This window comes from Setaria viridis, chromosome 2, assembly GCF_005286985.2.
Source record: "Setaria viridis chromosome 2, Setaria_viridis_v4.0, whole genome shotgun sequence".
In the NCBI taxonomy this organism is placed as follows: domain Eukaryota; kingdom Viridiplantae; phylum Streptophyta; class Magnoliopsida; order Poales; family Poaceae; genus Setaria; species Setaria viridis.
Window position 1 is genome coordinate 22939110 of NC_048264.2, and position 69778 is coordinate 23008887.

The 69778-nt window shown below is 46.4% G+C and overlaps 6 protein-coding genes and 1 long non-coding RNA gene across 8 annotated transcripts in view; 4 read left to right on the plus strand and 3 right to left on the minus strand.

Annotated features, from left to right (window-relative positions):
- Positions 1-19769: 19769 nt before the first annotated feature.
- On the plus strand, positions 19770-21662 carry LOC117844579 (small ribosomal subunit protein cS22). Its single transcript, XM_034725297.2, has 4 exons — positions 19770-20187; positions 20517-20618; positions 20712-21008; positions 21443-21662. Exons 1-4 carry the CDS (start codon positions 19891-19893, stop codon positions 21479-21481), a joined length of 735 nt encoding a protein of 244 aa, XP_034581188.1. The 5' UTR covers positions 19770-19890; the 3' UTR covers positions 21482-21662.
- A 735-nt stretch (positions 21663-22397) lies between these two features.
- On the minus strand, positions 22398-25345 carry LOC117844580 (rhodanese-like domain-containing protein 9, chloroplastic). Its single transcript, XM_034725298.1, has 7 exons — positions 25167-25345; positions 24817-25082; positions 24597-24747; positions 24030-24115; positions 23476-23580; positions 23260-23395; positions 22398-22741 (listed from the first exon to the last, which is right to left on the minus strand). Exons 1-6 carry the CDS (start codon positions 25205-25207, stop codon positions 23322-23324), a joined length of 723 nt encoding a protein of 240 aa, XP_034581189.1. The 5' UTR covers positions 25208-25345; the 3' UTR covers positions 22398-22741; positions 23260-23321.
- Positions 25346-25780: 435 nt separating this feature from the next.
- Positions 25781-28878, minus strand: LOC117844581 (outer envelope pore protein 16-3, chloroplastic/mitochondrial). Of its 2 annotated transcripts, none has more exons than XM_072292173.1 (3): positions 28637-28878; positions 26868-27197; positions 25781-26236 (listed from the first exon to the last, which is right to left on the minus strand). In XM_072292173.1, exons 2-3 carry the CDS (start codon positions 27190-27192, stop codon positions 26124-26126), a joined length of 438 nt encoding a protein of 145 aa, XP_072148274.1. In that variant the 5' UTR covers positions 27193-27197; positions 28637-28878; the 3' UTR covers positions 25781-26123. The 2 variants fall into 2 exon arrangements, with proteins under 2 accessions (XP_072148274.1, XP_034581190.1); XM_034725299.2 differs by having other exon boundaries at positions 28656-28870.
- Positions 28879-41422: 12544 nt separating this feature from the next.
- Positions 41423-42258, plus strand: LOC117844180 (uncharacterized). The gene is made up of 2 exons (XM_034724940.1): positions 41423-41944; positions 42031-42258. The coding sequence occupies exons 1-2, from the start codon at positions 41423-41425 to the stop codon at positions 42256-42258; spliced, it is 750 nt and encodes a 249-aa protein (XP_034580831.1).
- A 15653-nt stretch (positions 42259-57911) lies between these two features.
- On the plus strand, positions 57912-63430 carry LOC117845967 (uncharacterized). The gene is made up of 3 exons (XR_004638193.2): positions 57912-58449; positions 61258-61378; positions 62412-63430. It is a non-coding gene; the product is annotated as an uncharacterized lncRNA (long non-coding RNA).
- A 595-nt stretch (positions 63431-64025) lies between these two features.
- Positions 64026-65407, minus strand: LOC140221870 (uncharacterized). The gene is made up of 3 exons (XM_072291834.1): positions 64764-65407; positions 64329-64386; positions 64026-64277 (listed from the first exon to the last, which is right to left on the minus strand). Exons 1-3 carry the CDS (start codon positions 65405-65407, stop codon positions 64026-64028), a joined length of 954 nt encoding a protein of 317 aa, XP_072147935.1.
- A 4359-nt stretch (positions 65408-69766) lies between these two features.
- LOC117843543 (uncharacterized) overlaps positions 69767-69778 on the plus strand; it is a 5055-nt gene continuing 5043 nt past the window's right edge. The window contains exon 1 of the mRNA XM_034724170.2: positions 69767-69778. This exon is cut by the window's right edge and continues 456 nt beyond it. The gene's annotated coding sequence lies outside the window, so the exon portion shown is untranslated.

Genomic DNA, 69778 nt, shown 5'->3' on the forward strand with positions numbered 1-69778 from the left:
TAAAGGAGGAAGATATCAAGACACTGGTGGCAGCCAATCTACTCCAAGGAAAAGACATCATCAACTGGAGAGCTGCCTTCAAGAACCCCTGGTCATGGAGGTGTACCCGGAGGAGACGGTAATGTTCTCACATTTCATTGAACTCGGCTTGGCATTGCCTGCTTCCGATTTCTTCCGAAGACTCATGGAATATTATAAACTGGAACTTGTTCACCTCAACCCCAATAGCATTCTGCACATCGTGATTTTTGTACTTTTGTGCAAGGTATTCTTGGGGATCCAGCCCTACTTCCAACTCTTCCACAAGTTCTTCCGTGTCAAGCCATAGCTTAAGAGGGAACACACATAAGTAGTCGGAGGGGCTGGAATCCAAATAAAGGAGAAGGTGAAGGGCCTTTACTTGGATTACGAATTGATTGACTCGCCTTTTAGGTGGAAAGAGAGGTGGTGCTACATCGGCAACCACGAGCCCAAGCTCCCTAAGGTGACAGGCTACTGCCCGAATTGGAACAATAGGTGGCTGGACGAGCCTTCCCACGGAGATTGCTTGCAGCTGCTCGAGCTCTTGGACAGGATTGCTAGACTGAAGCAACAAGGGCTAACAGGAGTCGGGGTAGCCTTCAACTTCATGAAGAGGCAAGTTCAACCCCTACAATTGTGGTGTACCTGGGGCTACGACTAATCTGACCCCAATGACCCATCTAAAATGTCACTAGAAGAACTCAGTGTGGATGAGGTCATGGCGCGATTGAGGCATCTATTCAAGAGTGCAAGCAAAATCCCAATGATTGTGTGGGAATTCTACGCCGCCAACCCACCAACATGTGTAAGTACCCGTGGCCACAGCCCCTGAGTATTTATTTTTGTAATTTATGATATACTGACTTGTCTACTCGTGCAGGAAGATGTGCGCTTGTACTGCTCCGTTCCTCCTCCCGGATCAGATGACTCTGAAGCTGTGCCTCGTGTACATATGGCTGCGAGCATACAGAGTGAAGTCGAGGAGGAAGAAGAAGACGAAATCGAGTCCTTCAGCACCTCCGACTTTGAAGCTGCGGAGGAATTCATGCTAAAGGCTTGGCCGTCTGACAAGGCTAGGTCATTCTCCGGGTGATCAAAGCGTGTAGCTGAAGATGATCTAGAGGCTGGGCTGGCACTACCGCCAAAGAAGAAGCGGATCGTCGTTGTGAAGCGTGCGGTGAAGAAGCCCCGCACCACCGAGGACGTGCCTCCACCGGTAATAACCTTTGAAGAAGGGTAAGATCCTAAGGGTCGAGTACTAGTAAGTGAATCCCTTACCACCATATCTAATCAATATGGTATTGGTGGATTGCAGGTAGTCGGAGAGGTGACTGAGGCGGAGAGGACAACTAGCGAAGTCGTGCAGCGGCAGCTGCGAGTAATCGAGGAGGTCATCGAGATCAAAGACGACCCAGAACCCCTTATTGTTAGGGAAGACCCTGTCAACGCACAAACTACCTGAGAGGCAGAGGCGACAATGAAGGCTGGCAAGGATCACACTGCAATCCAACAAGTCATGCCAAAGAAGCCATCTCCGACTATCAAGCTAATGCACTTGTTAGGGGAGCCCTCTCTAAAAGTGAGGAGATCCTCAAAGTAAGTACTGGAACTTCATTCAAGTACTAATTGCAGCTTGTTATTGACTTGTAGTATGTATTCTGACAACTTGTCTTTTGTAGGAAATTCTCTAGTGTGGAGCTTGGACGCCCAAGCCCGAAGCTCGCAGCCGATGGCAGTAGCCACTCGGACCAGGACATCATCCCGGCGCCAACAAGTCTGCCGCTAGAGGAACAACCTATGCCGGCAACAAATCCAGGTGCCGTATCACTTGTAGTTGTATTAATGCAAGATGTGATTTCTTTGTTGAATGATGCTTTAATGCTAGCCCCCGAGCCACCAGTGCCCGAGACCACGGTGGTGACTATCTTTGGCGCTGTGGCTACTTTTGTAGCCCTCGAGCCGGAGGTAGAGACCGAAGCTGCGGTGGCAACTACCTCTAGCATCATGGCTACTCTTGTAGCCCCCGAGCTAGAGGTAGAAGCCGAAGCCATGGAGGGGCTAGAAGTGTTGGCCTCCATCCCACCTTTCGAGTTGTGCCCGTCGACCAGCTGTGCCTTGGTTCCGCTTGGCGCGGCGGATGTTGAAGCGTAAGAGGAGACATGGATACCTGAAGGGGTTAACCTTGAAGATATTCAGCTAATCGACGATCCGCTCCTCAATGTAGAGCTAGAGGTGGGAATAATGGAGATGTAGCGCCGTGTAGGTAAATATGCAGCGGTAAACTTTTGATCCCATTGAGTCCTTAACTTTGGAATTGGTACTCATAACTTGACACGAGTACTTGCTCTGTTTTGCAGGATGTAATCAAGTGTTCCCGCCAGAAGTACCAAATGCTCCAGGGCTACGGGGACACAATCATCCGTGTTGAGGCACTCGCCCAGGAGCTGGCCAAGGAGCAGGAGTAATCCTCCTGGCTGCTGATGAAGTACGACGGCCAAGCCGCCGAGTACTGAAACACTGTTCAACAGTTTAAGGAGGAGAAGGACCACCTCCGGAAGTGTAACAAGTCCCTGAAGCAACAACTGTGAGGTAATTGATCATCTCTTTTAGGTCTTCGAGTACTGATTCCATTTTGTGATATTGAATTTCCATGTGTGTTGTTCCTACAGTGCTCGAGGAAATAAAGGAAGATCTCCAAGGGTGAGCTGTTGACTGGCAGAACTCCTACTACCGGGTGACAGACTAGCATGACAAATTGTCTGTGCTGTATGAAAACTTGGAACATCACCTGGAAAAGGAGAGGAAGATGCACGCGGACGGGGAGGTAGACTTGGTGAACGCCATGAAGACCCTCCAGGAGCGCGAGGCTGAGCTAAAGGCTACAAAGCTTGCTCTGAATGAGCTAACTGAAGCAGCTCAGCCCATTGTGGATATGGTGGAGCTCCCAGCTGAAAGGTGTGGAGCCCCACCCTCTATCTGAGATGCTCAAGAAGGTGCCAACAAAGTTCGCCGACTACATCCAGAAGATAGCCGAGTTGGTCTCCAAGCAGTTGCTTTAGCCTTTGTGAAGTCCTTTTACCCGTAGGTGGACCTAGATCCCATTGCGGAAGGGATCACAAAGGACTGCTCTGATGAGCAGTCCATCAGTACTTACAAGAGATGGGCCCTATCGCCACGGAAATAGCTAGTCACTTAGACCTCGAGTAGTCTCTGTAAAAAGTGAACATCAGTCCTTTGTGATATGAACATAATATGAATGAAATGTAAATTTTTTGAAGTCTTATTGCAATTTTTATCACTGTCGACTTGTTGTTTTAGTGCATCTTACAAACTACCCTAATAGTTGCTCGTACAGTAGTCGTAAGTGTCTGCGCACAAGGCTACTATGAGGAGCTCTTCAGATACACAGTGTAGAGTTCTTTAGGGTGTGGCTCCTTTCTGCGAAGTACGAGTACTTAGGACATCTGGGTAGTCATACTTCTTAGGCGAGTAGGCTCTTTAGGACTTCTTCGAGTAGAGCCTATCTTTGCAACCTCTCTGGGTTGTTTTGATGTTGTGCTCTCGAGATCCTAGAACTGCAAACTTATTATTACAAGCCACGACTAGATAGGCTTGTCTAGCAGAGAATAACTCGAGTAGTCTAAATAACTCCCGAATTGTTGGTGACTTCTTTTCCGAAGGCCGCCGATGGACAGACTTGTTCGAGGAGTTGATTAACTCACGAATTTGATTGTGGACTTGTCTTTGCAAGCTGTTTTTGCACAATTTTGTCCGATGAGTTGAATCACTAAAAAAATGATTTTGCAGACTTGTTATTACAAGCCGCGTGTAGGCACTTTTGCTCCAAAAGCTGAATAGCTTTGTACAGACTTGTTATTACAAGCTGCGGGTTGGGCAACGTGGCCTAGGGAGCTGAATGGCCCTGTGAACTTGCTTTTGCAAGTCGCAATTAGACATAAATAAGTAGTCATTTTATGATGAAAAATAAATCTACTTTATTAAATTATAATTATATAATTGAGGCCGATGGACAATTTACATGAATATGTAAACTACGGGTAAAATTGATAAAGTTGCTCGATGTTCCACGAGTTGTCAACGTCTTCACCAGAGAGATGTTGGAGCCTGTACGATCCAAATCCAGTGACCTTGGAGACGATGAACGGTCCCTCCCATGGTGAGTTTAGCTTGTTCAGTCCCTTGGTGTCTTGGATACGCTTGAGGACCATATCGTCTGTATTGAACGAACGTTCTTTGACATTGTGATCATGATAGCGGCAGATTCCTTCAAGGTACCTTGCAGACTGGGCAAGTGCTGCACAGCGAGATTCTTCAAGGCTGTCTAGGTCTAGACGCCTTGTTTCTTCTGTTGCGCCCTCCTCATACTTCTCGACTACTGGAGATTTCCGCATGATGTCAGTAGGGAGGACGGCTTCTGATCCGTAGACTAGGAAGTACGGCGATTGCCCTGTAGGCTTGCACAACTAGGTGCGAAGCCCCGAGAGGATATTGGGTAGTTCTTTGAGCCACTTGCCCCCTTTGGTGTTTCCAATATCATGTAGTCTTTTCTTCAGAGCTTCTAGTACTATCCCGTTAGCGCGCTCAACCTAGCCGTTGGCCCGCGGATGGGTGACAGAGACGTACCGGACGTCAATGCCACTGTTATCACAATACTCCTAGAACTCGTGGTTGTTAAAATTGGAGCCCAAGTCTATGATAATGTGATTGGAAAAACCGTAGCGGTGGACAATTTTGTTGAGGAAGTCAACTACTCTGTTTGCCTTGTGGCAAGTTACTAGCTCGCACAACACCCATTAACTCGTTCCTTGTAAGTCTTTGATTAGGTAACCAAGATGGCTTCCTCCTCCTCTGTCAATCAGGTATGAAGTTAACTCCCTCCCTCTCGACTGATTTTTCTATCAATTGACCATCCATTATCCTCGTAGCCAAACTGGCTTAGCCGTGATCTTGAGCGAGCCATTGAGATCATGCACTCCGATGAACTGCTTACTCAGGCTGACAAAGATCTAATCCAAACTCATCACGAGGAACTCAAAGACCACCTTCTCGTGAACATCAAGAGGATTGTAGACGACATCAAGGCTAAAGCCTCTAGAAGGCAAACTCGGCAACCAATTGAAAGGAGCCATCAACTGCCTCGTCAAGTTGCCCTTGAAGATGACATGGCAGAAGTGGAGGAGAAGAATGCCGGTCTTCAGATCGAATTAGATCGACTCCAAAAAGAGATTGGCATGAATAACTCTCAACTGAAACGTCGTTGAATCATTGTAACTTATGATTGTGTTGGTACTTTTCATCTGAGGGCAACTTGTACCATGTCGGCCATATATCCAGTTGATGTACCGAATGATGATCGCTTTATTTATATAAATACTTTCTCGCCTCTTTCGATCTTAAGGCAATGCCCCTTGCATCGGTTATTTAAACGCGAATTAGTATGCGTCGGCTGTGAAAGCCCGATATGCCACATCATCGGCTAAGCGCCTACCCATATACTGGGTTAGTATCTTTTCAAATATCTTCCATTTAGAGCCCTTGTAAACTCTTCTCCCTCAAAAGTCTCCATTATGTATGCGTTGCCTAGAGCACATTGGCTAATCCGATATGGCCCTTCCCAAGTGGGTGACCATTTTCCATACTTGGGATCTTTAGATCCTATCGGTAGAACCAACTTCCAGACTAAATCCCCTTGGGAAAACTTTTTGACCTTGACTTTCTTGTCATACCACCTGGCAACTCTTTTCTTATTTTCCTCAATGTTGATCAAAGCCCTTAGCCGCTGATTCGCCAAATCTTCCAATTCTCCCCTCATGAGGGTGGAATAATCATCAGTCGACAACTAATCCTGAAGTGACACACGTCTAGACCCAGTCTTCAACTCCCAAGGCAATACTGCTTCATGCCCATATACTAACTAATAAGATACTAACTGATAAGGGGACACCTTGGTGGCACCGTGGCAAGCCATCCGATAAGCCCACAAGGACTCACTCAGCGTCGTATGCCACCGTCTTGGTTGTTCTTCAATCTTCCTCTTAATCAGCTTAATAACCCCTTTGTTGGACGATTCAGCCTGACCATTGGCCTGAATGTAATACAGAGAAGAATTCAATAGCTTAATCCTCATATCGGCAGTGAACTCCTCGAACTCCCCTGAGGTAAACATTGACCCCTGATCATTCGTGATAGTCTGAGGAATACCAAACCGATAAATAATATGCTCCTTCACGAATTCAATCATGTTGGCCGACGTCACAACTTTCAAAGAAACTGCCTCAACCCACTTGGTGAAGTAGTCGGTCGCCATCAATATGAACTTATGCCCTTTGCTTGACGGCGGATAGATCTGCCCGATGAGGTCAATTCCCCAACCTCTAAACGGCCACGGCTTTATTATCGGGTTCATCGTCGAGGCCGGAGCTCGTTGCACGTTGCCAAATTTTTGACAATCCTGACAACCTTTATAATATTTAAAACAATTTTCGAGTATCGTCGGCTAGTAATACCCATTATTTCTAATCATCCATTTCATCTTGAAAGCCGATTGATGGGCCCCACATACACCTTCATGAATCTCACCCATCAAAATCTTGGTTTCCTCCACGCCGAGACATTTGAGTAACACTCATCAATCGTCCGATAAAACAAATCATCTTCAAGTAATACGTACTTTGTGGCTTGGAAGCGTGTCCACCAATCAACTTTCTTGGATGGATCCTTTAGATAGTCGGCGATCTCTTTCCTCCAGTCATCGACTGCTAGCTCTAGAGCCAAAGCGCCATGAATTGGCCGATAACCAGAAGCGTGCTAGGCAAGTCTATTGGCTTTTTTGTTGTAATCTCTGGGGATATGTTCAATAACTACGGTCTTGAATTCTTTGAGTAACTGGATACATTTCTCATAATAAATCCTCAGAATATCATCCTTGCACTCACACTTTCCGGTCAACTGATCTACGATAAGCATAGAATCCCCAAATATTTCCACCGCATCAGCCTTGACCTCCCTCAACAGTTGGATACCCTTTAAGACAGCCTGATACTCTGCTTGATTATTAGTGGCGGAAGCCTCAATCGGTAGAGAGAAATCATAACTTGCCCCCTGAGGCGATATGAGGATTATGCCGATTCCTGATCCAACTCCACACGAAGATCCATTGAAGTACAAAGTCCATGGAGCCGGCTCAATGACAGTAATCTCTGGTCCATAGTGTTGGGCTACGAAGTTAGCCATTACCGGACCCTTGATGGCCTTGGCCGATTCGTACCTTATATCAAACTCCGAGAGGGCCAGAATCCATTTTCCAATCCTCCCCTTCAAAATCGATAGTGATAACATGTACTTGACGACATCATCTTTACACACGACCACATATTTCGCCAATAATTGGTAGTGCCTGAGTTTAGTGCAAGAGAAATATAGGCAAAGGCACAATCTCTCCATCGGAGAATACCTAGTTTCAACGTCCACGAGTCTTCTACTGATGTAATAAATCACCCTTTCTTTTCCTTCAAACTCCTGGACTAGTGCCGAACTGATAGCTCGTTCATCGGCCGATAGATACAATCTGAAAGGTTTATCAGCCTGAGGAGGAACCAACATGGGAGGGGACACCAGATATTGTTTGATGTTTTCTAACACTTTCTGTTGTTCCTCACCCTAAACAAATTTTTGGTCGGGCTTCAACTTCAACAATGGGCTGAAAGCTTGAATTCATCCGGACAGGTTTGATATGAATCTCCGGATGAAGTTGATCTTGCCGATTAAGGATTGCAACTCAGTCTTATCTTGCGGGGCTACAACTTTGTTGATGGCGGTTATAGTCTTTTGGTTGATCTCGATACCACACTCGTGGACCATCAAACCCAGAAACTGACTAGCCGAAACGCCAAAAGCGTACTTGTCAGATTCATTTTCAACCCATGCTTCCTTGTGCACTCCAGCACCTTGCATAAATCATCCAAATGCTATCGATATCCCTTCGACTTGACAACGACATCATCAATGTAAATTTCTACCAGGACACCGATAAGCTTGTGGAATATATAATTCATGGCCCTCTGATATGTAGCTCCAGTGTCTTTCAAACCGAAAGTCATGACTACCCATTCGAACAAACCAAGATGACCAAGACACCTGAAGGCCATTTTGGAGATATCTTCTTCGGCCATTAATACTTGATTATATCCGGTGTTACCGTCCATGAAGCTGATAACCTTGTGTCCCGCAACATCATCTATCAGTACATCAGCCGTCGGCATCGGGTATCCATCCATCGGCGTAGCTTGGTTAAGATTCCTGAAATAAATGCAAACACATAGTTTTCCATTTTTCTTGTACACAGGAACAATATTAGAAATCCAATCGGCAAATCGACATTGCCGAATGAATCCTGCTTCAATCAATCTTGTGATTTCGGCCTTTATATCAGGTAGAATTTTTGGATTACAACATTGTGCAGGTTGCTGATACGGCCGATACCCTGGTTTTATGGGCAACCGATGTTCGACAATTGATCGGTCTAGACTCGGCATTTCATGATACTCCCAAGCAAAGCAATCTTTAAACCCCCTTAACAAATCCACTAACTCATGCTTATACTCAGGATCTAATTTAACACTAGTATACGTCGGCCTTGGCTTGCTACCATCTCCAAGGTCTACCATCTCTAACGAATCGGTCGATGTGAACCCGTGCCCAAGCTTCCCATCTTCTCAGAAGGACTGATCCATCAAGACTATTCTTCTGAGCTGACTGCTTGGATCGGCTGTAGACCAAAATTGGATACCTTCAAGAAGTCAATGTCCCAGGTCCTGCCAGATATGCATCTGACGTGTTCGTAGCTCCATTGTTGCGCGTCGGCTGCAACAACGCTATAAGTGGAGTCGGTGGTGACCACTTCAATCATGTCGCCGATCCACTGGACGAGGCACTGGTGCAGTGTAGACGGGATGCAGCAATTTGCGTGGATCCAGTCTCATCCAAGCAGCATATTATAGGACCCCTTACCATTAATGACAAATAAGGTGGTGGGTAGGGTCTTACTGCCAATGGTGAGGTCGACGCAGAGTGCCCCCCGGGCTAGAGATATGTTGCCTTCGAAGTCCTTGAGCATCATGTCCGTCTTCATCAAGTCTTTTTCACCCTTGCAAGGTTTTTGGAACATGGCATATGGCATGATGTTCACGGCTACGCCTCCATCTACAACCAGCTTGGTGACTGGTCTTCCGTTGACATTCCCCTAGAGGAATAGAGCTTTGAGATGCTGGTGTTTTTCTTCCTCAGGTTTTTTCAAAAGTGGCGGTCATTAGCTCCAAAGCCAATTGTGCCATCTGCTCCTTTACCTTTGTTGTGTTATCACGATCATCGGGAGCCATGAACTCCATTGGTAAAATGAATACCAGGTTAACATCAGCAGCCGAACCCTGATCGTCATCTCCTTCATCAGCTTTCCTTCTGGGGCGTCAGACTTGAGACTTGACTCCTTTTTTGTCCAACACTTGTTTCTATTCTTCCTCTTGTTGTTCCCATTGGCGTAAGTGCTGGACCCTTCTCTTCTGGAATTTGGTCAAACCATCTGGGCACCATCTGGGGTTCACTGGTTTACCCGGTGGTTTCATACATTCCCAGTCTGACTCTCGGCCCAATGGATTTTCATCAGAGACTCTTGCATCGGCCATCTCTCCCAGCCAATTATATGCACTAGCTCTGCCCCCCAGCCGGTTACGCTCATTTACTCTGCCCTCCAGCCGACCACACACTGAAACGTGCCTGTTGTCTTGCTCGAGCCTGTTTCTGCTGATCGGCTCCTGTCCTCGATGTCTGGAGCGTGACCTCTTGAACGGACGGCTGTCGCGGTACTGGCCGTTCCACTCAAAACAGTTGTCTGCCGACAGCAATATGAGATTGTTCTCCCAACAGTGGATGAAGAACGGACACCTCCAATGGTCCTCGTGCCGACGCATCATCTCTTCCCAGCGTCTCGTGTCTTTCGGTTGCCTTTGGTACTTGTTGAGTAGATCTCGAGACGTGATAGGCCGACGGGGCCTCTCCGAGTTCCCGTCCTCTGTTTCTGCTCGGCTTTTTCCTTTAACGTCATCGGCCGAGACCTGATTCTTGGGGTCCACCGCCCCACTCCTTCTGGCTGACTCTGATGTCAGCACTTTGGTCTGGAGTGCGTTCCTTCCACCGACATTGACCATGTTGGCTAGGAAGGGATGCTGGTCGATTTTCATCAGTTTTGCTGGTTTTGTGGGGACTTCGAATTTAAGTCTCCCTTGCTCAAAGGCCGATTGTATCTGCTGACAGAAGACTTTACACTCATTGGTGTCATGAGATGTTGCATTGTGCCACTTGCAGTACTTCATCTTCTTAAGCTGTTTAGCCAACGGGATTGTGTGGTAGGGTAAGAGCTTGATCTGTCCTTCCTGTAGCAGAAAGTCAAAGATCTTATCGACCTTAGATGTATCGAAGCCGAATGTTTCCGGTTCCTTCTTTCCAAATGGGCATAAGATTGACTTTTTGCCTTTGACCCACTCCGCCAAGCCGATTTCTGCCTCCTCTTCTGAATCCGATCTTCCCACGTACGCCACCTTTTTCTGGAAATTTCTCTGTTGGTCAAAGGGGCGCACCTCTTGACTGGACAGCCGGTGTACTATCTGGCTCAGACTCTCGAACTCTTGGGAGGCATATTTTTCTTTGATGTGCTGTAGGAGCCCTTGAAAAGCAGTATCGTCTAGCTGGCCATCGGTCAAGACCAGACTGTAGCACTTGTTCCTAACTTCTCTTAACCTCTATATATAGCTAGCCACCGACTTATCGCCTCTCTGCTTGAGGCTGATTAGATCTGACAACTTCATCTCATGGACCCCCGCAAAGAAGTATTTATGGAATTGTTTCTCCAAATCAACCCAAGTGATGATGGAGTTAGGCGGTAGCATCGTAAACTGTTGAAAGGCCGACCCGGATAGGGACGACGAGAACGACCATACCCTCAGAGCGTCCTGTGTAGCAGCTTCTCCGCACTGAATGATGAATTTGTTGATGTGATCCACCGTAGATGTGTCATCTTGACCCGAGAATTGAGTAAAGTCGGGCACTTTGTACCATTGAGGAAACGACAACAGGTCGTAGGCGGGTGGGTACGGCATCCTGTATGTGTAGGTTTGCACCTTTGGCTTCAGCCCGAATTGGTCTTGTATTATATCTGCTATTCTCGCAGTCCAATCCACCTGCTGTTGCTGTTGCTGATGTACAATCAGCTGAGCCATCGGCATATGCTGTTGAACTTGGGGCACAGTGATTGGGTGGAAGATTGGTGCGTGCTGCAGAGCTTGCGGCTGAACAGTCGACTGAGGAGCTGACGGTTGCTGATGAGCAGGGTCAGCGTGTCGTAGCACATCTGTTGTCTCGTCATACAATACCATTAGCGCTGCATCTCTGAGAGGATGTGGAACGCTTGCCCCCCTGCCGATTTCCGGAGAAGTTTGTTGATATTGCGGAGCTGTCGGCTGGGAAGCTGGTAGAACCGATGTCTGCATCGGAGATCTTGGCACGTAAGCTCCTGGAGGTAGTCCGTAACTAATGGATGGATCTAGACCGGCAGGTAATCCTGCCGTTCCCCACTGCGCCAATGTCATCAATGGTGGTTGCATAGGAGGAACAGGTGTAGGCTGAAACGGTACTCACGATGGAGAAGGCGGTGCACCGCTATAACCCAGGGGCAATGTAGCGTTGTACCCCCCGTTCTGAATCTGCATCGGCTGAGGAGCCGATTGGAACATGCTTGGTGTCGCCGAGAAGCCTCCGACCGGTGCGCAGATAGGGGGGCGTAGGCTGGACCCTGGTACCCCTGCGCCACACCATTGGCCATAGAGCTGATGACGGCATTGTACACCGTGTGAGTCATCACCTTAGACTAATCAATCATAGCCTGATAAACAAACTGCTGGATCATCTTGGACATCTTCCCTAAGACTTCGGCGATGGTGATATGATGAGGAGTCGAAAGGGCGGTCTTCTTGATGGGTTCCTCGCTCCTGGTGCAACTATAGGGTTGCAGGCATGCCTTCTTGAACTCTTTAATAGCCTTTGCCACCTCATCCCTCTGGTCATCCTTGAGATTTGCCTTGGTAAGTTCAATGACGTTGTCTTTCGAGATTTCAGCAGCCTTCCGTTTCGACATGTTGGATCTTCCTTCGGTCCCACCGGGCGTGCCAAAAGTGTGTTGATGCAAAAAATCGGACAGTGGTCTTGACTCCTGCGTCGGACACACGACCCGGGAGAATCTGCTTAGCTCCTGTTCGGGTTATCGCCCTGGTGCGATTCGCGCGGCGTGCCAGTCAATCTGACCTGTTGATTGACAAGGAAGAGAAGATGTCAAATTTCAGAGATTCGATCGGCTGAGGTTTCGATCTACTCCAAAATATGTATCAGCGGATTGGCCGATTTAATGTAAAGATGACCGGCTATGAAGCAGCCGATGATCACAAGGCAAATGTAAAAGAAACTACTAGATTAACCTAAACAATGCTACAGAGACAACACTTGAAACAGATCTAATCGGCTGTATAATGATAAACAATATATTGATATAGCTGACAGTTCGTGCCTCAAGCCGGATAACTGGTGATAAAAACTAAAATAATAGGTAAAACCTATAATTCTTGCAAATATCGATAACTGGTGAATAAATCTAAATGAAACAATACCGATGCACCCAAAGTTAAAGCTTAGATATTACTCGAAACGCAGAACTTACAAATTGGCCGGAGGTCATGTTGATGCAGCCCTGCCAACTCGCACGAACTCGTGAAAAGAAAAGGGTTTGGTGAAGTTGCCAACTTGAAAGTAAAGTTGCATGAAAATGTAGATTTGTATTGATGATTGTTGGTTGTTTTACAAGACTCACGAGGCACCTATTTATACCATGTTACAACTCGTTTCCTAACCGACTATGATTTTATCTTTTATTCAAAGTAACAAATATTTACATACGGATTCAACTCGCATCGGAGTCGAGCACCAATCAATCCTCTATGGGCCAACCCTGTCTTCATCTTGTTACCACCTTGGCTCATTCAGGCCCATATCGGCCGAGCTGTTCTGGCTTCCAATCGACCAGTCACCATCGACCTCATCGGCTAATCGGCCGAAACACTGTAGCTTTACCGGCCGATTTTCCTAACCACAACCTCTTGTTTAACCGCGTCGGCCACTTTCTTCTCCTCTTAACGCCGACCCTAACACGTGTCAAAACCGGTGTCAACAGAAACTCAGCAGGAGTCCACTGAGGGAGAAGCCCCGAAGAACTAGGGTATTTTTCTTCTCCTCTTGATGCCGACCCTAACACATGTCAAAACCGGCGTCAACAGAAACTCGGCAGGAGTCCGCTGAGGGAGAAGCCCCAAAGAACTAGGATATTTTATGAGTCTCATAATACCCTAGAATAAAACTCAGTTGTTTAATTATTTGCCTGGACTGGTTTATATTTTAAACTCTTAGTACTGCTCTAACCTGCACTGTTAAGTTTGTTTCAAACTATGGTTTGTAATAATTCGCATCCCGATATGTATGTAAAAATGTAATATTTGTTGATACCTTCCCATCATGGAAGTGATCCTGATGTATGGCTATGGATCACATCGTGGATGTTTCGAGGAGTCCTAGAGACACTCGACGGACTACCGGACTTACACTGTTTTAAGTGCGTTTCGGATAATTGCTGTTCTGACCGCGATTAGGCGCACTTAAGCCAATTTAAGTTCGAGGGTTCTGCCACATCATGTCTAGCCCCCATCATGTGAAGGGCTACGAGGGTGGTATAGTGATCAGCTTGTAGGCAGGGACGTGTTATTGCTAGGCGAAGAATTGACATCCTTGGCATTGACGGACTATTTCCTCGGCATCAGTGAGAGCATTAGGCCAATAGAACCCTGCTCTGAAAGCTTTGCCCATGATCATTCATGAGGATGCGTGATTGCCGCAGATGCCTTCATGGATTTCCTCCAGTATGTCCTTGCCATCTTGTCGTGAGACGCATTTCATGAGTTCTCCTAATGATGCGCCTATTCTGTAAAGGTTGTCTCCGACTAGAAAATAATTCTGGCCGCGTCGTTAGACTTGCTCTGCTTCTGTTTTCTCTAGAGGTAACCTATGATAATTGATGTAGTTGATGAAGGAGGTTCTCCAGTCTACATCGATCATCATAACCTCCCAGTCTGTTGTGTCATGACCTCGATCGGTGCTTGTTGATGGCGCCGGCTCCATTATGGATGGCTTGTGTAGCTCATGGATGAAGACCCCAGCTGGAACTTAAGCATGAGTAGATCCAAGCTTTGATAAGACGTCTGCAGCTACGTTGTTGTCACGAGCCACGTGGTCCAAATCGGAGAACTTGTTCTCTAACTTGCGTACTTACAGGAAGTAAGCATCCATGTTGTCTTTATGGTGATACCACTCGTCATTAGCTTGATTGATTACCACCAGTGAGTCACCATAGACCAACAACTGCTTGATTTCCAGCAAACTCTTAGGTAGAGCCCGTGTCGAAATGCCTCGTATTCAGCTTCATTGTTGGATGCCTCCAAAAGATTTGCAAGACATATTTGAGTTGTTCACCTTCGGGGAATATTAAGAATACTCTTACGCCGGCGCCCTCGAGCTTGAGTGATCTGTCAAAGTACATAATCTAATGCTCTGGTCGCTCTACTATAATTGGTAGTTGATTTTCCTGCCATACCACCATGAAATCGACTAGTGCCTGGGATTTGATGGCAATCCTCGAATTGAATTTTAGGGATAGTGGTTCGAGTTCTACCACCCACTTGGATATTCTTCCTGTTGCATCCTGGCTGTGGAGGATTTTTTCTAACGGGAAGTCCATGACGACGGAGATGTTGTGTTCCTGGAAGTGGTGTCGTAGCTTCCGCGAGGTGAGTAGTACTGCGTATAGCAATTTTTGGACTGGCGGTACCTAGCTTTAGAATCAAAAAACACCTCACTGACAAAGTAGACGAGCCTCTGTACTTTGTATACATGGCCTTATTCTGGTCTTTCAACCACGATCGCCATGCTGACGACATCAGTAGTCACGGCGATGTAGAGCAGCAAGTCTTCATTAGGAATTGGCACCGTGAGGCCCGATGGCTTTGATAAGAAGTCCTTCAACTATTGCAGGGCTTGATCTGCCTCCTCGGTCCACTGAAATTTGTCTTGCCGCTTGAGTAGTTTAAAGAAGCGTAATCCCCGTTCTCTATGCCCTGAGATGAATCTGTTGAGGGCCGTCATGCATCCAGTCAGCTTCTGGACGTCTTTGATACACGATGGGGCGTGCATATCAGTGATAGTGGAGATCTTCTCAGGGTTAGCTTCAATTCCTCGATGACTGATGATGAACCCGAGTAGTTTTCTGGAGGGTACGCCAAAAACATATTTTGTTGGATTTAGCTTCCACCGGAATTCTCGCAAGCTTGCGAAGGTTTCTTCCAAATCCGCAATCAAATCATCGGGATTTCTGGTCTTCATGACCACGTTATCCACAAATGTTTCTACATTGCAGTGTAGCTATTTCTTGAAACACTCCTGGATTAATTGCCCTTTGAGAGTTAGCGCCTGCATTCTTCAACCCAAAGGACATTATAGTGTAGCAAAAAGCTCCGTATGGGGTGATGAACGCAATCTTGATTTGATCTTCTTCCTTAAGAGCTATCTGGTGATACCTCGAGTAGCAATCGAGGAAATAGAGTAGGGCGCATCCAACTATCAAGTTGATGACTTGATCAATCCTAGAGAGCAAGAAGGGATCCTTTGGACAATGCTTGTTGAGGTCCGTGTAGTCGACACACATCCTCCACTCGTTGTTATTTTTCTTTTGCACCAGGACGGGATTGGCCAGCTACTCTGGATGATAAACTTCTTTTATGAAGCCCGTCATGAGTACTTTGGCCAGCTCTTTCTTGATGGCTTCCCTTCTGTCTTGGGCGAAATGGCGTAAACATTGTCTTTTTGGTGTAGCTTTTGGATCCACATTCAGCGAGTACCCAATCAACTCCCTGGGCACTACCGACATATCCGATGGCTTCCACGCGAAGATGTCACGGTTGGTCCAAAGGAAGCTAACGAGCGCGTTTTCCTATATGGGATCCAGCCCGGAGCCAATCAGGGCTGCCTTGGAGCTATCGCTAGTTTCAAGGTCAATGGTTTTTATGTCTACTTCACTTGTCGGCTTGACCTTGTTTGCCCCTGACTTCTTCTCTTGGATTTAAAGTTCTAACAGGGATAATTTCTTGGAAGCGGTGAAGACTTGCAACATTAAATTTGGCACTTAAGTAGTCGCTGCTAGCTCCATGGCTTTCGTGTCGCAGTCGTATGATCTCTTCAAATCTCCGCGCAGGGAAAGTACTCCCTTGGGTCCCGGCATCTTGAGTACTAGGTACACGTAGTGCGGGATGGCCATGAATTTGGCCAATACAGGTCTTCCGAGGATAGCGTGATATGATGTTTCGAAGACTGCCACCTCGAACCATATGTACTCTTTCCGGTAGTGTTCTTTAGTCTCAATGGTTACTGGCAAAACCACCTGTCTGAGGGGTACAGTCACGTTGCCTGGGATAATCCTATAGAACGAAGAGTTCGTTGATGTGAATATGTCAGTAATGTCGAGGCCCATCTTCCTCGGTGTCTTGGCGAAGAGTACATTGAGATCGCTACCGCCATCAATGAGTATTTTGGAGAGTCTAGAGACCACGACTACTGGGTCCAGGATGAGAGGATATCGTCCCGAGTCTGAGAAAATAGTCCATTGGTCCTTCCTAGAGAAGGTAATTGGCACCTCAAACCATTTGAGTAACGTAGGCATTGCTGGTTCAATGGACATGATCTCTTGGAGGCCGAGCTTCTAGGACCGCCTAGTAACAGTACCCGGTGTGCCGCCAAAGATAACGTTGATGGTGTTGGAAGGGTTCTGGAATTTGCCATTATCACCATCGTATTCGTCTTCCTTGGCCTTGCTCTTGTCTTTAGTTCTAGAAGGTTCCAGCAGATCTTTCATGACTTTGCGTAGACTGTAACAGTCCATCACAGAGTGCTTATGGTACGGGTGTCATGGGCACTACTTCTTCAGGAGCTCGTTGAATGGAGTCCTGTCTTGATTCCTGCCACCTTTCTTGAATGACTGTGACATTGTCGCGACAGTATTATCTAGCTTTCTCTTGCGATTCTAGTAGTTATTTCGGTTGTTATTGTTAGGGCGATCGTTGCGGTTTTTGTCATTGCGCTGGCCATTATTTTGATTGTTGTTGTTCTGGCTTTTATTGCAATTAGACTCAAACCTCTCGATCTCTTTTTTTTCTTCGTCTTCCTACGCTTGTATCATGATCTTAATAGATTTGATATCTTCGAGGCGTCTCCTGCCAACTGCTAAAATCTTGGAACATCCAGCGGTCATAGAGGCCATTTTAGAAGCAATCTATGGTGTCGCACTCTATGATGTCCATGATTGTGGCCTTCTTGTTGAAGAAACAACATAGGTAACTACGTAAGGTCTCGCTTTGTTGTTGTTTGACTTGAGACAAGTCGATCATATTGCCTGGACGCTGCATTTCCCCTGCAAAGTTGTTGGTAAATGCCACCTTAAGATCCTTCCACGTGTCGATGGAGTTCTTGTCTAATGACTTGAGCCACGTGGGTGGTGCTGCCACCATGCACATGGGGAAGTAGATGACCTTGGTGTCATCGTTCCCTTCTGCCGCCTATACTGACAGTGAGTAGCACTGCAGCCATTGGATTGGGTCTTACTTGCCATCGTATTTGGTGATACTCGGAGGTTTGAATTTCTCGGGTAGTACTATCCTCCTTACTCGTCTTAAGAAGGTGGGAAATCCATCAGAATCCTCTCCTAGGTACTCAACTTCTTGCTCGCGCTCACGGCGGCGTCTGTCAATGATTGTATGGGCGTCACGGCCGGCGTTGATCTTGTGACAGAGATCATGTACTAGGCATTCAGGTCTGGTTATCCCTACGGTGGCCACGACCTCCCAAGGGTCTCGCCCGATTACCCTCTGCTTCGACTTGGCTTGGTCTCGTGCCTCCAATTTTACTTGGTTTGGATGGAGTGCGCCTATGGCTACTGCCATGCTAGGATGGGGTGTGTGGAACTGAGCATATCAGGTTTTGCTGATTAAGTTGTTCATATGCGTGCTCTGCCAGTTCAGCCAATTATCTGGTGTCTTTGTCCTGTGGCATTGCGCGAGTAATAAGATCAATGGATATGATGGTGGCAAGAAGGGTACGATGTTGACACGATTAAACTGCTTCAAACGCATGATCCAAGTTCATGATTGGCAGGTTTGCTACAAGACGGCGGCGATGCTCTGCTCTTGCAGCATTTCTTGCTCGTCGTCGAGTTTTTTGAGCTTCAGTTTCTTCTCCGACAACGTTGGCGGTAAGCTCATCCTGTGAGACATCATCCGGGTAACGTTCGTGCCGTGAATTTCTCTCTAGTTGCTCTTTCTCTTCGCTTTCTTGTGCAGCAATGAGAGTGAAGAGTTCTCATTTCGGAGAATAACTTCCCGAACTTGACGTGATGACCTTCGTGGACCCGCCTTCTTCATAGATGAGTGACAGAGGAGTTCCTTCCTGGTATGGGAGGGTATGAAGGTAGGCAATAAGGCATGAGTCGTCGTTCATAGCGAGAGCAGGTGGCTTCATGTTGGGCTAGTAGATGAATCTGCCTTATGAGGTCGATGTGATTACAAGGCCCTGTTGTGGACCTTGTAAAGACGTCTCCTCGTCTGGATCCGAGTAGTAGTCGGGGATCCTCGATCATATCCTTGTCGGATTGGATTGTGATCTGGATAGGGTAGCTTGGTAAATAGCACCCGTGTTTCAGAGTCCGAACGAGAATTGACTTGGGTTGTAGTCCGATTCGCACGATGGTTTAAGTGCCGACTCGTAAAAACAAGTCCAACTAGCAGGAGAAGTCGAGTTGTACTTGAACTCGTCCCCTCAGCCTCTGACTAAGTCAGAAATTGAAAATTCGTCGAATTTTTTGACGAGATCCTCTAAAGATTGACGCTGAAACTTCATGACGTGTTGCTTCTTCTCCGGGATCGGCGCAATGTGGTACTGAAAATTTCTAACACCATATGTGACACAAATTTAGGAGCCGAAGATGAACGTCGCGCCCGCTTCGAACGTGACGGTTAGCTTGATGACTTGGGCCATCGAGTTCGCCAATGGATTCTCAGTGATAGCCCCTACTTGGCGCGTCAGCTGTCGGTGTTTAGACCCGGCAACGTACCGAGGAAGGGTGCCCGAGGTAGTGTTTAGTGCGTGGGGCTCACCGAGATCAGGAACTCGAAGGTAAACTCGAATACACGATTTAAACAGGTTCATGCTGCTAGATTGTGTAATACCCTACATCCTGTGTGTTGGTTGGATTGAATTGTTTTGGAGAGGTCCCTGCCTCGTCTTAGCTAGTCCCTATCCTGCTACGTAGACTACGCAGTAACCTCCATATCTGATACGTCTCGATGTACAACCTTGTATTGAAGGCCACCGGTTGCTCCTCTCGTTCGGATGAGAGTCCGGACCGAGGCTCCTAGATGTGGGAATGTGGGAGGTCTGGCCGCACGGATGAGAGTCCTAAACTTAGGAATCAAATGAGAGTTCTGTTGGAGACGGTTTTTTGCGTTTCTCTCTCCTACAAGAAGAGTAGGGGGTGGGATGAGAGGTGGGTTGGGGTTGCTCTAAACACCAAACCCTCTCGCGACAACGGATAAGGCTTTTCTGCCTCGCCTCCTCCCTTCCCAATCGCTCGCTCCTCTCCTCTCTTCTTCCTCCCCGACAATGGCGACCGCCATTTCCTCTCTGATTACCCCTCCGGCCCTCCATCTCCGATGCCGGAGCCCTGCCTCGGCCTCCGTCTCCGTCTCCGCCCCCGCCCGCCTCTCCTTCCGTGCCGCCGCGGCGCCGCAGGCCTGGCGCCGGGGGTTGGCGCTGCGGGTGGCCGCCTCCTCGGCGGTGCTCGAGGCGCCGGCGGAGGTGGCGGCGCGGAAGCTCTACGTCGGGAACATCCCCCGGACCGTCACCAACGACGAGCTCCGCGACATGTTCGCCGCGCACGGCACCGTCGAGCGGGCCGAGGTAACGCAACAAGTTCCTTCTGCAGTGCCTTATCCCATTCCAAGATTGGACCTGTCTCATCTCCTGGTCTTTCTTGTTTCTTGTCTTTCACACCCAATTTTTGGTAGAACTATTTTTCTTGTCTTTCACACCCTATTTTTCCCCTGAAGAAATTCATTCTAATTTACTTCTTGCTCCAATATCGCTCTGGTTCTCGGAAAAGTAATCTGTGTGTGTTTTGGTGGCTTGTACTGGTGCTGTCGAATTGTTTCATCAAATAATAGACAGGGTTATATGGTCCGATAATTTGAATCGCCGAATTAATTGCAATGCCCAATTGTTTCGTGCAGGTTATGTATGACAAGTACACCAATCGGAGCCGGCGGTTTGGATTTGTCACGATGAGCACCGTGGAGGAGGCCAATGCTGCAATTGAGGCTCTCAATGAGACTGTAAGCATCAAATGTTACCGTCCTTCATCTGAAACTCTGCCCCAGGGTATATTTATGAACTTTGGTATGACTCATTTCTTCTTCTTGTACCAGGAGGTTGGTGGTAGAAAAATTAAAGTGAACGTCACAGAGAGCTTCTTACCGAACATTGATCGATCAGCACCAGAACCGGAGCCTGTATTTGTGGATAGTCAGTACAAGGTTTATGTTGGTAATCTTGCGAAGACTGTGACAACGGAAGTTCTTAAAAATTTCTTCGCTGAAAAGGGGCAGATACTCAGTGCCACGGTTTCCCACATTCCTGGGACTTCAAAATCCAAGGGATACGGCTTCGTCACCTTCTCTTCCGAGGAAGAAGTTGAAGCTGCTGTTGCTACTTTCAATAACGCGGTAAGCTTCTCTTGCATATTTTATACATTTCTGCTTTTTGTTTGCTAGTCCTAACACATAAAATATTCCCTATTTGCCAAACAAAAGCAAAATGCTGTGTTGCAATCCGTATGTTATCTTCTCGGTGAAAGATAGATGGAATTAACTTTCTTAGTGTTTATGTGTACAGATGAGTTAGAGACTAGAGTTACATGATGTTAAGTAGTGCCATATTGTTCGATCATGTCTTGCTGAAAGAACCTTATTTATCTATATTGATATCCTGGTCCATTCTTTTACCTTAGTATTTCATCACATGAGTTAAGACCATTAACTACTAGATTTGCTATTCAAAAGATTTCTGATGCCTTAAAAATTGGCATGGCTTTTGATATCAAACCTTACACGAGCATGTGGCTGATGTCTTATTGCTGTACAATTAAATGTGGTTTCAGGAATTGGAAGGACAACCCATTCGTGTGAATAGAGCTTAGATTAGCAGAAATTTGCATGACCATTGAAGGTGGGGGGCATGTCTCGGTGAATACATGTAGAATGAGAGATACTTGGAGGCTAGATTTTGATAAAAAAGTGTTCAAGACCTTCAATGTAATTTCAATCCATCAAACAGTTTTCGTATGATAACAGTACATGTGAAGAGTTTTTCTTGTCAAAGTCATTGTTCATATGATTGCATTTGGACCTTTTATTTTTACATCGCTTCTATTTAGTTACACAATGCAGCGCAATTTTTTGTTATATACCATCTTTATGAACTTGAATTATATCCATCTTATACATTCCATCAATATTGTTTTGTTGGTTCAATCCCTGACTTTCTGTAAGATTTCCTAGCGAGATGTGTTCAATAGTATTGCCTTTGTTCTTTGTGTTTTGGATATTCAAAATTCGTTTGTTGAACACTATTTGGTTCAATGGGACCATGGCTCAGCCTTGTGCTCCAGCAGTCGAGTCATCCAAATGTGACTGCTCAACCAAACTGTATTTGTGTTCTTAAAGTTATTTTGAAGAAAAATAAGAAGTGAAAATTCTTATGCAGCATGTTGTATTTCTTCTTTCATGCTGCAGTAAAAAAATTATTTATGTTTAGTTCTTATCTCCCTTTAGTCAGTTGGTACCTCAAGATTTCTGAATCATCAGAAACCAAAGAATTGAGATATCTGCAACATAACATGACCTAGACTTGGTTTTATTCACTGAATGAAGCCATGGAGGACAATGGAACAAACTGGACTAGCATTTGTGTTGAGATAGAAAAAACATATTGGGAAAGTAAGAAGAGAAAAATCATGAACCGCAAGGTTCTTCCTCAGAATTCATGGTGTTTCTGGTTTGTATCGCAATGGAACAACCATCTCATCAAGTGCAAGATCAGAAGAGAACAAAGAATTTGCATTCAGGCTCACAATCACTTCATCTGCAACTGCAATTGGTATCAAGTACTACATAATCTTTCAGAATCAATGTTCTGCGGTGGATCTGAGCATGACAAGTTGGATAAAACACTTCTATTAAAATCCTGAATCATATCAGCAGAGACGTAATTACTTCCATGAAGCAACACATACAAACAGATGAATCAAAGCATACAATTGAAAAGGAGGTACATGGAGGAAAAAAAAAGATGTTTCGAAGAACAATATGCTCTGATTTGCCCAAAACTCCCTATATAGTACACAGAGCCAATCTTTTCAGCCCGAAATCCTCTAAGTCGACTTGATCATACAGTTATCCTGCAGGAAATGGGAAACATATCTGATTACTTTGCATTGGAGCATTAACTAAGCTGCAATAACGTGGCATTGACTCAGATCTTAGTTGTTGAAGGTAGTGCCACAAATCTTTGGGTGAAAATCAAAACTTGAACTGTTGACCAGGTCCTCTAGCTTGCTATAGGACGGACACTGTTCTTGGCACTATTAAGTTCATTAGCATCAAATAGTATTTATCTTAGGATCTTTCGCAGCTGTGATGATATTAGTAAGATGTTACAAAAGTAAAGCAAATGCATTTGCACTTCTGCAAATTAAATAAAATATTATTGAAGTTCGAGCACTTAGTTCAGTAGTAAAATATCAGGTCATTAGAGTCCGAAAAGTTGGATTGAAATGCATAAATAAACTTTAGAATCAATGATATGACTCATCTCGACACCTAATAGTTCCAGCCTATCAATTTCTTTGAGGACAGTGATCTCTGAATGAACATAGTTTGACGTAGATTTCAGAGAACACAACCAATAAACAATTACCTGATTATGGAAACATTGACCCTCCAATTGGAGCACCAATATGAATGGGGCATCAGTTGTGATTACAAACTGATGCCAACCAAGTCAAAGAGCTTCTCAGCTTGGTCCGGGAAAAATGTTATAAACAGGTAGGCACCTGCAGATGAGCTCCCATAAGATAGGGTGAGGAGCTGATGCACTAAATTTGTCTGAAATAGTGTAGTCAAGTAATCTTACTGATAAGTACAGTCCCGAGAACTACTGAAATCTTTCCTTGTACAGTTACGAGGCCGGCTTTTCCTGCATTCTGCAGCTCAGTTTTCCCGACAGATTCAAACGTTCCTGCAAAGATATGGTACAATATTTATTAAGAAGAAACTTGAAAACAATAGGCATCAACAGATCCTGTGAACAGCTGATATGTTTCTTAGGCCCCGTTTTCTTCCACTGACTTATTTTTAGCACCCGTCACATCAAATGTTTAGATACTAATTAGGAGTATTAAACGTAGACTATTTACAAAACCCATTACATAAGACGAATCTAAACGGTGAGACGAATCTATTAAGCCTAATTAGTCCATGATTTGACAATGTGTTGCTACAGTAAACATTTGCTAACGATGGATTAATTAGGCTTAATTAGGCTTAATAGATTCGTCTCGCCGTTTAGATTCGTCTTATGTAATGGGTTTTGTAAATAATCTACGTTTAATACTCCTAATTAGTATCTAAACATTCGATGTGACACGTGCTAAAAATAAGTCAGTGGAAGAAGTTAACGTTTGGTACCTGGCTTCACTGTCTGAAGACCTGATGTGATACATGCAATATTTTGGAAGCCTTCTCTCTCCAGTGCATCTGCAGCTGCTGCTGACCTTCAGCAGGCAAGGGCGGAGCAAATAAGCAACTGATAGTCTGATACCAGATCATCCAACTACCCATGTAAAGTATAAGAATCCTGTTCTTATACAAACTTTATTATCCTCTCTGATTGCAAAATAGTTTGTTTTATTATCTGTGTTGGTCGAACTTTTAAAGTTTCAAATATAAATATTTAGACAATTATATAAACTGAGAACATAGAATTGCTACACCTCGATTCATTACTAAAATCACTTTGGATAATTCATCACTCTTGTTTCATTTGGAATAACATGTATTGGTAGAAACTAACTAGTCAAATTCTAAAAATGGAAACTGTGCTAACGTCCTAAACGACTTACATTTGAAATCACATGGAGCACCTTTCAAAGTACAGTATAACTGTGTAAGCAACTAACTGAGTGTCCAATTTGCTAGCTTAACATGTACTGACAGAGGAACATATGACTGTCACTGAATTCCTCGGTCACAAACCTGAGCCCTTCCTGGCATACAACCAGCAGCTTGCTCTCCGGCTTGAACTTGTCCTTCACCGTCTTGGCGAAGTCCGGGTTGAGCTTGGTGAAGGGCAGTCCGAAGAATAGCCCGGCGAAGTTGTTGTGCAACTGGCGCTTCACGATCGTCCCTTTTTTGCAAAACAAAATTAAACAAAACGTTGTAACAAAAAAGAAATGCAGGGAGTTTGTTCCCATACCAATGTCGTTGTCTTGGTTCTCGATGAAGAGGGGCACGTGGGTGGAGGAGTTGATGTAGGCCCTCTCGCGCTGCGTCCTGTCCCTGATGTCCAGCACCGTGTAGCCCTCCTCGGCGACGAGCCTCTTCGCCTCGTCGGCGTCCACGAAGCTCACCTCGGCGCGGACGGAGACGGCGGCGGCGCAGGAGCTTCTCCTCCTACTTGGGGACAGGCTGACTCCTGTGGGCTTGCAGCCCGGCCTGATCCTCACGGCTATCCAAGAACCTCTGTGAAACATGCAGACAAATCCTCCAGATTTCAGAAGAACGAAGACCGGGAGGAGTAGACTGGGAGAAGAAATCTTAGCTCACCTGAGAGGAGAGAAAGCAGTGGATAGGCCAACAACTGCCATTTTTGACCTTCACTTGATTTTTTTCTTCCTTTCGAATTTTTTTGGTTCTGAAATGGATTTTTTTCTGGGGATTTTGTGAAGGTTTTGGGGGGAGATGCAGCAAGCTGCAGAGCAGAGCTCAGCAATGGATTTTGCTGAAAGAGCAAGAGCGAAATCTAGGGAGCCAATGGGATTGCGCCAAGTAGGATCCACGGTGGAGTGCGGGAAGAACGGTAGAGTGGGTCCCAGTTGGCATATGTGGATCTTGTGTGCCTGGCGCCTCTTTTGTGCTGATTCCTCTTGTTTTGGACACTTGTGCTGGACAGACCACCAGCCTGGTAAGGTCTTGCAAGATCTTGTATTGTACATGGCCGCTGAATCTGTAAAACTTTTTGAGAAACTTTTTTCTAGGAAATTAAACTTTATCTCAAGCATGCCGAGCAACAATCTATCAAGATGCTACGATATGGTAAATATACCATAGATGAGCATCAACCACTGCAACTACAAATGTGCAGATGGCATCACATACGGAAACATGGACCAAACATCAGCAAGAACCAACAATGAATAAGATCGCAGATTAAACACCGATGAAAGAAACCATCCACCACTTGCATAAATTGTGAAATAGGGCAATTCGCAGTGCAGAGTTCGAAATCGGCAACCCCGACGCTACCTGGACAGACAAACCAGTGCCTTGGATTTACAATTCGAACTTCAGAGCACCAACCAGCAGTAATGGTGAAAATTACTTCCAAACATTTTAGATCAGGACCATTGCTAAGTCTATCTGCTACCTTTAATATGAACAGACTACATTGCGTGCTTATATGGAAACGGAACTCTTCGGTATTGACCAAAAAACTAGTCTACTAGCATGTCTGTAGCAGTAAAGGAACTCTGAAACAGATGCTGCTCTTCCCATTCAGGATGGCTAGTGGTGGCCTTTTTTCTCTTCATTAGTAGTTCTCATTCCAGTGACATCCAGCAGTACAGAAGTCAAAGCGAGCGCAGACCCTGACAAGACAGCTGTCCGGGAGCTCCCAACTGCATGAAACAGCAATGTCAGATTAACAAATTCGTATTTACTTCATCAACAAGCTATTCGCACAATGCAAGAAGAGTATCACACATATTAGGACCATCAGAGCGGATATTAGGACCATCAGAGTGGGAGAGTAACAGGAGTTATGTCAAAAAATGGCCTACTCCTTCCATATTTAATATATGTAGGCACAAATTATGTCAAAATTAGCACTGAAGCATTGCTTATTGTTTCAAGTTGAAATCTTCCCAAAGGTAATTAACATCATAGAACTTCTGACAACACAGGATTCTCCTATATATGAAGAATCGCATACACCAAATCTAATTCCAAAGTAACCTTTGTGATATGACATTTCTCATTAATGCAACTAAACTAATCAAAAAACTAAATTTCCCCTAGAGTTGGAAGCTAATTTCAACTATGCTGTATAAGAAATTTCACAAACTTGATTAGGGAATTGAGGGAACAGGTGGTAAGAAATAAATAGAAAGAGTTCAAATAAAATAGCATCAACAGCAGTTCATAGAAATGCTAACCGAAAGTTAACACATATTCCATAACATTGATGGAATGTGTTCTTGGTGGCATTTCAGGCTACGCATAATAACTGCAGCAAGATAAACGTCATACCTCTGAAACCCATAGCAGCACCAGTAGCAAAACCAGCAGCAACACCATTGAAAATGTCCTTCTTCATCCTGTACTTTTCAAGAGCCTGCTCGACACCAACATATGTAGCTCCAATAACTGCAAAGTTAGCTGCATAATGCCCACACACCTTGCCAGTTCTGATCAGCTGAGGATACTTGATGTTACTGCCAACCTGAGGCCCATCGTGCAGCATAGAAAATAGTGCACCCCACACACTGCCAGCAGCTAAACCAATGCCTGCAGCCTTGCCTGTCTCCATGACAATTTCCTCACCCACCAAACCTCTCAAGTTGGAATCCTCCATGCTCCCTGTCAACCAGAGAATGACAGATAGTACAACAAGAGAATGAGAACTCAGGATATCACAATGAGTATTACTAAATTCAATCAACCACAGAACGCATTAAGTTGATGATGCACAGACTAATGAAACAATGACACAAACTGGAACCAATATTGATGTTATGCTTTGCAATCAGCGATATGAAAGATATCCAGTTATATCAATGTCCTGTTCTTGATGGTTCATACCAATGATAAGTTACACTACCTTTATTTACATTTGACTTCAAAATACAAAAGGTTCTAGTCAGTAAAGGGAAAATTTAGGTCCTGGCCTCGAACATATGAAAAGGTAGAAGTCTAAGCATGACTGCTGTATATATTCCATTCATACATCTGCACAAACATTGTAGCACCTAAGCTTGCAGAAGCGATAGACAGCACACACTCTATATACATAACACATATGGTTGAGCAACTCAACATTTCCAGAAAATGGCATCTCAGGAATCATGATAACATATAATGCTGAAAAGTTTATTAACGATTTCAACTTATACATGTTCCACTGCAACCCTGGATTTGGATGACGCATCCACAGTGTTTGTTCTTTCATCAATGTGAACATGAAAAGAATAACCATTCACAACCCCTTATTAAAAGTATGATCAGCAGTGAAACACATCAATTCTCACCAATATCACTCACATTCACACTAAAAAACTGATGCAAATGATTTACATTACTAGTATTTCTTAATTAGCAATATCTAAGTAAATCAGCATTAGCTCACATAAAAAGAAAACATCATCATTATGCCTAACAGTGTTAAAAGCCAGGCTTGCGTACAGAGAATTCACTCAATACTATTAAGATGTTGTAACAGAAGTGCTGTAACCACAAGCAGAGAAAAATGCCACGGCATGATCGGATTATCCTATTTATGGGCTGAAAGGCTCAGGAAGGAAGTGATCCCAACGCACATGTGGGATGATCACCACCACACACAAACTTCACGAATTTCATCAAAAAACAACTGGATGAATCGCAACGAAAGCGGAGAGCCTCTGTTCCAGATTAATGCACCGCACTTAAAGACTAAGCAATTAACATTATCTAAGAAACAAACGAAACAAGCAGTTCCAAATAGACGCACTCTACGCCAACTCGAATAACGTGTTCCACACCGCAAGGGGCAAAACATCATCTGAGTATCAGCGGATTTCAGGGGCGGGACTTCTCTTCTCCAAAGTTTCGGGAAATAAGCGACGCCATCCTAATCGAACCATGGAATGGAGGGTGATACACGATTAACTGAATCGAATGCAGATAACGACGAAGGATTCGGGTACTCCGTACTCCCGATCGAGAAGAAAACCGAACCATAAGCGCTGAGCACGACGGAATCCATCGAATCCGAGCAAGCAAAGCAAGCAAACGAGGGTTGGTGTTGGTAACCAACGTACAGGAAGGAAGGGAGCGAACCGAGAGGCGAGTGGCGGCCGGTGGGGCGCACGGGGCGGGAGGATCCAGGCGGGTGTCGTGCTCGGCGAGTCGGCGGCGATGCGCTGCCTGGCAGCCTGCCCTGCCTTCCCCTCTTCGCTTGCGGTGCCCGTGTCCGTCCTCTCCTCGGCTTCCCCCTCTCCTCCAGTCCTCCTGAAGGAGAGGCGAGGCTTGGCTTGCGCCGCAAGAAGATTAGGTCTAAGTTGCAAAATTAGGCCTCTGCTTTTTTTTTACTGCTCTCGGTTTATTTAGGGTCTGTTTGCTGTCCTGCACCGGCGTGAACAGGCTCGCCGCATGCACCCTCTTTAATTTGGTTGCCGGTTCGACCCCTCGAGCCACACCCTACGCGTGCAAAATGCCCCCCGCGGCCAGGCTTCGCGGATACAAGGCGAGCGACCGTTTCTACCGGGCCTAGCTCCCACGGTGCAACGGCGGACACGCGGGAGGTGAAAAGTTGGCCAGCAGGAGCTCGCGCCATTTCGCTAGGGTTACCTCCCCTTTTCGCGCCACTCGCCGCAGATATATCCCCCTCTCCGCCGCCTCCGCTTCCCATCGGTCACCATTCATCTTCTTCGTTAGATCTGAGGTGCTCCCATCTCCTCTCTTCCTCTCGTTTTCATTGATTCGGTTCATCGATTCGCGTTGTATTGATCCCCTCCCTCCTTCGTTGCTTCCTAGGTGCTCTGGATCTGAGTTCTTGCACAGGTAATCTGATTTGTTTCCCCCTCCCGCATGCGCTCGACCTGGCTCTGGGAGCCTAGCAAGCTGGCTGGTACGAGCCAGGCTACCCTCGTCCGAGCAACCAAACGTACCCTTATCCAACTAATAGAGTGTTGAATCCTACTTCGACCATGTGCCAGGCTGCCAGCTGGGCCGAACAGGCCTCTACCCGCCTTTCGTTTTTCTTTTTTGCTTTTATAGAGGATTTTTTTTTTCTTTTCGCTAATCGCTATATATCGAGCTGGGCCGAACTGTTTGCCGTGCTCAAAGGAGTTCAAGGAGCCCACGCAATCGTCGTGTCATGAATTTTTTTATTTTTATATTGTTTTACAAATTTGCACAAATAAATAGTCGAACCAAAAATTTGCAAAAATAGATCTATGCTGCCAGACCAAATAGCGGTAGGACTAACGGCGGAAGGATGCCGGCCGCGCCGTCGTGGCTTGGTTCACTAGTTGAGACGGCGGTAGGCCACGTACCGTTGTTTCGTACGGCGGTAGGCGGCCTACCACCTTTTCAAGCGGTGGTAAGTGGCTAGCATTCGGTTTAGCCGGGTTAGGATGTTATAGCCGGTTGAAACGGCTATAGCCGTTTCAACCGGCTATAACTCTGCTTTAATTATTTTCTCTTTATTTTTTATGATATTTATGAAAGTAAAATATGTAGTTCCATTGCAATATGTAACTTCGTAATTTGAGGCTATAACTCTGTTTTAAATATTTTTCCATTATTTATGTATGACATTTTTGAAAGTAAATAGATAGTTCCATTGCAATATGTAACTTCGTAATTTGAGGCAAGAACTCTGTTTTAAATATATTTCCTTTATTTTTGTATGACATTTTTGAAAATAAAATATGTAGTTCCATTGCAATATGTAACTTTGTAATTTGAGATAGGTAGAGTGATTGAACGAAATAATTGAAAATGATTTAACTCCCAGCCATTAGATACATAGCTGTTTCCAGCGAGATTACAATGGATGGAAACGGACAAGCATGGATCTCATAGCCTGCACCGGCCTAGCTATCAAAATGTACACAGAACACACTGCGTAACATCATAGCCTGCACCGGCCTACATAAAGTAGTCTGCGAATTATCACACATCGTACCAAAATCGTACACATAATAGCCTACACCGGGCTACAAAAGATAAAAGAGGTCGTACACTTTAAATGCGTCCTCGCTTGAAATGAGGCTCACCACGACCATGACCACGCCTCGCTGCCCGGTGCGTTCTCTGGTCTGGTATTGGTTGTACGTCAAGGGCTCCCGTGGGGCAACGTCACGAGGCGGACGTCCTGCTGCGGTTGCAGGTGGTGTCACGAAGTCCTAGGTCCCGTCCTGTGTAGGAGCCTCCGGGGCGTCACCCAACTGTGAAGGACCGATACATCAGGCTTGGGTCTCAACATTTCATCCACCCATGCATGGACGTTGGACCTCTGTCCCTCCTCCTTGACGGAGTCCTCCGAAGCCCCTCTGCAGTCTGCGAACCCTGTTATCCAACCAAAGAAACGGTATTGTTAGTTTCGTTGCGTATTTAAAATGGAATAGAAAACATGTATTCATCACGCACCGTAGTGGCGTAGCTCTATGCCTGGTGCAACAAAAGAGGGCCTCGCTCCACTGTAAGCTCCGTACATCTGCGGGTTGTGTTAAGAAATTATAAGTTAGTAAGGTGAATAGGGTGCCAGTTTCATCAATGGTATATGACAAAATAACGATCATGTACCTCTTGGGGTCACGTACTGCGGAACAGGGAACGGGCCAGCAGGGGCATACCAAAACGGTGGTGGTGTCAGTGGGCCCCAGGACGGCCCGGCTGCTGGTGCATGTGCCTGTGGTGCAGTACAGGGGCTAGGGTACAGCGGACGAATGGGTGGCTGAGAGGACGTACCCGCCTGGTGAGTAGGAGCTGCAGAGGACAAACGGGGGTAGGCAGCCCGTGGTGGAGGCACGATGTCCGCGTGATCGCCACGGCAGCTGACGGCCCACAGGAACCTATTGCAAGCACCCAAGGCCCTCCTGTACAGCGTCTCGTGCTGCTCCACAGACAACTGGTAGAAGTGCTTGACACCATACCTTAGCTCAGTGGCGACCTTTGTAATAACGTCATACTTTTGGCAAGAGGATAGGGTTCAAGTTAGCCACACCACATGATGCAAGTTGAGTAACAGAGATGATGCAGAAGCTTACCGCGACGTCGAAGTTGACGTCCCTCAAGCGCGAGTACGTCTGCATCAAAAGCACGGTCTCCGTCGGTGGCTGCCTCGGAACGTACGTGACTGGCATCCTGGTCCTTGGCAAGAACCAACGAAGGTACGCTGTGAAAGTGTCGTCGTCGTGCGCACGGTCCTCCTACACAAACCTCGTCTAATGCGGTCATCCACATCTCGACCCACTGAACCATCGTCGGACCCCATTGGGCCCAGGCCCACCACCACCCTGATGGGTAGCCCTAACATAACCATTGTGCAGCGGGTTAGATAAACGAAAATTTTTATTGGAAGGAGAATGAAAGGGTGGGGTGTACCTGTGAATGGTGGCCGGGACTGCTGATGTAATAGGAAGTGGGGACCGCTGGTACAGGCAGAACTATCTCATGACACGGTGCACCGCGTAGTCCTCGACGTGGATGTCCTAGACCAGTGGCCTCATCGGCCTCCAGTAGTCCATGTCCTGATGGCACAACGAAGAGAGGCCATACGGGGCACGAGCGTACACCTCGTCCATGGTGTAGGGTCTCCACCTCACATCGGTATCGACAAGAGCGTCGAACTGACCGACGAAGTCCGGGTACGACTTCTTCATCTACCCAGTTGTAAACCTCAGCTAGGTTTGTAGTCATTATACCCCACCAACCACCTCCCTCATCAAAGAGTAATGCCCACTTTTCCTTCGGCTCATGCTCAATTCACTGTGAGAAGCTCTTGATGGACCTTCCTCGTCTTTGCTTGACATTCGAACCATCGAGCCCAACATCCTCCACGGACACAGGGTGGTCCGCCTCGCTGTTGACCGGCCTCTTGTCTAGGTTGTTAAGTTTCTTCCATAGCAGGTTGAATTTCCTCTCCTGATTCTAGCTGCATAGATGCTTGAACAATGTCATAAGGCTCTTGTTCTTGAATTGCCTATGGAAGTTTGCACCCATATGCTTCGTGCACCACCTACTCTTCAAGTCCGGCCATATCGCCACCCCGCAACGCTTGACACTTCCACTCTGTAGGTCTTCGATTGCTTGTAGAATGCCTTTGTGCCAATCATGAATGAGACAAACCCCCTCCACGTCCTTCAGAATCATATTCTTCACCCTCTCCAGGAACTAATACCAATTATCTCCAGACTCTTTCTTCACAAATGTGATCACAAGTGGCAACACCTGATTGTTGCCGTCGGACCCAATAGCTACCAATATTGTTCCTTTATATCTTCCAGTCAGAAATGTGACATCAATGCAAATGACTGGTCGACATCGCTGGAAAGCCTCAATGCAAGGACCCAAGGTCAGGAATGACCGTTGTAGGACTTGTTTGCCTGGAAATTGAGCACATGGATAGGCTTTCACGTCGTAGAAGCTTTCTGGGTTCCTCTGGCATATGGTGTGCAACAGGACAGGGAGGTTGTCATAGGATGCTTCGAACGTACCCTACTTCACCTCCAGCACCTTCTGCTTCACTCGGTAAGCTTTGTTTTATCTAATCTTGTACTTGAACTTCTCCTCTATGACACAAACAATCGACTTGGGCTCGAAGCTGGGATTCTCCACTATCTGAGGATACATATATTGAGCAACAAAATCAGCAGTGAGGTTGCGATGTGTTTCTTCCAATTCATCCAACAAGCATTGGTGCTCAGCCACTCTAGTCACCTCCCAGTAATCCTTCCACTTCCCCTTGTATGCGTGCACCCTAAACGGGCAATCATTTCTCGCACAGCGGACATCATACACTGTCGGGTTGCTCTTCTCTACCCTGAACTGACGTTGCAACGATAAAGTGTACAATCGCTTCACAGATGCCTTCACCTCATCCCCACTAGGGTACAAAGCACCCACGCAAACCTCATTCTCCCTATACTCCCAAGGGACATTTTCCCCTACATTGACCTGCAGGGTGGAATGGTCATAAGTTGACCAGTTTCACAGGACAGGATAAGCATCTTCCTCATCCGATGAGTCATCATCCATGGCACCATTGGTCTCCTCTCCTTCCCTCTCCACCTGTTGAACTAACTCAGCAATTTCTTCCCCCTCATCAGCCTCCCCATTTGGCTCACGGGCTGCAACATCATTCTCTACATCTCCCCCTTCTTCTCCATCGTCATCAACTTCTTCATTTGCCCCATCAGTACTCTCCACATCTTCCTCAGCTTCAACTTCAGCACCTTCCATTTCTTCTTCCATCTGACTGCTAGACCCAGGCTTCGTGAACAGTTGAACACACCATATGAGCGGTAAACCGTGCCTCGTGCAAGCCTTTACGTAAGCTCGGTAGCTTGGGGTTCCTTCAAGCGGGAGCAGCTCCCAAAAGTTTATGTTGGGCCATCTCTTCACTACAGCTCTCACAGACACATCCACTTGATCTCTATCAATACCAAAATCCTTACAAAGCCACCTGCATATGCCCCCCAAGTTCTGTCTCTTCCTCTTGGTAAATACTTAAAGAAATACTGAAATCCACTCAAATCTACCCCTTCTGGACCATATCTAACCTCCCCCGGACTATAGAACACTTGGAAATATAAACTATCTGACATGCCTACCAACATACACGAAACGAGCAGTCCAAATTACTCTCAATAACTTAAATCAGTTAACTAGAATGACACCTTCATTTTAATAAATGGTGGAATCATTTAATTCTGTCATCGACACTAACAACTATTTAAAAGAAACTAACCTTACGAACTAATTCATTTCATTTTACCTAGTGAATATACACGATACTATCATAGCCATTTACAAAATATACGTGATACTATCATAAGCAATTACCCGATCAATATACGCTACAAGCACAAAAGTTCTAACTAAATCTAATAATATAACCATAGCATTGCAAATAAAATTAATCTAAATTTAATATACCTAAATCAACAACCTAATTTAACTGTCAACTAAATCCCTAAGCTAAATTCACTAAATTATCTAACCTACATTTTCCTATATCTCAAATCCACTAGACTAACTAAACTAACTACTACATTTATCTAAACTACTACATTTATCTACTTCTAGATCTATTCACTAAACTAACTAAACTAGGGGATTACAAAAAATACCTGTAACGACGCGAGGAATAGGCATTCAATCTCACCTTCCTCCCTCCCTCCCTCCCTTTCTTTCTTTCTTTCCTTCTCCCTCCCTTCCTTTCTTCTCCTCTCCCTCCCCTCCCCTCCCTTCCTCTTCTCTGTCTGGCTCTCGGGCGGGCGCACAACAAATGAAAGGGGCAAGCGCCCTGGTGCCTACGTGCGGCGCTTATATAAGCGCGGCCCCTATGGTAGAACCGCTCAACTTAAACTGGCTTAAGTATGCCTAATTAATGTCAGAATAGCAATTATCCAAAACGCACTTAAAACAGTGTAAGTCCGGTAGTCCATCGAGGGTTCACAGAACTCCTCAAAAATCTCCATGGTGTATTCCATAGCCATACATAAGGATCGCTTCCAAGATGAGATAGCATCAACAAATATTACATTTTTACATACATACCAGAGGTACGATTTATTACAAACCATAGATTGAAAGAAACTTAACAGTGCAAGTTAAACCATTACTGAGAGTTTCAAACATAAACCAGTCTGGGGCAAGTAATTAAACATCTAAGTTTTATTCTGGGTATCATGCGACTCATGAGATACCCTAGTTCTTCAGAGCTTCCTCCTCGGTGGGTCCCTGCTGGGTTTCTTAAAACAACAACAAAGGATCCCCTGAGTACGAAATACTCAGCAAGTCTGACCTGACTAACCAATATAGATAGATTCTCTTTTACTGAATGATAGTTGTTTGGTGTACTGGCTGACTCACATTTTGCAGAAAAGCTTACTATCAGTGGAACCTTGGTTTTGTTATTTTATTTTAGTTTGATTTTTACCTAACCCGTCTAGATGAATAAAACATTTTGAGCACTCAATGGGACTAAGCCATACAATATATTAATTCCAGGAAAAATATTATATTCAAAGAGATTACACTACCATGCTTAACAATGATCAAAGTGCATTCATAACCGAGAATTGCGGCAATCCGGACCGATTTACATCCTGCAAGAGATACCCGACCACCAGCTATGTACAACTGTACGGGTTGTACACAACAATCTTTCAATTAGTCGTACCCAAAGATTGAGAATATGACTACCCGAACCTAGGGACGCACCCACACATGGGACCCCACGTCTAGCATAGTCTCCATGTGAGTTTCAAGCTACGCTCCTGCCATTCTCCAGCACGTCAAGCACAGGTACGAAATATTCCCGATCAGAGAGCCAACTAACCTACCGAGCTTTGCTGGTCCTATACCCAGTAAGCAACCAGGTAAAATCACTTGATCAAAGGTTAACATTAACTTAGCAGACAAAACTACCATCTCTAGCTTCTATTCGCATTTCCAAAATCTCAAGCCATTTCCTTGATTAACATGTATGACCATCTTAGCCTTAGTGTTGAGTAACCAAAGTTACTCATAGGTATCTAAACATTGCTAAGCATAGGATAGTTACTAATTAGTTGAATAGGTGGCAAAGATGTCCTTAATAACAAGGTTGGATTGTGCATAAAAAGTAAGTTTTCAATCAACTCCTAGACCTAATGCACATATAAAGAAATAACCATTAATTGGACTCATGAATAGTAATTTCCAAAAGTAGATGGGTTTAAATGCACCGGGGCTTGCCTTGATCCAAAAAAAAAAAGTTAGCATCTTCAGACGATCCTGCTTCACAGGGGATCAACTCGACAACCTTCTCAAACTCTGGAGGTTCTTCAGAAATTTCCAAAAAGTCCACCTCTGGAGCTTCAGTGTCTACGATTTAGTACATACAGGAGTTAGATATGCAAACTTTTGAACACATGACTATACAACTTTCCTTTGTGATAAAGTTGCAAGCAAATAAGTGACTACAAACCTATATCTTCATGATAAAAATGCAAGCCAACACTAAACTACCCATAAAAATTAACCCACAATTTTTAATTTCTTTACTAACCTACCTTAAGCCCTTTGAATAACAAAGCATTATTCAGAATTTATGCATTTAATAAAGGTTAAGCATTTATTTAAATACCTTAATCAAAAGGATTAAATAAATACTTAAATTTTATTATTTTGCCTAGGTTTTAAGAATTTTAATGCATAAAGGAAAATAAAACAATCCTAATAAATTGGTTTCACTATTTTTGACATTTCTACAATTTCTAATGAATTAAATGGTGATAAACGAATTTAAACTATTTATCTACAAAAGAAAAACCTATGATTATCCAAACCCCCCGAAAAACCTTTCTCACTCACCCCCTATCTACCCCCTGCGACTGACTTGCGGGTCCCAAGGCCCTCACTCTCTCCTAAAATCCTATTCAAACCGGCCCCTCTCCTATCCCAAGTCGCTAATAGGTGGGGCCGTAGCAGCAGGCTCTCCTTGTTCCTCACGCTAGGGATAGGGCACGGTGGGTTGGGGCGGGACTCGCCGGTGGCAGCCTCCCCGACGGCGTGGCCAGGCTGGGGGGCATCCCCAGGCCACGACGCACCCACGGGTGGCAGCGCCATGGCCGGTGGCCGGCCGGCGCAAGGCTCAGCAGCCGTGCAAGAATGGCCTTCGGCGTGACCTATGGCCTCTACACGACCTAGCTATGCTCCGAGGACCAAACAATCGAAGGGAAAGAGTTAGCACGGAGGAGCTCACCGAGAGGACAGTGGTGGTGGCTAGCGGACCAGAACGGTGGCGATTAGGGGCTTGCCGGCGAGGAACCGGAAAACGGATGGGCGTGGGGTGTCGCGGTGGCGCTAGCGGAGCTTCTGGCGGGCGGATTCGCGAAGAGGAGTGGTGGAGCGAGGGTGTTGGCTGGCGCTGGCGTTGCTCACCCGAGCTTCTGCTCGCACGATAGTAAAATGGCGGACGGTGAAATGATAAGCGCGGGAGCGGTAGAAATACGAGTTTTTCACCACGTGCATGCCGTCCACCTTGGCTCATGGCAGGCAAGTGTGGCGCGGACTTGTCCGTCACGCTGACCGGCGGGCGAGAGTGCCCGCGGCGGCTCGCTCCCTCCCTTCTTTCTTCTTTCTTCTCTCCGAAATCCAGATCTCAAAATCGACTGATTTCAAATCCAAACGTCCAAATATCCCTTAAGAAAACTTGTAGAGGAATCATCACTCTTCAATTGCTAGATTGTCCCCAAGACGAGATAAGCACTCTAGGACCAGGATTTTTAAGCCCAAAGTTCGGACAAAATCACTTTGTAACTGAACCTGTGCGATTCAGTTTCGTTAGGTTACGAACAGGGCCATTTGCCCTACTTTAGGCTCAATTTGAATAGCTCAAACTTGTTCCATGGGGTTCAACCCTCATCTATATTTGTTCGACAACTAACAAAGATTCCATTTTGTACAAGAACCCATATACCTTTTGCACTAAGTTTCTCTGAAATTTGCTCCAAACATTGCTAATCGCTGTGATTTTCAGACTTACAAATTTATTTCGGCTTCTCGGCTGAAATCAGCTCAACTTGAAATCTTTGGGCTCCATTATAAATTTGAATCCTCCACTTTCTCTGGCCCACAACACATCCAAAACTCCCTTTATCGAATTTGGAGGAAATCCAAAGTTCTACCTTTCATAGATTTGCACTTTTAGCTGAATCTCTCTCCTTCCTCGTGAAAAATGTCTGTGAACTTTTCTGGACATTGAACTTCAGCTTAACTAAATTTTCTCCTTTTGAACCTTGCTGTCAGAAACTTCAACGGCCAATTACGACAAAAATCAAAACTGCTCTTTCAAAAGTCCCTTTATGAAAGTTGTAGGAAATTTGCTGAATTTCAATTCATCTTACTACACCTCCTTCAGATTCCCAACCAATCGAGGGGAATTTCCTTCTGAACATGACTGTTAATTTTTCCCCTTTCAACAGCTAAGTCTTTGATAAATTATCTTCAGGTCAATTTTTGTGGCTAAAATTCAACAGAGGCTTGCTTAGAGCCCTTAAACAAAGTTGTAGGAAATGTTTGTGACTATCTTTGATACATTTGGAGTTTATGCTGATTTTGACTCTAAGGGTTCAAAATTTGCTTCCAAAACTAACTGTTACTGTTCATCCTCGAGTATTGACAGAATTGTCAATTTTTCTGAGCTCAAGGTTCAGATTGTGTTTACTCCATTTTTTCACTTAAAATCTCAAAACTTCCTTTATAGAAGTTGTAGAGAACCTATTTCTCTACATTTCTCTTATTCATCTCAAAAGCCAAATCTCTCTTTTTCCCTTCCAAAGTTGGTCCTGAAGCTGGCTGCCAATTCTTGCCTTTTACTGAATTGAAATTGCGCTGAATGGCTTCAATCTCTACAGAACAGTACCAAAATCCTCCATTTAATTTTGAATTTCCATTTAACGCTTCAAATGCCATTTGTTTCATGCCAAATTTGGAGATCATGCTAAGCTTGACATGAAAGTTCCATTTTGCCCATAAAACTAAAGGCTCATATAGCATTTCTCCAAAATCTCTTGAATCAATGTTCATTCCATTTAGTACTATTTTTCAAAGGCATTTATGCCTATATCTAGTCAGTGAACAGTAACATCCTCCATTTCTGAATTTTGGACAATTTACAGTCCATTTGCTTCTCAAATGGTCTCTTTAAGTTACAAATGTCCATAAGGTCCAAATTCATGCATTTGTCAAATTTTTATGAATTTGAAGCTCCTATTTGGCATATTTGGCTAAAATTTGACCAAAAGTTTACTTTGGCCATAAAAACTCATTAACCCCTAAATCTTTGTCATACCCTATTCTTGGCCATTCTTGAGTGTTTTTAACACCCCGGATGCTCTGCCATTTAGTTCTTGGCAGATAGTTTGATAGTAACTTGTTCCCCTCTTTGAGTTCTAATTCGGGAATTTAAATTCATGTTTCTTGGACCAAGAACTTCTGGAATGGTTAAACATAGATTAAAGATTTCATTTCTCAAGTTGTCGCCCAACTCTTGGTTGTGGGAGTCCTTTGAATTTGTAAATCTTGAATTTGAATCTTTGGTCAAATTTGACCCAAATTTGACTTTGGTCCATAATACCTCTGTTGCATCCAAATTTCGTCATTAACCTCTAAATTACCTTCTTAGGCTTTTAATAACACTGGGTGTTACAGCCCCGCCGGCTCATTTGGTGGAAAGGGGTGGCTTCTGCTGTTTGAACTAGCGGGGCGCTAGTTCCACCAGACGAAACGGCGACACCGCCTTGAAACCCACGCCTTTGCAACCCGTGGGTGGCTCGCCGGACAGGGGGCGGTAAGGGACTTACCGCCGTTTCACCCGGCAGTAAGACCCCTTACCGCCATTTCAATCGGTGATACAGGCCTACAGTCGTTTCGTCCGGCGGCATAGGTCTATTTCTACAAATTTTTTATTCGACTATTTATTTCTACAAATTCGTAAAAAATATATAAAAATAAAAAAATTCTCATGTCGTGGAGAACAAATTGAGGAGGCTTTGTAATGGAATGGTGAAAGTATTTTAGGCCCGTCTCCATCTGGCGTGGCTAAATTTAATATTTGTATAGTCAAATTTTAGGACATTTGGATTGGATCTAGATCCACATTCTTCTTTTGACCTACTCCAGCACAGTTCACCTAGCTCCTTCCTTCCACGAGCTTTCTCTTGTCAAAGCTTTCTTATTTTAACTCTAGCAAGAATCATGTCAGTCTTATCATAGTGTCACATCTTATGACCCTATTTGGAACAGTTTAAATTAAATCCCTCTTATAGTTAAAATAAGCACAAACTAGCTATCAAACTGTCCGATTTTTAATGTTCTTCTGACCGCGCTTCTCCTCCGCCGCTTTCATTTGTACTAAATGCAGCTGATCCAGATCCGCTTCTCAGAGATAAGCGCTTTCCCCATGTTTATGCAGCTTATTTGAGAAGTGTTTTCCCCAACGCTATACCAAACATGCCTATATCAGTATCTTCGAAGCTCCCACTGCCACCAGCTTTCACCAACTAATGGATTTCGTGAATCAATCTCTATTCTAGCCATGGTCCTGCACAGCAATTTACTACGAAATTGCTGAGAACAAGAGTTAGGTGCACTAATTTGTAGCCCTAGTAGTTCTCAATAATGGTAATATGTGCAAAGGTTTACGCTTCTATTCATTTTTTTTACTAATATATCATGCTCGGACGGCATGTGGGTTCCATATGGACAAAATGGGTCTAAATTTAAACCAAAGATGTAAATTAACAGATTCCGATACATGAGGAAGCACTAATAATACCCCTAAAATATACTCCTCCATTTTTTTTACATGTCACATTAGATTTATTCTAAATCAAATTTGTTCAACTTCGATCAAATTTATAGAAAATATAATAACATCTACAATATCAAATTTGTTTTTATTAAATTTACCATGAAATATATTTGATAGTGCATACATTTTATTAAATGTTGTTATATTCTTCTATAAATTTAGTCAAAAATTTTAGCAAATTTGACTTAGAATAATAAATTTAATGTGACACGTTAAAAAAATAAGAGGGAGTAGGAGTATTACGCTGAGAAAGCAAATTTGGACTTTTGATGGTTGAGATACACTACTACGGGCCAATTGTAATGAATTGAGTGGACCAACTGAAGGCCAGGTTATACGTAACATGGGCTTAGATATTTCAGCTAACCTGACAGAAAACATTGATGAGACTGCCCGGAGCCACCGTCGTCTTTGCCATTTGTACGTACGTATACCCCTCAAAAAAATTGTACGTACGTATCGACAGGAAAACCACGTCCTTTGCCCTAGACGCGATCGTGGAAACCAAACAACCATGCCATGCACGCGCCGCCGCCGGGTGGTGCAGCAGGCAGAGCACGCGAATGGCCTCCCGCCGTCGCCGATGGCCGTCACCCGCGGCCGGATCAGCTCCATTATTGACCTTCTCCCGCCTGATCTGATGCCCCTGATCGAGCGCCACCTCGGCTTCGTCGACCGTCTCGCCTTCGCCACGGCCTGCGGCGCCACGCCGCGCCGCCTGCTGAAGCCGGGGCTGCCGTGGCTCGTCATCCAGTACAAGGCCCCCGAAAAGGCGGCGACGCTCTTCTCCCCCGCCGACCGGTGCGCCGTCGCCGTCCGATCCCCCGGCCCGTCCATGCACGGGCACGCCGTCTCCATGGGTTCCTCGGGCGGGTGGCTTGCCACCGCCGACGCGCGCGGGGGCCTGCACCTCGCACGCCCGGTCACCGGCGAGCAGGCGGAGCTCCCGGCCATCACCACCATCCCTTTCGTCCGCCCGGTGGACTCCGACGGCCGCTCGTTCTCCGTCGACAGGATGGCCTTCATGCGGACTCGGGTCGGCGGCGGGCCGCCGTCGTCCACCATCTGGTCGGGGCCGTGAACGATGCCCGCCGGCCAGATGCGCTGTGGTTCTACCGCAAGGTCGTCCTCTCCGTCTCCGGCGCCTCCCCGCGCCATGGTAGCAGCTACGACGCCGCCATGCTCATCTTGGACATGCACCACGGCTTCCCGGCCTTCGCGTCGGCCGAGGACCCCGTGTGGAGGCTGGCATCCTCCCGCGCCGGCATCGAGGACGCGATCCACCACGCTGGCCGGTTCTACTCCGTCACGTACGCCGGCGAGGTCGAGGTGTGGGAGCGCCACCGGTGAGTTCGCTAGCAGGGTGGTCGCGCCCAGGCTGGTCAGCCACAACGACAAACACCGGCAGCGCAAATACCTCGCTGGGGCGTCGGACGGGCCGATGGCGGTGATGAAGGAGTCGAAGCAGGTCGAACAACGGCCGTACTACGTGTACGGCCGGTCGACGACGACGTGCGTGTTCAAGGTTCTTGTGCTCGACGAGGCACTCGGGCAATGGCAGGAGTCGACGGACATAGGGGAGGCGGCCCTGTTTGTGGACGAGAACAGCTCGACGTGCGTGTCGACGAGGGAGCACCCGGAGTTGAGGGCCGGCTGCGTCTACTTCACCAAGGAGAATGTGGGGTTGCGCCTGGGCTGGGCTATCCAGCTCCTGTGCTGGCCGGCGCCGGCGTGGTGGTTCGCCCCTTCCAGAGCTCGTAGGTCCGATGTTAAATCACACTTTGGATCTTGCTGAAACTGTAGGCTGTTTTGATTTTTTAAATATATTATTTTTACTATGTATATAAATATATACTATAACTAATAACTACAACTATTTAGAAAAGTCAAAACAATCTATAATTTATTTAGAAAAAGTCAAAACAATCTACAATTTGAAATGGAGGAATATTATTTACCAACATGAGCTTTGCCGGCCCCTCTAACCATTTTTTTTCTGAATTTCTTGCCTCAGTATGTCTGATCCAAACAAATCATTGGATGATCAACTCAGACGCTCCATTTATTCGGTTGGTGACTTAGGCCCTGTCTAGGAGGGGTGGTAATGGATCATAACCCTCGTACCTCCTTTACAATTCAACTCATCTTAAAATCATATAGTATTTAAGCTATCATATAGTATTTAAGCTCAGCCTTTATTAAATCTAATTCTTAAATTTGCTAGGCTAAATTACACCCTTGGACCCTACTAGCCGCACGTCATAGGAAAAAAAACGATTCCTCCATGGCAGCGAAGCTCTGTAAAGCGCAGCTGATCCCTGTGGAGAGAGCTCGGATTTCCAGCAGCAGGACGTTGATTCAGGCATCAGATAGTTCAATTTAGGTGGTACAGAATGCATGATTCAAGCAGGGAGGAACTCGATCTTGGTGGAGAGAATCTCGGTCCTGCTCCTTGAGGGAGCTCTAGTTCTGAAGGTAAGGTGTCGAGTTGGGCATCAAGGAGCAAGCTCATCTCTTGGTTTAACCGTTTAAGTTATACAAATGTGCTCGATCCTGGAGGTAGAGCTTCGATTTGTGCACCGACACTACTCCACAGCAGTTCATCACCGCCAGCTCCTAACCCCTCATCACCGCCAGTCACGGGGTCCAGCGGATAAAGGTTGGCGGTGATGGGAATTGTTATCACCGCTGGACCCAGAATCGGCGGTGATGCCCTTTTTAAGAAAATAAAAAGAAAAAGAAAATTGGGTGCTGCCGCAGTTCCGGCGCCGCCACCGCAGCCCCATCCGTGCTGCCGCCGCCCAGACGAACCAGATAGAGAGATTGACGGAGAGATAGGGGGATCCCGTCATTGGATCTTGTCGCTGCCACTGGATCTTGCCAACGGATGTCGACGCCCCAAGCCCGCTGGATCTCCCCAAACCATTGATCTCGCTATCCGCCACACCACGCCACCGAATCTGTCCGCCGCTCCCCTCCACTACTACTTCGCGCCTGTCCGTCACCGGGTCTAGCTGCCACCCACCTGCGCCTGTCGTCGCCGCCACCGCACCTCGCCCCGCCGCTGCTCCCCCACTGCCAATGAGGGGTGAGCGAAGGGGAGAGGGGAGGAGAGGCCAGTGCTCGTGTGGATGCATGGGGAGGGAGGAAGAGAAGGGAGGAGAGGAGGAGGGGAGAAGGGAGGATGAGGGGGGTGGTGAGCAAAGGTGGGAGGAGAGGGGGCGGCACGGTGAGAGAGAGGTGGAGAGGGTTGCAGGAGAGCGGGGAGAGGGAGGGAGGGAGGGAGGGAGGGAGAGGATGACGAGAGGTAGAGGTGGAGGAGAGGGGGCTGCGGGAGTGAACTCTATTCCATAAAAATTTCGGATCAGGGATCCGCATCACGAACGGCTCATATTAGGAGCCGACGGTGATACTTATCACCGCCGGTTCTTTTTTGGAATTGACGGTGATATAGCCGATTCTAACATCCACTGCGCCCATCCATTTAAGAACCGGCAATGATAACATTTCAAACCGGCTGTGTGTACCGTTTGTGATAGCAACTTCTGTAGTAGTGCGAGGAGCCCTGTTCTAGCCTCAATTTGTACTCTGCTGTTGAGCATCCCCCACTACTGATAGCAGCCTTTGAAACGTCTTGATGTTGCAGTCGGTGGAGAAATAAATATAGTCGGACGGCTAGTCGGCTACACACCACTTCGTAATTCACGATATATGTTGAATGTTGTGGTATGCAGTTTCAGATGTTGCAGGTTGCAGCTATTGTGTTCCCTTGTTGAGAAGAAAAAGCATGCAAGTATATGTTAAATAGCCTGCCACGCAATGGTTTACTTTGACCACCATAATAATTACATTAGTTTGTGCATGATTATATTTCTATCATTAAGCAATGCTTCGGATGCACAACACCTAATGTGTGTTGAAGGAAGCATGCATAATGTTCTCCAAACTTAAAGCAATGACATATATAGAAAACTATGGTACATCTATAGCCTGGCTGAGGGGCACTTGCATAGTATATATTAGGCCAATCTAGAAGTTTCATGGAAATTTTATAAACATTAATTTCTATATCACATCATCAAATTTGCTGACTTGGCAAGATAATTATCACTGGTAGAGGACTCACCTTCCATGCGTCCCCTTTTGTCCCGATTTAAAGTTGACTCGGGACAAAAGGTTCACGAACCGGGACTAAAGCTCGGTCACTGGCGGGAGGCTCACCAACCGGGACCTTTTATCCCGGTTGCAAAGGCTAGTGGAAAAAAAGACCCTGAGAGACCTTTTATCACGGTTTGAAACACCAACCGGGATAAAAGATCCCCTTTTATCCCAGCTGGTAACACCAACCAGGATAAAAGGGGTCCCTCACGGATGGCTAAAAAAAGGACTAAATCCCTCGAACCCTTTTATCCCGATTTGTAATACCAACTGGGATAAAAGGGGATCTTTAGTCCCGGTTGGAAACATCAACCGGGATAAAAGGGTCCCCCACGAGTTAATACAAAATGATTGCATCCCCTATATAGTCAGATGTGCTGTGTAGGTGGGATGGCAAGGAAGCTACACGTGAGGCTTGAGGTCGTGGGTTCGAATCCCATGCACTGCGCACGCGCATATTTCGCATGAAAAATTGCCTGACTTGCGACTTGCATGGTTATTCCTCGGGACTTTTTATTGGCTGCACCTGGTGTGGTAGTCCCGGTGAGTGACCCGGGATAAAAGTCCCCCCTTTTATCTCGATTGGTTTATCCTGAATGGATTTTCGGGAGATTTGCTCCCTACCAACCGGAACTAAAGGCGAGTTTTCTACTGGTGTATGAGGAGGGAGGATGGGGGAGTTTCATCACATAAGAGAGGAGATTCGTCTCCATGACACCCATCGCCTCAGTTACCAAGTTGCCAATCGTAACTGTACAATGAAACTGTACACACTGAGATTGACCTCAGCTACCATGCACTTGCATTCATCAGTACGGAAGTACTTAATTCCCTAGCTAGGAGAAAGCGAGAAAAAAGAGAAATGAAGCCAATTAGTATACATCGAACAATGTACATTCAACGTCTTTAGTTGCAACCCTGTTGACCGGAAAGTAGTGCGTAAAGCTTCTCCAGCATATTCCATGTCCCTAATTAACTTTTTGAGAAACAAAGGAAAAGGAGAAAGAGGTTCTTAAGCATGTGTACAGAAGTGTTCTTCGGTCATTATACTCACTAGTCACTAGTGATTACTCTCATGTGTCAAGATGTTATATGCAATAGAGGTTGGTCACATATGCGTACACTTCCTGTCTGTTCATATTGCAGGCAACCGCTGGGACAAGATCTAGCTACCTCCACATTTGTCTAAACAAATTCCATCAGTAACTAATAATGATATTCTTGACAATATAATGCAAAAACATAAGGAAATCCTTCAATTAAAGTACTATGTTTATGAAGAACAGAGTAATCAAGCAGGATCCTCACGTTGCATTTGCGAGCTTCTGCACGAAGATAATGAGAAGTAGCTGTTACTTATGAATATACATTTGGCTTCTTTAACACATGCTTTTGTGGTCAAGATTGATCCCGGTAACTTGGTTAGTGGGGCCAGGAACATGACAAATTTCTCCCTTGTCCACTGGGACCACATTGTGATCTTCCTTTTCTTTTTGAGGGTGAAAAAGTAATGAGCAACCTCCCTGTTGCTTCATTCAAATTAAAGAACTGAATCCCCTTTAATTTTGTATGACATAACAGAAAGCAAAAGCACTTGATGAGTGTGTGTGTGTGAGAGAGAGAGCGAGAAGGAAAAAAAGTGGCCAGAAGGAGAACATATATTTTTTCCAGAAAAAGAATTTATATTTTGCTGGCAAACAGAAATCTTTATCATTAATTAAGTACTAATTGATTAAGTAATAGAGTTATCAGAATCTGGAAGAGGAGCTCTCTCCTTAATAAAAAAAAAACAAAAAAAGTTCGCATCAAATGATGATCAAAGTTCAAGTAGGAAAAGTGATGGACAAGTGTGTGTATCATCTATCCACCAAAAACTTGTGAGCGTGGCAGTTTGAACACCTGGATAGCATGAACAACATAGCTTTCTCGATGGAACACTAGACAGATCGTTTCTGCTAGCATGTTATATCCAAATTCAAATTCACAAATATCCATGCTGGAAGATCAAAGATGAACAAATTACTCATTTCAAATGTCCCTTGATGACTTCTATTGTCCTCTTTTCACCCCCTATAAAACGATTTAAGTAGCATAAAAAAAAATCATATATTCTCCAATCAAATGACACTATGTATGAATGGCCCCAGGCCCGCTATATATAGGAACGACCAGGCCAATAGTGGGAAAGCTACCAACATGAGAATTGAGAAATGCTGCTTTGCTCAGAGCCAAACACTCTCATGGCGGACCAACTACTCCACACCCATCCATCCAACGATATCAAGCTCAGAGCTCAGCAACACCCACCAACCAAGGCCCTCCTCAGGATTCTCAGGATAAGGCGCCTCTTCCGCGCCTTCGTCTCCAAGAACGTCGGCCGCGTCGCAGTGGCGCTGGGTGGCGCGACGGCGATGGTCCTCGGCCTCCTAAGCAAGAAGGCCGGCGCCGTCGAGCTGAGGAGGAACAAGATCAAGCGGAAGCAGAGGGGGAGGAATCCTCCCTGCATTTGCGGCTGTGTGGAAGAAACGCACCTCAACCTGCTCCCGACGACCATGTCGTCGTCGTCGCCGCCGCCGTGGCCGGAGACGACGGCCGTCATGGAGCCGCTTGAGGTCGGGTTTTACTACTACTACTACGATCCGTCTTGGAACACGGTGATCCCCGCTGAGCTGCAGCTGCCACCGATCGCCAGGTACCTCGAGTGGCCTGACGAAGAGCATCAAATGGAGGACGACGACGAGGATGATGGCGAGGAGGACGGTGGTGGTTGCAACGAGATTGACAGCCTTGCAGAGAGGTTCATCGCGAGGTGTCATGAGAGGTTCATGCTGGAGAAGCAGGAGTCGTACCGGAGGTACCAGGAGATGCTGGCCAGAAGCTTGTAGATGACTGATTTGATTCTAAAATTTCTCTTGACATAAAGTAGTTGGATGGGATTTGTGAGAATTGGTGAATGAATTCAGTTATTGTTATATCTCCAGTAGCAAGGATCGGATGTTTATTCCTCCCAGAATTATATTTCATACAATGTTCTTTAGAAACACTAAATAATACGGATGCATGTTATACACATGACACAATCACCCGTTGACGTTGCTGCCGATGGTGTCAGATTTAAGGCTCGGCATTTCATCTATGGGGTACCAGATAGTAGATTTGTAGGTAGAGGGGATCGCGAGACTAAGAACTTGAGTGGTGAACACGAGAGCACGAGGATTTAGACAGGTTCAAGTTTCCGGAGAGTAATACCCTATGTCCTGTGTTCTGGTGGATTGTATTGCTTTGCACTGATGTGAATAGATTCGCTTGGATTAGATTGGTTGTCCTCAGAAGGTGCCCCTGGCCACCTTATATAGGCTAACGACCTAGAGATACAAGTCGATTTGGATTGGTTGTTACATGGAAAGCAATGCGAGTCGGACTACAACTTGTATCCCGCAATATCCGGGCAGAATTAGTTTGCTCGGCCTTCTGGCTTGTGCTTCGAGTAATCTTCATGTCTTAGCCCGCATGGTACGGTCGGGCGGGCCCACCTGGCAGGACCGACCAGTATCCTGGTCGGTGGGACTCGTGGGTACTCTTATCCCTCAAGCCCCCGAGCGATGTGGAGTCGAATAGGAACCTGACGTAAGCGCCACGAAGCTTGTAATGTACTTAGCTGAAGTTATTGTATCATCATAGTGATGGAGAGGCTGCGAAGTGCTTAAAAAAGAAAAAATTAAAACTTCCACAAACGTATGACTAAATACGCGTGGCTATGCGACTGCTGAGCTCTGGGATGTCTGAAATCCTGTAGATCAAAGGAAAGCACATGGAGGGCGTCACAAGACGCACTCCATATGTAGTAGCTTCTGAGCATTGAAGCGATTAGAATAATCGGTCTAATGATAAAAAAACAAATGTATTATTCGCGTGGTAAGAAAGTGATAATGAAAAACTCGCGGATTCCGTCCAGCGCGTGCACCACAACAACGAACCAACGGATTGTTACGTTGTCAACTCCATCAAAAGCTGAAGGGGTGCGATTCCATTTTCATTTCCACTCCCCTCACTCCAAGCACTGCCACCACCAGTGCCGTCGCTGCCGCACTTGAGAGCCCTAGGTCACGCCGCCACATATGTAAACCACATCCATCGCCCTTCTGCGCGAAGGCTATAGTAGCCACTGTTGTGCTCCTATTTCCACCACATGCGAATCAAGGCCCTCACCCACATTAGATCTGCATCGCAAGGCCTTGAGATAGAGGAGATAGCAGCGGAACATGCACCGGATCCATCCTCCTACTAGGTAAGGTCCGTTATGATAGAGGAGAAGATCTAAGCCCTCATCGATCGGGGCTTGCTCGGTCCCAAATCGCTCCTCGACTGGAAGGCGACCGCAGGCCAAGATTTCCCAAGCGAGGACAAGACAGATGCCATCATCTTCGTATCATTCTTCGAGCAGGGATTCAAGATCCTAATCAAAGATTTCTTCCGCGGCCTTCTCCACTACTACGGGATCGAGTTAGTGCATCTAAACCCTAACTCAATTCTTGACATCGCTGTTTTCATCCACTTGTGCGAAGCATTCCTTGGTATCCCTCCACACTTCAATCTGTGGAGGTACTTGTATCGACTCAAGCCGGTGACGATGAAGGGGAAGCCTAGGGTAGTCGGCGGCTGCGGGTTCGCACTACGGCCAAAGAGGGCTCTTGAGTACTTTGATCGGATGCTCAAGGAGTCGAACAAGGGGTGGCACAAGGAATGGTTCCTTGTTGCCAATCAGAAGCCTGAGCTACCACCCCGCACTAGTTATGCGCCCGTATCAAGGCCGGAATGGTCGAACCTGCTGACCACCGAGGAGATGGTCCAGGTCAATCAGTTGTTGTCAAAGATTCTGACCTGAAGGAGCACGGGATCACAACTGGGGCTGTGAGCATCAACTTCAGCTGGAAGCTGCGCAGCCCATCAAGGATAGGGTCCACCCGGGGTACGAGTACTCGAGACCATTGGATCCGACCCGGGAAGCGCAGCGGAAGGTCAGCCGGGAGGAGGTTGCCAGCCGGGTGTGCGAATTCTTCGGTGGCCGCATCAAGAACAAGTGTTGCCTCAAGGAGTTCTCCCTCATGAGGCCGCTCGACCCGGTAAGATATGAACATCATCACTTGTCTTGAATGCTGTTGTTTTTATATCTATTTTAGCCTGACTGCATTTGTCTCTTCAGACTCTTGAGTTTCAGTTCTGGTGTCCAGCGCCACTCCCCGAAAGAGCCGAGCAGCAGCGGCCCAAGATTCGCCCCACCACTGAGGTCGACCAGCTGCCTGCCGCCCTTCTGGAGGTGCAGCTCCTGTTGGTCGGCGGACGCGCCAGGCTGTCAAGGTTGTGGAAACCAATGCGCCGGCATCGGAGAAGCCGGAGGCTGGGAAGAAGAAGAGGAAGAAGATGGGTGCCATGAAGCCAAAGGCACCCACTACAGCTGCAGCTTCCCCAGTGGAACCTCATCTGGGGTGGTAAGCGACACAAGATGAAGAAAGCTAAGCTCCTGGAGATGACAACGGCCGACGCTGAACAAATCAAGGAGTGGCTAAAGGCAGAGATCTGCGGTGGTAGGGAGAAGGAGCCGACCCTTCCACCACCGTCCCCTCTTCTACCAAAGTTTTGAGCAAAGAAGAGCATGCTGTGAGTATGATCGTATCGCCGTATACTATTGGGAGTTTCAGTTGTTTCCTTGTTTTATCCCTGTGTCTCACTGCCCGAGCAGAAAGGTGGTGCTAGAGGATGCGTCAGGCCTCCAGGGTGCCAGCGCCAGATCCCCTGCAGAAGGTTGGACCTCTGATGCGCCTGCTAGGGCTGCATCCACGCCGCCAGTGCTAGCTGGCAATGATGGTGGCCCGGTGGAGGGACCAAAGGCGCCGGAGCTGAGTTCTTCACCGCGCCAGGATATTGCCGAGGATCCCACCATGTTCGCACCCATGACCATAGAAACCGCAGCGAGGTCCAAGTGAAGGAGGTCCCTAAGGAGGCACCAGCTGGAAGGGAGTCAGCAGGCTACGACGTCGATGTCGATGCCTGTGAGGAGGACGAGCCCACCATGCTAGACTTCACTAGAACTACGCTGGCGGAGGATGTTGCCGCTGACTAGAAAGATCTTGCCGAGCTGAGGCAAGTCGGGAGTAGATTCTCTGATGTGTTATACGTAAGTTAACTGTATCTTGAATTGATCTATATCCCTGGTTTCCATCTCTGTTTAGGTGAATGGATTGTTTGTCTAGAACTTGGCTCAATACGCGCACAAGAGGGCGGACGCTATCCAACGCGCTGAGGAGTACCAGCTTAAGGCTAAGTGCTTGGAGGCTGAGCTCCAGAAAGCCAAGGCCGATGCTGAGGAATAGATCTACCTGAAGGATCGAGAGATCGAAGAGCAGAAGAGAATCACCGAAGAGGTCCATGCCGACATTGGCGCTATACTGACTGGTACGGATCCGTCTCTTTTGGAGAGTTTAGCTTGGGTAGATGAGGTCGGCGCCTTTGCTTGATTGTTGTTATTTTGTAGATGCCTAGAAGAGGGAGGAGAGGCTCAAGAGAGACCTCAAGGAGTGCGAGGACACCAATACCCGACTCTAGCAGGATCATGATGTGGCAGTGCACCGTGACTATGCAGTGTTGTAGAAACTGGCTTACGAGGCCGGCCTACGTAGGGACGCTGATCGATCCTTAGTCATTGCTATGGAGAGTCTTCAGCGTGATCAGGTGATGATTGCAGGGTTGGAGGTGGAGCTGGAGCAATTGCACAGTGTCGCTGGCTTTGTGATGGACATGATCCAATTAGATGCCGTCCCAACTGCTCCAACACCTCTGTTGGATCGCCTGAAGGCTACGCCTGGCCGGCTAAATGAGTTGCTGAAGGAGACTGTGGTGGAGTGCGCCAAGAATGTCATGGCGCTTTTGAAGATGCACTTCCCTAGGCTGGCTGTGGAGCGTGCCGGGAAGGGTGTTGTCGAGGACTTTGACGCCGATAACCTCCCGAAGCTGGCCAAGCAGCATCAGCAGGCCGCAGAGGACGTAGTTAAGAAGTTGGACCTGTAAAATAAAACTTATGGTGTATCAAACTGTGCCATGAGACAAGTAATTTAGTTGATTTAACTTATGCGAAAAGAAAGGCTCCACCCCTCCGTTGGTGTATACGACAGGACAGCGTGTAGCTGAGACCTGTAGCCGCTAAGCGCCCAGCCTTGCCTAACCAGCATTCTGCTGAGAGCGGATCTGTGGTGGAACACCTCGGATTAACTCAGCTAAAGCACATTTAAGTCGCCCAACACGCGATCATATGCTTTAATCAAGTTAATTCGACGATCTGTTGGATTTCATCCGATAAAACCACTTTACAGGACCGAGTTAGCATAACTCACACAAAGATAAGTGGTTCCAGAGAATACAACATATCATCCACTTAGACAAGTACAAATTTTATTACAACACTGGTTCGAAATCAGAGTTTTGACAAGGCTCAAAAGCAACGGAAAAATTAATCGCAGAAGCTAGCGCCAGGTCGGATGTCCCTGATGAGGCCAATCAGGTCATCAATGATCCCTTTCCTCACCATTCGAGGAGGGATCCCACTCGACCGTCCACCCAAGAGGAAGCTGGGATGGCCAAGTGCCAACAGCAGCACACTCAGAAGCTTCAACTTCACCTGAAAGAGATGCCACAAACAAGGTTGAGCTACTAAGCTCAACAAGACTTAACCGACCGGTGGGAAAACTGCTTCACCAACTTCTAGACATGCAAGGCTCTTTGGCTGAGGGGTTTGTTTTGCCAAAAGCGACTACAGTAGGTCCTTACTTTCAATATTTTAGCTCCGATTCTAAGTTCATTAACCAGTCTATATTAGCACTTATGCTAAAAAAACATAGTTTCCAAACAATATATATAGATCAAGCATCAAGTTCATATCATCATCATGTTCCATCTTTACTCAGTGTAGCATAGCGATCAAGCAGTCTCAAACTGTGAGAGGCAGACGAATTGATTCAAGTTTCTTAACCATGCATGGTGAACCTAATCTCACGACATCCGCGCACCACAGAGGGTTGCTTCCTGTGTCGGCCGTCCCCATCAATTCCCAGGCACGTGTCAGGTCCAAACTTCCCTTGGCATACAATGCTCCACAGTCCCGACCTCTTGTCGTACGGTGACCGCACTTGCACCCACATGATGCACCATGGGAACCTCGTTCCAGGGACAGCAGGGGTATAAGCCACGCCCTAGTTCAATCAGGTACTAGGCTTCCCCATCCCATACTAGGTATGAGATTAGTACTTTCAAACACTTGATCACGAACACCAACACATCTCGACCTTAGTCCAATTTCAAGTAGACAGATGGGGCAATCCACCGACCACCAAAAGAGTCCACAAGGCCTTGCCCCGTCCACCATCCTTATAGTTGTAACCAGAAGGAGAACAAGCAACTCCTATAACTCGCGAGTGACAGGGAATCACTCGACTTTTACCGAGTCCTGTTAAGCATTGCAACTACTCGGACTTATCAGACTAATGTTCAGATCAAGGGAACTGAGTCATGCATCTATGGTTTCAAACAACTCCTATAATGTAAATGCACATACATACAAAGAAGGTATGCACAAGTTTAGAAAGTTGGGGTCATGCTCTGAGGCTTGCCTTCGAGCGGGGTGGAGGCGAATGGGTCTTCGGCGGGTTCTGCTTCGGCTCCTGCAGTCGACAGCTTAGCTACCTCTCCGTCTTCTGGCACCGGATGCAGCTCGTAGGTGCCGTGGGCGAGATTTAGCTCTACACAGAAATGCAATACAGGGGTTAAACACTTAGACGGATATTTCAACAACACTTGCAAGCTCAAGCTCAGAAACTTGTAGCAACTACAAGAAAGGTGTGAAATCTCAGGCCTCTGTTGATAAAGAACAAGATAAAGGAGTCGGATCGGGAAAAACTTATAATCTGACCCTCAGACCTAAGGAATAACTATACCGGGGTCCTCAGACTTAACACAGAGAAGTCCCAAAATTTTATACAGATACCCTCGGGTCAAAGAAAAAGATACAGCCGAGCCCTCGGGCGAGGCGGACAAGGGTCGGCGAAATAGATAGGGTCGGACGAGACGGAAAAGGGGTCGGGCGAACCGGAAAGAGTCGGCAACTTACCTTTGGGCCTACTTGGTGAATTTTTGGGGTCGGGAAGGAACAGACCTAGGTGGAAAGACTTAAGACGCTAAGGCTTGGGCGGCGGCGAGGTCTGGCAGTGCTCCGGCGGCGGTGGCGCTCCTTGTCAACAACAAGCAGCTCTAGCACCGTGCGGAGGAAACAGGCGGCTGGTGGGTTGGGAAAAGTGGGTGTTGAGCGGAGAGGGGAAGTTCCTCAAGAGCTAATGCGACAGCGCTTGAGTGCGAACAGAGGAAGGTGCAGTAAGGCAACGATGGCGAAGGGAACTCCGGTAGAGGCTTTGGTACTCCCTTTTATAGCTACGCAGAAGAGAAGGAATCCGGGCGGCGCGAGGATCAGGTCGAAGGGGATGGAGTGCTCTGTCGTGGCGGTGATTGGGCGACGCCTCTATTGGTCGGCGTAGCGGAGCTTCGGGGGTAGGATTCTTCGGTCATTAGCCATTGGAGACAGAGCTTGTTTAGGCGCGATTTTGCCGGAAGGAAGGATTGGTGAGAGCGAGCGCGGGTCTGGTCGCGTCAAGCGGTGGATTGGGGGCGGTGGCCCGGCTAACGTGCGGTAGGAAGAAAGGAAAGGGCACTGCAGGCGAGGGCGCTGCAGGCGAGGTGACTGGGCAAGCGGCGACGCTAGCAGGTGCAGACCAGTGACTTTGCCGGGGCACGCTACTGGCGAGGCGGAAAAAGGCGTTGTCACTTCCGGAGCCGTGGTTGGCGGAGGCGGCATTGTCGTGGGGCGCGCGTGTGGGCAGCGTGACTGAGGGGCGACGAAAAAGCCGGAAGGCATTAGGGCGCGCGGTCGGGGATCCGGTTGAGAAGATGTGCGCGGGAGGCGAGGTGGACTAGTGCGGCAATGGCCAATCCTTGGTCGCAGCGGCGACATGGTGCCTGGTGCGGCCGGTGAGGTTGTGGGCGAGACGAGATGAGGTGGAAAGTCTGCAGGGCGCTTCTGCGCGCGATTGGGAAGGAGGCGCACTGATCTATCTTGTCACGGCCGGCGACTGGGTGAGGCGGCGCTCGTCGGGGAGGTCAAGCCACGTGGCGGCGGGACTCTGAAATAGGGCGCACGCTTGCCCTGGCGCGCCTGACCCGAGAGATTCGTGGGATCTGGTTTTGGGTCCATCTTCCAGTCTCTGGCTCTCCCACAGTTCCAAGATTTGGGGGAACACTGGTTTCGGGACTTAGAGAAAAGCTGTTGTTTGCTGGGTTGGTGCTGTTTTGTTGGGTTTCAGGGGTCGGGCTGATGGAAACTGCAGATTTGGGGTTTGTCTTGAGATTAACTCCACTGATTAAACCTGGGTCGTTACAGGATCTCGTGCTTGTAGAAGGGGTGAATGCAAGGTTGTCTAGATTTCACGAACTAGGACGCTGACCACACGTGTTAGTCGTATTGCCTTGAGAGGGGAAGGAGGAGGAGTGAAACCCGGAGGTTGGGGTGTGGCGGGGGGAGCCCCCAAGTGTGACAGTAAGGGTTTGGTTTGCTGATAAGGTCAGACAGCCCTCGAGCATGAGCAAGAGTTCAGGTAGAAAAGCAAGAAGGTAGTAGGTACACAAAGAACCTCTGGGGTTTCATTTATTTGATGTAAAAGGTTTAAAGAGTACATAGCTTATTGTCCTAAGGGTAGAAGCGTCACAGATGTTGGATGTTCCATGGGTTGGGGACACCGGAGCCATCTGCCCACTACAGCCTGTAAGTGCCGGGTTGGATGACTTCCTTGACGATGAAGGGGCCCTCCTAGAAAGCCGATAGCTTGTGCATGTCTTTCATGGACTGGATCCGATGAAGTACCTTGCCCTCCTCATAGTACTGGATGTGTGGAGCATCGAAGGCTACATTGGTTGTCAAGACTGCTTTGGAGCTGTAAACTAGGAAGAAGGGAGTGTAGCCGGTAGCCCGACTCTTTTGGGTTCAGAGGCCCCAAATTACATGAGGTAACTCGCGTAGCCATCTGGTGGCATACTTGGATACATCATCAAAGATGCGTGCCTTAAGGGATTGGAGGATCATCCCGTTCACACGTTCGACTTGGCCGTTGCAGCAAGGGTGTGCTACTAAGGAGTAGTACACATCGATCATATTGTCTTGGTAGAAATCCCAAAACTCGCGGCCTGTGAACTACTTGCCAAGGTCGGTGATGATCCTGTTAGGAACCCCAAATCGGTGGGTGAGTTCTTCGATGAACTGAGCGGCTTTAGCCGACTCTGTGCTAGTGACAAGCTTGACCTCAATCCACTTGGTGAACTTGTTGACTGCCACGAAGATGTGGTTGTACCCACCCGGAACGGTCTTAAGGGCCCGACCATGTCCAGCCCCCAGCATGCGAAGGGCTAGGATGGTTGGATGATGCATAGAGCTTGGGCTAAGAGGAGCTGCTGCTTGGAGAAGAATTGGCACCCTTTGCATCTCTGGACGAGCTCTTTTGCGTCAGCAATAGCAGTTGGCCACTAGAAGTCTGAGCGGAATGCTTTCCCGACAAAACTACCCGAGGCGGCATGATTCCCGCACGAACCTGAGTGGATTTCATGGAGGAGTTCAAGGCCTTCATTACAGAGAATACACTTCATCAGGATGCCTATGGATGCAGCATTCCTGTACAGCTCCTTGCTGATCACAATGTAGTTGGCGCTGCGCCGAGCGAGCTTTTCATGCTCGATCTTGTCCTCTCGGGGTATATTGTCGGTAATGAATACAATGAAGGGTACGGCCAGTCTTCCTCCGCCTCAATCATCATTACGTCTGCGGATGTTGGGTCGGCCTCCGCCTGAGCGTTGGCGTCAGCTTGGTCCGGGTCCAATATGTTGATGGAGGTGTGACAGCCCGAGTAATTAAGAACCTAAATCAAATAATCAACAGGGTGATTAAGAAGCAAATCAAAGCTAACTCCAAATTGCTGAGAGTTAAGATCCAAAAATACCTCAAATTTTGAACTAAGTGTTAAAACTCCCTCCTGTTGAGAATCACTTGTGAAGTAGATAAAAACAATTTTATATAAGAACTTAAATCTTGACCAATATACTAGTGGTACAACTTTTCAAGTTGAACACCTTCCACTCACAGCACCTCTTCTGATTTTGAGCAGAGGATGTTCCAAAATCAAGTAGACGATTGGTCAAATTTCAAATCCGATTCCAAAATAGCTTTGACCGACGTTCCACCAAAGATCCTACCATCCTATCCCCAACTTTGTTGAGCTTTTCCTTGTTGATCTTTATAAAAGTCATAGCACATACCTTGTTCCCGAACCTTCACTTTTGGAAATTAAACCGCGCGGTTCGAACTTGTGTGAGAATACGCGTTAAACCTGACATCTTCGTCACGACACGCATCATGAGCACCATCATGCATAATTAAGCATCACGAACATCCTTTTGTGCATAGTTGGTCATTATAAGCATCATTTGTGCATAAATGAATGTTTTGGTCATGAGTTGTTAGTGCCCAGAATTTTATTATTTATTGGTGAAAAATCAAATTTGTGAAGGAACCCCAATTTCTTCCATACCACTATGCCTCAAAATATTTTATTCAAATACTAGACACAATTTAGTGATTTTAAAATATTTTAACCAAATTTTTTAGAGATTTTTTATTGTGCCAAAAGTTCATTTAAAATTCAATTTTAGCTGTTTTGTTTTGTCAATTGTGTGCAAACCATAATAGCTTTGGAGTTGATTCCTGTTGCAATGGATTCTTGGTGATTTTATCTCTCCAACGAGTATTTTTAGGGAATTTTTGGACACCGACAGCTAGGTCGTTTAAGGGGTCAAAGTTGGCACGTTTTATTTTTCCGCGGGCCCACGCATCAGTCGTCTTCATCCTCTCTCTCCACACACATTGCAGACCGGGAACGACACTGGGCGCCCATGGCGGCACGGGCTGGCATGCACGAACTCCTACGTGAAATTCCAACCTTGCCCCGTTCCTCCCCCTCCTTTTAAGCTGAGCACTGGCTCCACTTCCTCCCCAATCTCCATTGACAGTAACAAGAACTCCACTTTTCCTCAAATTTTGCCGGCAAAATCTGCCGCAGTTGGTGCATCTCTGGCCGATTCCTTGCAGCCACGGTGCCTCCTCGACGTTGCGCTTCCGTTTTGCAACTTCCTGGCCATCGTCCTTCACCGGACGGTCCTCTCCACACGAGCCCCCTTCGGCACATCTTCTTGCGCTGTCCTCCCTGTGCGCCGCCCCTCCTCCAAGTGCCTCCTCCCCTGCTGGTGAGCTCCCTAGCCCAAGGTGCCGCCCCTCTTTCTCTTCCCAAGCCGCCCCCTCTCTTTCCCCCACTGCCGACCCAAGTTCATGGCCGGCTGTGCCTGTTCCCGTGCGTGCGTGCCTGTGTTGTGTGTTGTTTGTGCGTGGGGGGCCTCATTGGAGAAGAAGAAGGAAGTGTAGGGGGTTATGGGTGAAATCAAAGCACTTTTGCGCAATTAAACCATAGACCTAGGGGCTAGATTGGAAGTTTGCCTCGATTTTCTTTATTTCCTAGATCTAAAAAGGCTGCAACTTTGGAAATTCGTAGTAAATTGTAGAAAAATAGTAAAATAGAAAATGAAGATGTTTTGGAATCCTCGTGAGTAGAATTATGCACTAGAGTCATAATATTATATGTGTTAGTAGAAAGTTTATGATGTTTTTATCTATCCTTGAAAAGTACTTTTAGAAATCCTTTTAAGTTGGTTGGATGCATATTTTGAGTTATAGAAGTCCAAAGATTGTGATTCCAGTTGTGTTAGTCTTGTGATGATACTCTCTAGCTAATAAAAATATTGAATATGCTAGTTGGGTACTGTTTATATCATGTTTTTATTTAATCTTGATAAATAGGCAATTTTTTAGCTTGTTTTGCTTGTCATTTTCATATCTAAAGTTGTGGTACTCCAATATCTATGCAATTTTTATGGTAGCCTACTGATGCTATATGTGTGATGTAGTAAAAATTTCATATTAATTAGATGTAGTATGATTGAATTATTGATTTAACATATTTATTGCTTCATAAATGGCTTTAAATAAGTTATAATTTTTATGTAGGTGTAAGAATGGGAAATGTGGTCCCACTACCTTTGTATGATATCGTTCTACCATAATGACATATAATATGGCTATGTGTTTATAGAAAATGATGATCTTTAGAATTATCTTGCTTTTACATGTTTTCTTGCTTTAGCAATTTGTCTTTTTCTTAGCAATTAATTATAAAACCCTAAGCTTGTGAAATTTGTGCAGTAGCCATGTTGTAATGGCATCTACCACCCATAAAAATCTCAACTCCAAATGAGGTGTTTGCCACATCACCTATAATTAATATATATATATATATATATATATATATATATATATATATATATATATATATATATGCTTACTATATAATTGGATAATGAAAGTTTGCTAGTAAATGCATATACTTAAGTCATGTGAAGCTTTTAATAGTTGTTTTTGAGGGGTATGTATGATGCTAAGTTATGATAAGTAGTGGTTAAGCTTTAAATATAACTCATGTGTACACTTTCATGTTAATATAACAACTGCTCATATAAGTTCTTCGCCTTTGCTTTAATTCTTGCTTAAGGTGTTTAGAGTGTTCCATGTTACCTAAAACTAATTATAATTAACTATGTCCATAGTAGTTGTGAGTTGTGTTTAATTTATGCATGTGTTACCTTGTTAAAAAAAACTAAATGAAGAACCTTGTTGTATGTGTGCTGAAATGGCTGCTAGAGTAGTTTCTGTTGTGGTAATATTTTGGAGATGATAATGATGTTTTATATAAATATGGTGAATACAAAAGTTGTAGGTAACTTCATATTATAGCTTGTTTTAGATTTTCATGACCATAAGCCTGATGGTTTAGGAGCTATAAATTTTACAAGTTCATTGTCAAGTTTTGCATGCTCTCTGTACAAGTTTGAATGATTGTGTTGTTTCACTTAGCTAAGCTTTGAATCATATCTTGGAGATAATATAAGAAGTGTAGGGTTTCTCATGATCTTTCCAAATTGTTAAAGACCATCCCTTTTGGTGGTCTAAATCTCCAGTTATGAGTTTGTGAAGTGGAATGACAGAATTTGTCCTAATCTGGATAGAGATGTCTTCTTTGTGATGTTTGACCTGGTTAACCTTGATATTAGCTTGTGGTATTTATAACAAAGTTGTGCATGGTTTGTTAAGATTTCTAAAAAGTCTAGAACCACCTTGTTTGGAAAACTAGAACTCAACTTATTGCTGTCTGAAGTTGCATGTTAGTTTTCTATCCTTGTTCGTACAAATCTGCTCATTGGTGTGTTTTCACCTTGTTAATTGTTGAATTAGCTTTTGGAATGAATAACAAAGGTTTTGATAATTTTGTTAACTTTACATAAAGTTTAGGGTCACTCTGGTTGGATGCTTATATCTCTAGTTATGGTTAAAATAAGTGACTACTGTGCTGCTGTCTAGATTCTGTGTATATGCTTAAGTTATTAGCTTTAACTTGACGTTGCCTTGTGTGTTTGTTAGTTAGCTCATATCACTATTAGAGTTAAATTGATCTACCTGAGAATCTTATAAATGTGTTATATAATGTTGGTGAAGCACTTAACTAATAAATGGTCATGTATACATGTTGCTACAAAATAACCTTGCTACATAGCTTGCTAGAACCTTAGTGATGTTGGTGTGTGACTTGCTTGTGTATGAGTGGTTTAAAAACAAATGTAATATACTTTGATCACCTTCAACTTGCTGGTTGTGTGATGCACTTATGTATGCCATGTTGATAAGCACCATCACCCTAGTTCTTGTATGATGCTATGCTTAATTAGCTCTTGATTGTTAATTGCTTGCAATAGCTTAAATTAAGTTCACTTGTGTGCTATGCCTAATGTACTTGCTATCCCTCTATAATAGGTTGTGTGGTGTATAGTTAAATAACTCTAGGTGCCTATGTCTTGCATGACGTTATGCTTGTCCTGAATGCTTTTGTGTGATGCATCTCATTTTACCGTTCTTCGTATTCATGCTCTTGCATCTTGCATCTCATTTAGATACGCTAGACAAACCACGTGAAGGATGTGATGATGGAACCGAACCTGAAGACAGTGTATGGTGGAGCTATCCCGAAGATGGAAGGACTAAGCAAGTGCCGAGATGGGAGATGCTCGCCACGTGAGTATCGTCTAACAAACACTAACCTAGTGTGGATTTTAGGCAAGCCCCGGAGCATTACCCAGTTTTCTAAACTTCTACAATGATTTATGTTAATTATGATTGTGCATTTAAGTTACTAGGCGTTGTCTGAAACCTTAGATGCATGAACTTAGTACCCTTTTGATCTGAACATTAGCATGATAAGTCGTGTAGATGCAATGCTTAATAGGATACGGTAAAAGTCGAGTGATTTCCTGTCACTCGCGAGTTATAGGAGTTGTTTGTGTACTTATGTTACAACCATAAGGACGACGGGCGGGGCAGGGCCTTGTGAACTGTTTTGGTGGTCGGTGGATTGCCCCGTTTGTCTAAATGAAAATGGACTAAGGTCGAAATGTGTCAGCGTTCGTGATCAAGTGTTTGAAAATACTAATCTCATACCTAGTATTGGATAAGGAAACCTAGTACCTGATTTAACTAGGGCGTGGCTTATATTCCTGTTGTCCTTGGAATGTCATTCCCATGGTGCATCATGTGGGTGCAAGTGCGGTCACAGTACGAGAGAGGCCGGGACTATGGAGCATTGCATGCCAAAAGAAGTTTGGACCTGACACGTGCCTAAGAGATCAATGGGGACGGCTGACAAGTGAAGCGACCCTTCGTCTTGCGCGGATGTCATGGGATTAGGTTCGCCATGCATGGTTAATAAATTCGAATCGAGTCGTCTGCCTCTCACAGTTTGGGACTGCTTGATCGCCATTCCGCACTGAGTAAAGATGGAACATGATGATGATATTAATCTTGATGCTTGTTCTTTAATTATTTGGAAACAATGCTTGCTTAGTATAAGCTGCTAATCTAGACTGGTTAATGAACTTAGAATATGAGCTAAAATATTGAAAGTAAGGACCAACTTTAGTCGCTTTTGGCAAAAACAAACCCACCGTCAAAAAGCCTTGAATGTTTAGAAGTCGGTGGAGTAGTTACCACCTGATGAGTAAGCCTTGTTGAGTATTAGTTGCTCAGCCTTGCATGTGGCTATCTTTTTCAGGTTTGCTGTTGTTTTGGGTGCTAGCCTTACTTGGCCTACCCAGCTCCCTTCGAGTTGGACGGCCAAGTGGTATCCCTCCTCAGACGGTGAGGACAGGGGTCATTGATGTCATGATCGGCTTCATCATGATATCGTGTATCGATGTTTAGCTTTCGCATATTTTACTTCTTCGTTGTTTGAAACCTTGCAAATTATGTTTGAATTTCGAAAACTCTGATGTAATAAGTTGTTGAACTATGTTAATGTGATGGGAATGTTGTAATCTCTATGCCCACTCACCTTCGTGTGAGCAATACTTCTCGATCCTAAGTAAGTGATTTATCGGATGAAATCCAACGGATGACCAAGTTGACTTGTTTAAAGTGCATGATCGTGTGTCAAGTGACTTAAGTGCATTTTAGTCAGGTTAATTTGGGCGGTTCCACCACAAGAGGGTCTTCTCAAGTCCTGGACAAATATGCCAACCGGGACTTGAGAGCACTTGGAGCTGAGCTTGGACATGACGTCGATAGCAACGTTGTGTTCCCTAGGGATGTGATGGAACTCAAGGCTGTCGAAGTGAGCCTCGAATTTGTGAACCTCAGTGCAATAGGCATCCATGGTTTTCTTGGTGCAGTCCCAATTCTTGTTGACCTACTCAATGACGACTTTGGAGTTTCCATACGCAAGGATGCGCTTGATTCCGAGTGACGCGGTGATGCGGAGCCCGTGTATCAGGGCCTTGTACTCGGTGTTGTTATTGGTAGCCTTGTAGTGGATCTGGAGAACGTACTTCAGCTATTTGCCATTCGGGATATGAACATGACCACCTTGCTAGCTCCTTCGAGGTTGAGGGCACTGTTGAAGTACATCGTCCAGTGCTTTGACCTCTCTAGGGAGGGCGACTCTTGGATCTCGATCCTTCAGCAATGGAGTCGGCCAGGATTTAGGATTTGATCGCATGGCGTGGGTAGAAGTCAATGTTGAATTCACCAAGCTCCATAGACCATTTAACAACTCGACCGTGGACATCCCTATTGTGCAGGATCTCACCGATTGGGTAGGAAGAGACCACACGGATCTTGTGCACTTGGAAGTAGTGACGCAACTTGTGGGAGGTGATCAGTATTGCATAGAGCAATTTTTGGACCTGGGTGTAGCGGATCTTAGAGTCTCTCAGGACCTCGCTGATGTAATATACTAGCCGCTGCACCATGTGGGCGTGGCCGGGCTCTTCGCATTCTGTGACTAGCACGGTGCTGACAACATGCATCGTCGCAGGAGATGTACAGCTGTAGCGTTTCTTGGTCGACCGGGGCTATCATGACGAGAGGGGTGGAGAGGAAAAATGTCTTGAGTTCTTCGAAAGCCTTGTGGGACTCGTCATCCCACTTGAACTTGTTCGCCTTCTTGAGCAGCTTGAAGAAGGGCAGTCCCTTTTCACTGAGCTTGCTGATGAAATGGCTAAGGGCATCCATCATGCTTGTGAGCTTCATGTTTGCCGGCCGGTTGCGCCATGTTTCTGATGGTGTCTATTTTGATGGGGTTAGCTTCGATGCCACGTTGGCTGACCATGAAGCCCAGGAGCTTCCCAGACGGGACACCGAAGATGCATTTGCCTGGGTTGAGTTTCCATCAATAGGCCCAAAGGCTATTGAAAGTTAGGGCGAGGTCGGCGATGAAGTTTTCTTCATCTTTGGTTTTGGCGACTACATCGTCGACGTAGGCCTCCACGTTCTTGTGTAGTTGCTCCACGAGGCAACCCTGGATTGCCTTCTGGTAGGTAGTGATGGCGTTTTTCAACCCGAAGTTCAGGGTATTATAGCAGTAGATGCGAAAGGGCGTTATGAATGCAGTCCTATCTTGGTCGGCGGGGTTGAGGGTGATCTGGTGATAGCCCAATTAGCAGTCTAGGAAGCATAGCAGGGTGTAGCCAGCCGTGGAGTCCACGACTTGGTCGATGCGAGAAAGAGGGAAGGGGTCCTTAGGGCAGTACCTGTTGAGATCAGTGTAGTCGATACACATTCTCCATTCACCAGTTTTCTTCTTTACAAGGACTGGATTTGCTGACTAGTCGGGGTGCTTACATTCATAGATGAAACCAGCATCTATGAGGTTATTCAATTCTACCCTAATGGCCGCCTTGCGATCTTGAGCAAAACGACGAAGCTTTTGCTTGACTGGCCTTGCTGTCTTGCTCAGGTCCAAGGAGTGCTCAGCCAGCTCCCCCGGGATGCCAGGCATATCGGATGGTTTTCACGCGAATATGTCTGAGTTGTCCCGAAGGAAACTGGTGATCGCGTCTTCCTATTTGGGGGTGAGGCCAGCCCCGATGAAAGCCATCTTGGAGAGGTCTTCGAGGCCGAGGCAGACCTTCTTGACTTGTGGGTAGGCTGCAGTGCCCATGGGTTAGGCTGCAGCGCCATGGGCATTGGGTCCGCTTCTGGAATCGCCAGCTGGTTCTGGTCCAGTTTCTTGGACTCAGCAAGCATTATGGTGGCGTTGGTCATGTACTCAAGGGTGTTAGCAAGCTGCACAGCTTCTGTGTCGCACTTGTAGGATGTCTCGACATCATCGTAGACGGAGAGGATGCCATACGGGGCTGGCATCTTGAGGACGAGATAGGTATGGTTGGGGATTGCCATGAACCCCGCCAGCATCAGCTTGCCTAAGATGGCGTGATAGGAGGTCTTGAAGTTGGCCACCTCGAATGTGAGGTGCTTAGTGCGGTAGTTGTCCTGGGTGCCGAATTTGACCGGCAAGATGACTCTCCCGATGGGATAGGATCCCTTGCCGGGCACTATGCCGTAGAACGGGTCCTCACAGGGAAGGAGCCGCTCGAAGTTGAAGTCCATGCACTTCAAGGTCTCGATGAAGATGATGTTGCGACTACTATCGCCGTCAATCAGCAACTTGGAGAGGAGGACTCTGTCGATGGTAGGAGCCACCACCAGTGGGTAGGACCCGGGCTCGGGGAGGTGCACCCAATGATCTTCCCTGGAGAAGGTTATGGGCATCTCCGACCAGCGCAGGTACTGGACTGGTGTGACAGGGACGAAGGGTACCTTCCGCTTGTGCGACTTGTGCTTGCGATTGCTGCAAAAGCTTTAGGGCCACCGATGATGATGTTCACCTCTTGCTCAGGGCACTAGAACTCACCGTTGTTGTTGCCGGCAGCCTTGTTAACGTTGGTGTTGCGCTGGTCGCGGTGCTCCTCTCTGTCGCGGTCGTCGCGGCCGTTCTGGTGGCGGTTGTCTTCCTTGCTGTAGTCATTCTGGCGAGGCCGCTTTGTATTCCACCGGGGCACCGAGCTCTTTTTGAGGACTGTGCAGTCCTGAAGATTATGGCGCACATCTTTGTGGAAAGGGCACGGGGCATTCAACGTGTCATCAAACTCTTCCTGGAGGAAGATTGTCTACCTCGCAGGGTTGACGTCGGCGGCGAGGACCTCAGGGGCCCTCTTCCGAGGTTGGGACAGCTCCGACCGGGGCTAGTGCTGTTGGTCTTGATGGGTCGGCGGCTCGTAGTCGTCGTTGCGGTGGTTCTTATAGTCTTGGAATTGGACAATCTTGGCCTCATACATGTTGGTGTGAAGGTTGATAATCTACATCATGTGTCCGACCGTCTTGAGCTTGACCTGGAATATGGTGCGAAACATTGAGCGGTTCTTAAGCCCGTTGCAGAAGTACAAGATGACGTCGCGGTCTTCAACGCTAGCCAGCCTGTTGCAGTTGTCGAAGAAGCGGTTCACGTACTCACGGAGAAATTCGTTCTTGAGGGTGTTGGGGCTAGCCTTTTTCTCGATCTAGGCATTAGCAACACGGAGCTGCTCCCGGATCCATTGCAATTGCTCTGAGTCCGGAAGATATTCTAGATTGGCAAAGATAGCCCCCAGGTTGGCCTGGGGTATAGCGAAGACATTGTGGCCGGCTTGTTGGAAGTCGGCCTATAAATTGCGTGCATGCGGAGGGTTAGGGTGCCAACCTCCTACGTTGTCCTGGTCGCCGTTGGCGGTGCCATTGGGTGCTAGTGGAGCGCCGGCTGCTATAGGGGCAGCAAGCGGCTGGCGAGCTTCCTGTTGGTGGTGTGCAGCATGGTCTCGATTTCTCGCATTGCGTCCTTCCGCCTGGGAGGAAGTTTTGCTGTCGTGAGGTGGTTCGTCGGTGGGGACAGCGATGACTTCTTGGCTGAGTGACGTAGAGCTTGCATCGTCGCCCTCCCCATAAGGGTTTAGAGTTAGGGCAAAGCGAGGGACCTGGAACTTGCCGTAGTCCGGCAACTGTGTCGGTTTGGGTGGAAGAAACTGGCTGAGTTTTTTAGAAAACACAACGACCGAGTTCTTGATGCCAAACGGGATGCTGGAAGGGCCTTGCGCTGGCCTCCCAGGGCGTAGTGCTGCTTCGGAGAGGTTGATGCACTCAGCGATGGTGTTGCTGATGCGATCTAGCCCCACGATCAGATCGGAGGGTGTGGGTGGGTGGGTTGCCTCAAGGATGTGCAAGATCCTCTCTGAGAGAGAAAGATCGCTAACTTGCTGGGTGAGCGGCGCGATGATCTTCGAATGAAGACCTTGAGCTGACGGTGGTCGTCGAGTTGGTGATGGAGGTGGTGGAGCCAGAATCCACCAGCATGCTCTTGAAGTGAAGCTGGATCGGGTTGGCAAGGAAGTCCTTCATGCTCTCGAGAAAGATGACGCCGGAGCGGGATGCCATCGAGCTCACTAGGGAGGATCTCGTGATCACCCCTACCTGACGCGCCAACTGTCGGATTTATGGCCCGGCAGTCCACCTATGGGGTACCAAGGTGGTAGATTTGTAGGCAGAAAGGATCACAAGACAAAGAACTCGAGTGGTGAACATGAGGGCATGAGGATTTAGACAGGTTCGACCCTCCGGATAGTAATATCCTATGTCCTGTGTTTTGGTGGGTTGTATTGCTTTTGCGCTGTGCGAATAGATTCGCTTAGATTGGATTGGTTGCCATTGGGAGGCACCCCTAGCCGCCTTATATAAGCTGACGATCTAGGGTTACAAGTCGGTTTGGATCTAAACCTAGTCGGTTGTTACATAGAAAGCAATCTGAGTCGGACTACAGCTTGTATCTTGTGATATTCGGGCAGAATCAGTTCGCCTAGCCTTATGGCTTGTGCTCCAAGTAATCTTCATGTCTTGGCCCGCACGGTACAGTCGGGTGGGCCCACCTGGCAGGGCCGACCAGTATCCTGGTCGGTGGGGACTCGTGGGTACCCTTATCCCTCAGATGGGCACTTGCTTACCTATTTCTCATATGGGCACTTGCTTACCACTAGTTGAAAGAAGAGCGTCATTAATTCTTGTAATAAACCTAAGAAAATACAAGTACAAGTTCTCAGGCCCTGTTTGGATACAAACTCCTAAAGTTTAGTAGTGTCCTAAAGTTTAGGACCCTCAAATTGCTAGTCCTAAAGTTTAGTGCAGGGCTGTTTGGATGGACTACTAATATTTAGGACCTTAGGGGGAAAATATCATTTTTACCCCCCATCGGTACCGTCACTAGTCGGCTTCGCTCCCCCTCGGCCACCTCCTCTCGCGCCGGCCGTTCCAGCAGCAGGACGGGGCGGGCAGCAGCGAGCCCCTTGCGGCGGCAGCGACCGCCACGTTCCTGCGCGCGGCGCACTTGGGATTGGCGCTGGCGCCCTTGGTCGCAACCGCACGCCATCGCCGGGGTCGCCAAGCCCACCCCGCCGCCGGCGTCCGCGCATGCACTGGACGTGGAGCCGACCATCGTCGTCGCCGCCCGTCCGCATCCGCAGGCGAGGGCGGCCCTCGCGGTCCGTCATCCGATGGAGGAGGCATGGTCGGGCGGACAGGGCTTGGCGGAGGAGAATGACTGCAGGGCCGGGCGGACGGGGCCTGGTGGAGGAGGACGGCGGTGGAGGGAGGAGATGGTGGCGGCGGGAGGAGATTGGGACGACGGGAGGAGATGGTGGCGGCGGGAGGAGACTTGCGGGAGAGAGAGCTTTGCGGGTGGAAAGAGAGAGAGAAGGAGGGTGGGGCAGGAGGAGAGAGAGCGAGGGCAACAAGGTAAAGGGGGATTTTGGGACCACTTTTAGGAGAAATAGGATCCATTAGTACCCCTTGGCCCTCCTAATGAAAATAGCCCTCCTAAAGTTTTTGAGTGCACTTTTAGAACTCATGTTTGGATGCACAACTCCTAAAAGTATCCTAAAAGTGGACTCCTAATCTTTAGGAGGGTGTATCCAAACAGGACCTCAGCCTAGTCGGAACGATTCAAACCCATGCAAATATGTTCTACCATAAGAAACATAGTAAACTTAACTACATTTAATTGCTTTTAATGTTAGTTTCTTGATTTGAGTTAGAAATTTGGTTTAGCACCATGGACACATTTATCTATACTAAATAAGATAGAAGGACACATTGGACACTTGATATTTTATCCATCCATGAAAAATATAAAAAATCATTCTACCAAATGTTTTTCGAAATACATGCAGAGTGGAACAAGTGAGGGTAAGGAAAACTGGAAAGGATAAGGCACGCACCAACGTGAGAGATTGCGCATAAACAGATTATTTTAGCGCAAAGCTGAAGTTATTAATTAACATGTACATCTTTTAATAATAGAAAAATACATATGATGTCTAAAGTTTTCACCGTACCAATGCATGGACAAATTTGTTAGTGAGACCATAAATGTGCATTTTAAGAATTATGGACTTACTTGTTCTTGGAGGTCTTAGACATAACAATGATGATACAAAATATATATGGTGTGACTTCGTCAATTTGAAGATCAGTCGGCTCTGTCTTTCAAAATGTACTCATAGCATACATGTATTCATAGGGGTAAATATGGATACGTGTTTGCGCGCGTCTTACATTGAAAAAATATGTGTAATGCAAAATACTGTTCTACTTAGGCAGTCCCAACCCTCAAACTAGGACGGTTTCTATAGCATTAATTGTATTGCCACGGATAACTTTTAGCTTACGTGGCACTATATTAAATGAGAGAGAAGGGAAGGAGTAAGAAACTGGATCTCATGCAAGATCCACTGTCAACACGAGAATCTATGCGTAAGATATTGCTAAATTTTGCATTGGGAGAAAATGGTGTCTTCGTAATTGACGAGGAATAAATATGATTGGTTGAGAGGAAGGACGATGAATTTATTAATGACCCGTATTAAGAAATCATGTGTTGTCAAGTGTAATGTCTAAAATGATATCTTGCTTATGTGGAGATGTGGAGATATAGATACTATCTATCGATACCATGGTTTGGGATCGGAACTGCCTAAGGAAAAATGTTTCCACGCTTACCCGAGTTTTGACCAATCTAAGCTCAAAGTCTGACCTACCTCATCCAACACTCAGCAGCCTATC

Excerpts from the sequence above, each read along its gene's own strand:
- LOC117844579 (XM_034725297.2), top strand. The coding sequence starts at position 19,891 with ATGGCGACCGCCATTTCCTCTCTGATTACCCCTCCGGCCCTCCATCTC. Across the intron at positions 20,188-20,516 it reads GCACCGTCGAGCGGGCCGAG|GTTATGTATGACAAGTACAC; the intron begins GTAACGCAACAA and ends TGTTTCGTGCAG. Across the intron at positions 20,619-20,711 it reads TTGAGGCTCTCAATGAGACT|GAGGTTGGTGGTAGAAAAAT; the intron begins GTAAGCATCAAA and ends TTCTTGTACCAG.
- LOC117844580 (XM_034725298.1), bottom strand. The coding sequence starts at position 25,207 with ATGGCAGTTGTTGGCCTATCCACTGCTTTCTCTCCTCTCAG. Across the intron at positions 25,083-25,166 it reads ACTGCTTTCTCTCCTCTCAG|AGGTTCTTGGATAGCCGTGA; the intron begins GTGAGCTAAGAT and ends CATGTTTCACAG. Across the intron at positions 23,396-23,475 it reads TCTCGGGACTGTACTTATCA|GTGCCTACCTGTTTATAACA; the intron begins GTAAGATTACTT and ends GCTCATCTGCAG.
- LOC117844581 (XM_072292173.1), bottom strand. The coding sequence starts at position 27,192 with ATGGAGGATTCCAACTTGAGAGGTTTGGTGGGTGAGGAAATTGTCATG. Across the intron at positions 26,237-26,867 it reads TGCTGCTATGGGTTTCAGAG|TTGGGAGCTCCCGGACAGCT; the intron begins GTATGACGTTTA and ends TGTTTCATGCAG.
- LOC117844180 (XM_034724940.1), top strand. The coding sequence starts at position 41,423 with ATGCCATGCACGCGCCGCCGCCGGGTGGTGCAGCAGGCAGAGCACGCG. Across the intron at positions 41,945-42,030 it reads TGGCCTTCATGCGGACTCGG|GTCGTCCTCTCCGTCTCCGG; the intron begins GTCGGCGGCGGG and ends TTCTACCGCAAG.
- LOC140221870 (XM_072291834.1), bottom strand. The coding sequence starts at position 65,407 with ATGCCCATAACCTTCTCCAGGGAAGATCATTGGGTGCACCTCCCCGAG. Across the intron at positions 64,387-64,763 it reads CCTACCCACAAGTCAAGAAG|GTACTGCCCTAAGGACCCCT; the intron begins GTCTGCCTCGGC and ends TGATCTCAACAG. Across the intron at positions 64,278-64,328 it reads ACCAAGTCGTGGACTCCACG|ATCACCCTCAACCCCGCCGA; the intron begins GCTGGCTACACC and ends GGCTATCACCAG.